General features: G+C 37.3%; 2 protein-coding genes and 1 long non-coding RNA gene across 3 annotated transcripts; 2 read left to right on the forward strand and 1 right to left on the reverse strand.

Annotated features, from left to right (window-relative positions):
• Window positions 1-14,140: 14,140 nt before the first annotated feature.
• LOC121983051 (non-specific lipid-transfer protein 1-like) lies at window positions 14,141-14,830 on the forward strand. Its single transcript, XM_042536039.1, has 2 exons — window positions 14,141-14,544; window positions 14,628-14,830. The coding sequence occupies exons 1-2, from the start codon at window positions 14,198-14,200 to the stop codon at window positions 14,635-14,637; spliced, it is 357 nt and encodes a 118-aa protein (XP_042391973.1). The 5' UTR covers window positions 14,141-14,197; the 3' UTR covers window positions 14,638-14,830.
• A 12,177-nt stretch (window positions 14,831-27,007) lies between these two features.
• LOC121981183 lies at window positions 27,008-28,728 on the forward strand. Its single transcript, XR_006111749.1, has 4 exons — window positions 27,008-27,306; window positions 27,391-27,511; window positions 27,574-27,658; window positions 28,669-28,728. It is a non-coding gene; the product is annotated as an uncharacterized LOC121981183 (long non-coding RNA).
• Window positions 28,729-32,932: 4,204 nt separating this feature from the next.
• On the reverse strand, window positions 32,933-33,604 carry LOC121979828. Its single transcript, XM_042531819.1, has 2 exons — window positions 33,481-33,604; window positions 32,933-33,255 (listed from the first exon to the last, which is right to left on the reverse strand). Exons 1-2 carry the CDS (start codon window positions 33,602-33,604, stop codon window positions 32,933-32,935), a joined length of 447 nt encoding a protein of 148 aa, XP_042387753.1.
• Between the last annotated feature and the right edge of the window lie 38,485 nt (window positions 33,605-72,089).

Genomic DNA, 72,089 nt, shown 5'->3' on the forward strand with positions numbered 1-72,089 from the left:
CCTGCAACTTAAATCAACGCTAACAGTCGGATCCCGATCGATTGGATTGCTCCCAATAGATTGGGGAGACTTTGAATCGATCAGTCGATCGATCCAGAGCGCCTCTATGCTCTGCAGGAAAAGCCTAGATCGATCGGCTGATCGATCCAGCCTTTATCGCGTAAAAACGCGCCACCCCAATCGATCACCTGATCGATCGGGGTCTCTGGATCGATCCACTGATCAATCCAGAGGCGTTCTGTGCGCTCTGCGACTTGCCCACTCGAGGCTTGTCGCGGGGACCTTCCCAATCGATCAGCCGATCGATTGGGCATCAGTCAATCGATCGGCTGATCGATCCAGACATTGGTTTTTGCCCAAAACCAAGTCCCAAACCCCTCAAACCAACATCCGGTCAACCTTGACCTGTTGGTACATCATACCTAGCATCTGGTCACACTTGACCTGTTAGGACTCCCTCACCAAGTGTCCGGTCAATCCCTTTGACCCACTTGGACTTTTCCTCATCATACCAAGTATCCGGTCACTCCCTTGACCTACTTGGATTTTTCCTCATCATACCAAGTATCCGGTCACTCCCTTGACCTACTTGGATTTTTCTCCTCGTGCCAAGTATCCGGTCAATCCCTTGACCTACTTGGACTTTCACCAGATGTCTGGTCAACCTTGACCCATCTGGATTTTCCCCGTGCCTGGCTTCACTCACCAGGACTTCTCATCTGCCTGGCTTCACTCACCAGGACTTCCAACTGCCTAGCTTCACTCAATAGGCCTTTCACCTGGCTTCACTCACCAGGATTTTCTCACTGCCTAGTTTCACTCACTAGGACTTCCACCTGGCTTCACTCACCAGGATTTTCCTACTGTCTAGCTTCACTCACTAGGACTTTCACCTGGCTTCACTCACCAGGATTTTCTCTCTGCCTAACTTCACTCACTAGGTCTTTTCAGTCAAGTATCCGGTCAACCTTGACCTACTTGACTCTCCATCACAATCTCCACACATGAACAATTGCACCTGCAATCTCCATGTGTTGTCTACTTGTATTGGCAAACATTGAAACCATGACCAAGACTCAAGCTTGGTCAACCAGGTCAACCTTGACCTTAGGGATATTGGTCCAACAGTAAGTGAGGTAAGTCACTAGAGGAGAGTGATCTAGTAATGACAAATCCCGCACTGGTCCAATTTAGGTCAATTTTGGAAGCCTAAACTGAGACCATGACTAGATCCTAGTCTTGGGAAGATAGGATATAATTTATAACGCTATTTTATTATGCTAACTCTATTTTATAGGGTATATTTTATTTTGTAAATTAACTCTTTTTTATAGGATTAAATACAAAAATATCCTCGGATGAACGGTGTCTAAGATGCCTCAAAGGTATGCAGAAGAGCCTAGGATCAGTGCTTGGAGGTCCCCTCATGGAAATAAAATTGGCGGATAAGACTTCATGGCGCAAAGGTGCCCTGGAGGTGTTGGAGGCACCTCGGAGACGCATTGGAGGTGCCTCAGAGTGCTTGGAGGCACCCTCACATAGATAGAAGTCGAATGTATTGGAGGTTATCGAGTTCAATTTCCATAAGATCAATTTTAAGGTTGGAGGAGCCTCCGTGGAGGTTGGAGTGCCCTCAACAACCTATAAATGCCCTGTTCGACCAGCAGAATCAATTCAACTGATCCTCTAGCTTTAAAGATTCTTCTGCTGCTCTGACCACATACGGTCTGCTGTGCTACTCCGCTGTGACATTAGACTACTACCAGCAAACTAACATTAATACATGAGCTCGATCAAGTTAACGTCTTCTAGGTGTTGGTAACTAATATTTTATTGTGCATTTTCTTTATAAACTTTCAAAAGAAAAGTGTAGGGCTGCTACACTTTTCTTATTCCTTGCACTCGATTCTCTTTTCCGACGGTTCCGAAAAAAGTTTTTATGATTGCCCATCAATACGATATGAGGGATCATGGGTCTTGGAGTAGCAGCCAATGAAGGCTCCAAACCAAATAACTACTTGTGGTCGCTAGTGTTTTTGTTTCCTATTTTATTTTTAATTCCGTTATGTACTCGATTTGAAAACTGAAAAAGATACTTTTTTAAAAATCATGTGATTCACTCCCGCCTACTTCTCACATGCAATGATCCTACATATACATCAACCATACATATATTCTCCCAATACCTCACAACTGCACAATGTACACTCTCACTTACAGGGCATGCACTCTCACTCCTCAGTATCTCAATATATGCACTCTCAAGGTATGTGTCCAGAGATGCGCCAACCAATCTGGCGAGATGCTCCACAAAAATTGCTCCATCTAATACAACCCTCCTCTCCATATGTCAATACATACATCCACTACAACCTCCAATATCAATGTCTTGGTAAATGTGTCCTCAACTATTGATGTGGTTTGTATGTATCAGAAGTATCTAAGTGTACATGTATATGAAGAAGAGGTAATCTCACTAGCCATATCATAGTCCACCTCCTCAGTCCATGTAGAGTCCCGTGTCACTTACGCCTCTATCTCAACTACTAAGCAAGGAATGTTTTTTTTTTATCGAGGGCATTTACTTGAGATTGAGGAGGTGCTAGTTTAGGGTTGTATTCCTAGTTCTATACAATCTGTAAAAGAAAAATGTATGTCCGACAGACCTCTATATAATGTACCAAAATGCCTAATATGGACTCTACTACTACAACCTAAGTCAACTACTCAGTTTATCCAAATGATCCATCCGATTAGGTGTCCAAACCCTAGTAGATCATTGAGACACTACAAACCAGGCATAGTAGATCACTAAGATACTATAAAACTCTATACAAATGTAGGATGCAAGCTCCCAAAATTGTCAATGGGTCTGCCGGGGCCTAACTATATGCATGCTCTCCATGAACTCAAAAATGCATGCTCTCTAAAAATATATACTCCACACCCTTACTCGTGGTACTATCAAAATGCATGTCTTCACAGTCCTAATTAACCTATATGTGTATCAAAATGCATGTATAGTTATAGAGCACGCTCTAAAAAAAATAATGATATCATCCCTGCCTTAGTACCTGATCCGAGTATACGTTAAGCGTCCTGTAGATATGGACTTGTACTTTCTTGAAGATCAACTCCGCATCAAATTCCATCCCTTCAAACATGTTGTGATTCCTTGCCCTCCAAATGTGGTATTATAATATTGATATGGCAAGATGTCGTTCCCTAGTCAAGATGGACACCCCTCGATACTAAAGTCTGAACACCCGTAGCAACATCGGTATCCCATCTCTGGTCACATCCATAACCAAGCTCTAATCACATCAATAGCCAAGCTCTGATCCTCCCCCATAGCCAAGCCATGATCCTCCCCCACAACTAGCTTATAGGACTACATCTAAAGAATACATGCTTTAGTGTCTCCTCTTCCTATTGGTAGAAGATGCATCATCTATCCTCTATGTACTCTTTCCTAGCTCGTACAGGGAGTCTCCTTTGTGCTAATAGACAAAGAGTGAAGGCATGTCTCTGCTGAAGATATTTTTGCCACACTATCTTTACCCATGGCTTCCTGGGCTTAGCATCTCTGAAATGATCATATGCCCTTTGAACACCTCCCTTTCTCTAACTAAACCATGCTTCTAGGGTTTGCCTTGTCCTCTCTGGGCTACTTGTGGTTGCTAAGATACTATCTCTAATGTACAACACCTTCTTAATGAGTAGGGAGTCCGTATGACTGACTTGGTACTCCCATATCCCCACGTGTTGTAAATATGTGTGATGTGCACATCATATCCATAAAGTATTTTGCTTGTCCTATATACACCATAGCACCTTAGCCAATAAGGCAAAGTTCCATTCTTTCAAGTTCCTCAAGCTAAAACCACATTCTTTCTTGGACTTGCATAACTCTGACCATGCTATTGAGGGGTTTTTGGTTGTCCACATAAAGAATTTGTAGTTACTATATATGTAGTCTATAACTCCACACGGAGTGGACCATTAATTGATCTTTCTAGTGAGTGAGTCCATTAATGTCTTATAGTCTAAGATCTTCAATTTCTAAGAAGATATGGGGATCCCAGGTATCTCAAAGGCATATCACCTACTTAAAACCCCGTGATGATAAGAAGCCGCTCTCGAGTAAGGGTATCTATCCTTGCCATATAAATGTTGGACTTTACTAGGTTAGCTGTGAGCCCAACCATTTGAGCAAACTGTGATAGACAATCCACCAGTGGGTGACTAAAGTCACATCTTCACTTGACAAGAGTAGAAAGTTATCTACATATACCAAATGTGTTATTCTCGGATGCTTGCATTTGGGATGGAAATGAAAGTCTGATCTCAGTCTGTCCATTGCTCTGAGGGTACACCACGAAAGTGAAGGCTTGGGTTATGCCAAAGCCTCGACATCATTCCTAGATCTTGCATTCTTGGAATCGTCTTCCATTGTCTGAGACCAACTTATGCAAGATTCTGAATCAGCATAAGATATTTTTCCATAAGAACTGTATAACAACTCCCTCTGGAATCCTAATCAGGTCTTCTACCTCCACCCATTTAGAGAAGTAATCTACTGTTATGAGTAGAAATCGCCTTTGACCTGGGGCCATTGGGAACGACCCCACAATGTCCATGCCCCATTGATCGAAGGGACAAGACACTACCGAGGTCTTCAAAATCTTGGTCGGCTAATGGGACAGGTTCTGATGCTTCTGACAAGAAAGACAAGTAGCCACCAGCTACTGGGCATCCCTCTGTAAGGTGGGCCAAAAATACCCGGTCAACTTTGCGAGCTAGCATCCTTCCTCCCACATGATTACCGCAACATCCCTGGTGAATCTCCTGTAGGGTATACTCCACCTCGTCTGGGCCCAAACATTTGAGTAATGGTCGAGAGAATCCTCGCTTGTACAATTGCCCCCGATCAGTGTATAAGCATGAGCTCTCTTTCTAATCGATCTTGCTGATTCAGCATCAACTGGTAAGATACCTTACTGAAGATAAAGGTTCATTGGGGCTCTCCAGTCGATATGTTCTTTCAAGTTGTTCCGCAAGTCAATCTGAGTTATCAGGAAACTCTCGCTATTAACTTATCCAAGACCCAATTGGTCAAAGAGCTGGCCATCTTAGCTAATTCATTTGCTCTCTGATTGTCTGCCCTGAGTATTTTGATTACCGCAACCTCCTTAAAGCCTTCTTTCATTTTGTCATATGCTTCTCTGTAAAGTTGTAACTTTTCATTATTGACTTCAAAGTTACCGACCACTTGCTGAGCCACTAGTTAAGAATCTGAGTAGATGATTACCCGCGTGGCTCCTACGTGTCGAGATGCATGTAGTCCAGCCAAGAGCGCCTCATATTTTGCCTCATTGTTGGTAGCTCTGAAATTTAACCTAACAGCTAGTTGCATGATATCCTCTTGAAGGCATATAAGAAGTATCCCCACTCCATTTCCTTGTTGAGTGGGCGACCCATCTACGTATATCTTCTATGTCTCCTCAGAATCATGTTGATGGATCTCCATCAGAAAGTCGGTCAGGGCTTGTACTTTGATCACTACTCGAGGCTGGTACTGTGTATTGTACTCTCCCAGCTCAGTTGCCCATTTGATGAGATGACCAACTATCTCCATGTTGGTAAGGGCTTTCCTCATGGTACTATTTTTTAGTACAGTAATTAGATGTACTAGAAAATATGATCTTAGGTGGCGAGTTATGAAGACCAATCCGTAAATTAATTTTTCGATGGTCGTTATTGAGACTCGACCCCTTTTAATAGATAACTAAAGAAATACACTGGTCGTTGTATATCGTACTGCTCTTTCATCAGAACTGCCCCCACGACCTCAGGGGTAGCTGACAAATACACCCAGAGTGACTCCCCAGCAATAGGTTTAAATAATGAAGGCAGGGTCTCCAGGTGCTACTTCAGTTCCTCAAAAGCTTTGCTGCATTATTCGTCCCACTAAAACTTGGTGGCTCTTTGGAGCACTTTAAAGAAGGGGAGCGCTCGATCTGCAGATTGGGATATAAGCCTGGAGAGCGTCGTGATTCTGCCCACTAGCTTCTGGGCTTCCTTTAGATTCCGAGGTGCTTGCATGTCTCAAAGCGCTTGAACCTTCTCTGGACTGGCTTCGATCCCCCGCTCGATAACGAGGTATCCTAGGAATTTCCCCCCTCGAACTCTAAATAGGCACTTCAGTGGATTTAGCTTTAGCTCATACTGTCGTGGTCTCCTCCACATCAAAAATAAGGTTTGTTGACACAATAGACTTGATGAGGATGTCATCCACGTAGACCTCCATGTTCTGCCCTATTTTTCTCGAAATATTTTGTCCATCATCCTTTGGTAGGTAGCTCCTGCATTTTGTAACCCAAAAGACATAACTGTATAATAGAAAGTACCGTCTACCATGATGAAGCTAACTTTCTTCTGGTCTTCCCGGGTGAGAGGAATCTGGTGATATCCTTGGTAAGCATCGAGTATATAGATCCTTTCACAGCCCAAGGTTTAGTCCACCATCTAATCGATCCTCGGTAATAGATAGCAATCTTTAAGGTTGGCCTGGTTAAGGTCTCGAAAGTCGATGCATCCCCTCCACTTATTATTGGACTTGGACACTAGGACCACGTTAGAGAGCCAGGGTAGGAGTTGTACCTCTGTAACGAGTCCTGCTTTCAAGAGCGGATCACCCCGCATGTATCTCTAAGCGACGTGAGACTTCCGGGCTCTGGTGGAGTCTCTATCAATGAGTCATCTGGAGATCATGCCAATCTCCTAGATGATGATATTTCTCCTATTCTCTTCCTCAGGGGATTCCATTGGCTCCTTACCCCAGCCTACCGGCTGAGTTCCCTAACCTCTGCTATCGGGCAGGGATTTACTTGATTGTCTTCTGGTAGTAGGCGGGTTGGCCAACAACTTTTGAAGCTTGGGCGCTATCTTAGGCGGAGGCAGACCCAGTTCGGCTGCCCGTCGAGAATCTTAGGTGAACTGGACGTAATCTCTTGTGTAATGGGTGTGAGACTTATGGTAGGTACAATAATGGGGGCCCCACTGACCGGGTCTAGGGGCTTGGACAACTTCGACTCGTTGCACCACCCTGGATTCCTAACCGGGCGGAAATCCTAGTCAGGCATCCTTGGAGCAGGGAAAGGCTTAAGCGGGAGGTTGGGGCGGCCTTCTTTCCGACTTGTTGGCAGGAGCAGGCACTTTGTCTGCTTTCCTCCGGGCTACTTGAACTTCCTTTACATTAATATAGCTTGCTGCTTTCCCAAGCATCTCATCAAAATTCTTCACAAGCTCTCGAATGAGGGCTCAAAAGAACTCCCCTTCCACCAGACCATGGGAGAAGGCACTTATCAAGATCTTTGAGGTAGTGGACGGGACGTATTGAGCTACCTAGTTGAAGAGTTTTATATAGGCCCTCAGGGGCTCTACAGGCCCCTGCTTGAGGGCGAATAGGCAATGGTTAATCTTTTGATATTTCCTGCTACCGGTATAATGAGACAGGTAAGTGTTCTTGAAATCTTGAAAGTAGGTGATGGATCCAAAGGCAATCCATCGAACCACTTTTGTGCCGAGCTAGACAGAGTGTTTAAAAACACCCGACACTTGACGACATCGCTATACTAGTGCAACATCGTAGCGTTCCAAAATTTGTGAAGGTGATCTTCTAGATCCTTGCTACCGTCATACTCTCCGATGGCTAGGGCGTATACCCCTTCAGCAGTTTCTCCTCGAGCACCCTGAAAGAGAAGGACACTTGCAATTCCTCGGGCAACTCCTTCGGCTCCTCCCTGACGACTATGGACTTCCCCTTCTTCAAATCTCTGGGTGGAGAACTTTCGGTCGTGGAGGCCTGGTGCTGCTTATTCTTGTTGTAATAATCTAGTAGGGATCCCGATAGAAAGCTCGGGGGAAATCCTCGGGTTGTTTCCTCTTAGACCCCCTGTCTGAAGAGTGTGTCTAGTCCTTTGAAATTACAGGCATCCTATGTGGTTGTGTAGTGATGGTGTGCTTTTTGGAAGCCGCTCGCCTCTTGGCTTCCTTGAACAGTTTGTACTCTCCAGCTATCATGGTGACATTGATCTTACTAGTATCCTCCATTGTCACATTCTAGAACATGTGAAGGAGATTCCCACAGATAGCGTCAAATTGTTCTTGTCCAGAATCTGAGTCAAACGGAGATCGGAGGAGATGGCGTTGGTGTTGACGGAGAGGCGACTTCGACGCACCCTATGTACGCACTTCCCAAAAGCTAACCCCCACATGGAACTCCAAGGTCTATAGTATGAGGACTGGTGGTACTTGAACTCTGCATACACTCAAACAAGCACCTGGAGCGTTACAGATCAGAAACCAGGGAAAAAGTCTCCGGTGCAGGCCCTCCGACGCTGAAGTCAGGTCCTTTTTCTATAGAAGAATAGTGTACGATTGAAAAAGAATTGTTGAAGATGAGTGCGTATGTGTGTACCTGACCGAGGAAGAGGACCTCCCTTTTTATATGACGCTTCATACTTCAAAGTCTGCCTGTTGTCAGAGAATATTTGGTGTCAAGATCTGTCAGGTGAAAGAGGATGTACGGTGACCTCTTATTGGTGGAAAGAATGTTCCATTTGTAGGTAATAGTAGACCACTGAAATATTCCCTAACGTATGACAGTTATTCTCTGACAGAAGGGTACGTTTCCCTGACATTGTTGTCACTTAGCACTTTCTGTCTCACCCGGGTTCAGCTACAGATAGCTCAAGATGACTGCTCGGATGTACCACCAGGCTCGAGCCTTGATGAGGAGGATGAGTTGTGGCGAACCGATCGGGTTTTATATGAGACTGTGGCGAGAGACCCATCTTTCACTCCTTGATCGCTGAAGAGCTAGCCGAGAGTTGTCTTAGTAAAAGTACCAGAGCCATCTACACAACCCGAGTTGGGGAAGTCCGATCAATCGGGGGCAGGTCAAGAACTAGTCCAAGCTTCATCTTATGTCTCAAATTTGGGGACCTGTCCTGACTGTGACCAACCAAGAATTATACAACTGATAATGTGAGGCGGTTTAACTCCCTCCTTCTCTTGACGTCTCCTTGATTATTGACCTCTTGACCTTATCGAACCCCTCATTTACACACCGTATCAGTATGAATATTTGATTCTCCAATGTGTATGATGATGTGGATGAAAGCTAAATACCTGATAGGTATGAAGTTAGGTATGGGGATATATTTAATAAATTTATGGGGATGGGTACAAAGGATATGAAATCTAATTCAAATCCTATCCATTGTCATCCCTACTCTCATCATTCCACCTCTATCGTATCTAGGACTAGATTGGCTCACATATCCTCCCATTCGGGGGATTGTTCAGTATCTGATTTATTCCCTCTCAATGAGGTAGAACAATTATGGGAGGGTTGTCAAGGTAACAAATCTTCCCTTTTTACAACACAAGGACTAGATTGGTTCACTAGTCAAGGTCATTGTAGTATAGTCGTTTGTATTTTCGCTTATTTTCATGGATTAACACAATTAGGTGGCGTTTGGTTTATGAGTTTGGGAATGAAGGAATAGATTCATTCCCAAATCTTGTATTTGGTTGATGAGAATGGAATCAAGATTTTGGAATGAAATCCAAAAACTTGGGTATGGATGAAATCCACCCCCTCCTTTGGGTTTTGATGGAATAGAAATATGAATTAAGTTTTAGACAAAAATACCCTTAGTATATTTGTTCAATTTTTTTTAATTTCACACTTTCTCTCCTTATTATCTCTTATCATATTTTCTCTCTCCTTATTTTATCATCACACTTTCTCTCTCAACATACTTTCTCTTTCCTCATTCTCTCTCATCACACATTCTCTATCATTTTTCTCTATATTCTCTCCCATCATATACTCTCTCTCCTCATTTTCTCTCTCTTCATTCTCTTCCATCACACTTTCTCTCCCATTACACACTTTCTCCTTATTTTTTCATCATACTTTCTCTCTCATCGTACTTTCTCTCTCCTCAATCTCTTTTAGCATACTCTCTCTCCCTCATTTTCTCTCATCATACTTTCTCTCTCTTCATTCTCTCTCATCACACACTCTCTCTTTATTTTCTTTAATCATACTTTCTCTCTCAGCACACTTTCTCTCTCATCATACTTTCTCTCTCCCTAGTCTCTCATTTTCTCTCATCATATTTTCTCTCTCTTCATTTTTTCCAATCACTCTGTCTCTTTCAACTCACTTTCTCTCTCCTCACTTTTCATTTTGCTCTCATAATACTTTCTCTCTTTTCATTTTTTCCATCACGCTTTCTCTTTCAGCATACTTTCTCTTTCCTCAGTCTCTTATTTTCTCTTATCACACTCTCTTCATTTTTTCCCATCACGCTTTTTCTTTCAACCCACTTTCTCTCTCATCATACTTTCTCTCTTCTCACTCTTTCATTTTTTCTCATAATATTTTTTCTCTCTTCATTTTTTTCCCATCACTCTTTCTCTCTCAGCACACTTTCTCTCTCATCATACTTTTTCTCTTCTCAATCTCTCCTATCATGCACTCTTTCCTCATTTTCTCTCATCATACTTTCTCTCTCATCATATGTTTCTCTCACATTCAACTTTCTCTCCCATCTAATTTTTTCTCTTATTTTCCTGTAAGAGTAAAAAAGAAAATTTAGGTTCATTCCGATTGAAAATATTTTACTAATCAAACATCATTTTTAAGAATGATACTCAAGCTCATACCCATTTCCATTCCATAATACTATGATACTCATTCTCATTCCGATTCCTTGGAGAGAACCAAACGCCTCCTTAGTATTTACATATGTTGTTATAATAGATCATGGGATCGATTTCCAACATGTACGAAATGTATCGCGAGTCACCTGACCCTATATATAGGGTTAATGTGCTAAGTAAAATTTCCTCATAATTTATCTCACTTTCAAATCATGTAGAGTAGTCCTGGAGAGCCCAAGTGAGGGTTATTACTCCATTACTCGTTCAGTAGATATGGAGTGTTGTAGTTGTAGTCTATATTTAAATCCGTCCCTAGCTATAATTGTATAGTAATTATTTAAATAGTTGTTATAATTATTTTTAATTGATTTTGATAAATTTTAAGGGATCAAATTAATATAAAAATATTTCAACATAAAATTTTTATATATATTAATTTTGATTAAAATAAATAAATTAATTTTTACGTTTTAATAACTAAAATAATATCGATATAAACAAAATTAATATAAAATATTTGATAATGTTTTAAAAATATTTTTAATATAAAATTATTCATTCGACGATACATTGAGGATAATTTTACATGCAGTCTCTATTGGTAAATAAATCTTTGCACGTAGTCTCCATCTATGAAAATTAGGGGTGTAATCGAGTCGAGCCGAGCCGAACTCTTGAATGTTTGAGTTTGGCTCGTTTATAATCGAGCCGAGCTCGAGCTTTATTTAACGAATATATTCATGGCTCACGAGCTTATTCGAGCTTTTATCGAACCTAAACGAGCTTAATAAATATAAATTATAAATTTAAATATTCATTAAAAATTAAATTATATATTTTTAAAAAATTATAATATTCTTATTAAAATTTATAATTTTATTCTAATAAATAAATTTAATATATTTGTCTATGTTTTTCATAAGTAGAGTGTAAAATATATAAATTCAATATCAAAACTATTATTTTTTTATTTAAAAGTTGATTTATGAACTTAACGAACATATTCGCGAGCTAACGAGCCAAATATTGTGAAGCTTGAGCTTGGTTTGTTTATCTTAACGAGCCTCATTAAACGAGCTCAAACGAGCTTTTATCGAATCGAACTTCGAATAACTCACGAGCAGCTTGGCTCATTTACATCCCTAATGAAAATCTTTATTTTCACTTCCCAGTCAAACATATTTACCTAATTGTCCATGATATTTTTAGGTACAAAAAATTTAAAAATCAGTATAAATCCTCTTAAATTGAGTATAATAACTTAGAATTTAATATATTTTCTATCAAATTGAGTACAATTTTTTTTCACCTCAAAATATACTCGATTTTAGTTTAATGTGCTGAATTTAATAAGAATTATACTCATTTTTAGACTATTTGTACTGAAAAATATGAGGGTTAATTTTGATAAAAAATATACTCGATCCTAATATAGAGTGCTGAATTCTAGTGTAAAGTGTTGAATTTAACAGGAATTATACTTGTTTAGACTTTTTATACTTAAAAAATAAGAGGAACAATTTTAATAGAAAATATATTCGATTTTAATATAAAGTGTTAACTTTAAGAAAAATTATACTCGTGTTTGGACCTTTTGTATTCAATTTTAGATTTTTTATATCTAAAAATTTGAGGAGTAATTTAGATAATAATATTTATATGAGATAGTTGAAATAAGTAATATTTTACATGCAGGGAATGTAATCAAAATTTTTTAGACATTAAAATTATATGTAAAATTAATATTATGATTGAGAATTTTCTCCTAATTTACCGATTCATTGAATATGAAACGTTTTTTTTTTTCAGCATAAGTAAGCAGTAGAACTAGAATAGCTTGAAGCCTTGAAGTTAAAATCCAATAAATGTAATAATAAATTGCATCGTTGCAGAGGTTCACGTATCTGGTCTGACACGTTGCATCATGGGTTCATATATCAGGTCTGACACACTCAGTGCCCTTCTCTCAAGTCTCATCGCCATTAATTTTACACTTTAATATATAATCCATCACACAATCCAAATATCGCCACGACATCTAACGCCATGCATCAATGCAGTAGATATTTTTCTTTGCTTTTTATTTATTTGAATAAAAAATAAAAGAACACCGTTTTATTTTTATTATCATAGGAAAAAAAATATTTCATATCGTGAGTATAGACATTTTTTGCCCTTTTAATTGTACCCAAATCACTGTTTTGTCGGCAGGGGTTAGATTTCCCTTGAAATCACGCATTAACTCTCTACAAATATTTTTAAAAAACTCAGAATTTAACAGTTCTATTAATATTAAAACATTATATATATATATATACACACACATATAATTATGTTCATCAATCCGCACGTCTCGATTAATTCGATAATTTTTAATTGTTTTTTATTCATTAATTAAGTAAATTAAATTTTATTTTTAGATTTTATGATTAAATTATAGTATTCAAATTAAATTATAATATTCAAGTTAAAATATATATATAACTCAAAAAAATAACGAGATATATATTTAAGATGATTAACAGTATTTTTTATTTTTTTAAATTTTTTTATTTAAGAATTAAGTTAATTAAATTTTATTTTTAAAATTTAGGAGTTGAATTATAATGTTTAAGATAAAAAAAAATTTAAATTATAAAATTTTAAATATTAACAAAGTATAAGTATATGTATTTAGAATTTAGGTGCTAAAGAAATATTGATTAAAAAAAATCAAGACACTTGGAATAATTTTAGCCGCTCAAGCATGGATCGTTTCATAATGAACGGTTCATAGGGTAATATACCTTATTGACACAGCCCTGCGGATTTCGTCTACGATAATAATCAAGGTATTTAGATTGAATCTAGATGCCTCGATTACTCCAGAAGACTTTTTTTCGTGATTAAATTAATTAGATGTTACATTTAATATTTAGAAATTGAGTTATAATATTTAAGATAATAAAAATTAAAATTAAAAAAATATGTATTTATAGTACCTAAATAGGTGCCTAGTATTTTATTTTATTTTATTTTTTTAATTTTGTGGTTAAGTAAATTAAATTTTTATCTTGAGAATTTAAAAGTTAAGTTATAACCGGGGCACTGCAAAATACTCCTGAGCATCCGGATACAGAGTACGTAAGAATATATATGGAAAAGAATCACATCACCAATTGGATGAACCGTAAGCGTCTAACACGTGGAGTAATAACATAAATCAGAGCCATTAATGCAACTGATTTCCTCCGATTTTTCCATTCTAAAATAATATATTATTATTATTATTATTATTATTATTAATTATTGACGATTCACGTCGACCTCAACGACCACCTACTCCTTCTTTAATGCAATTAAACCACTCAACCTCATTTTATCACTATAAAACCCCCCCTCGCCTTCCTCCCTTTCCATCCACATCACCATTCTTCTCCTCTCGTTCATTGCTCACTTAGTCGCTTGCATTCCGGCAATGGCTCGCTTTGGTGCAGTTGTGGCGGCGCTCGTGGTGGCGGCTGCAGTCTTCGCGGCGTCGCAGGCCGACGCCGCGGTCACCTGCAGCCAGGTGGCATCCAACCTGCGTTCCTGCATTCCCTACGTTACCGGGCGGGTCGCGGAATTGCCCTCTGCCTGCTGCGACGGGGTCAGGACCCTCAACAGCGCTGCCAGGAGCACCGCCGACCGGCGTGCCACCTGCAACTGCATCCGGTCGCAGGCGAGCGGCATCAACGGCATCCAGACCGGCCGCCTCTCTGGCATCCCCAGCAGCTGCGGCGTCCAGGTCCCGTACCCCATCAGCGCCTCCACCGACTGCTCCAGGTTAGTCGATCGAGTCGAGTCGTGTTAACCAAACTATGTAAGAAGTAGTGCAACGTGACATGTTCATGAATTTGGTCTTGCAGGGTGACTTAGCTTAATGGAACGGATCCAGACTCAGCCTTTAGCTCGTTGAATGAGATACTAGTTGACTTATAGTCTAATGTATTGAATAAAGATGGGAGGTTGTATGAGACCCACACGGGCTCAACCCATCGTAACTGTAGTTTCAGTGCTGAGACTGGTTATGTTCTATCGTTCTATCTTTAATTATGGTCGTTTCTTATTATTGTTATTGTTGTTTTCATTCCGATATTCATTTTTTAAAAAAAAAAAAAAACTAAAAAACAAAAGGTCATGACCGCGTGCAAAAGCTCTTGACCGTACAACAGAATCGAACCGGGTTCAATTTGAAGAATGAACAGCTGAGATTAAATCAGTTCAGATTTTGATTAGAACAATCGAAATAATGAAAATGGATGTTTGAACTAATCATAATGTTCTGATCATGATGATTAGAACAACTGGATAAGAAGAATATAAAATAAAATAATTTTGTAAAATTAAGATTTGATCATTTTTTTTAAATATATAAAAATGAAGCTTAAATTTTTGCTAACACTAAATCAATATCTCCAATACATTTTTCCTTGTGATGAGATTTAGTCAAAATTATTAGTTATTGACGAATGGTAACTTAGTACCTTTTATTTTAAATAAAATTAAAAAAATTAATGAGCGAAAAAAATACTCAAAGATCAAATCTTCACTAATCTTAAATTAAATTGAATAAAAAATATTTTGATATAATAATATTTTATGTATATAAATTTTAATTAAAATAAAATAATTAATTTTTAACAATGGAATCAGAGGTATTTTAATATACAATATTTATAAAAAGAGCACTCATTCAACATTTGTTAAATATGAAATGCCTTTTCATATTTTGTCCATTTTAAATTGCACGGAGCAAACATTAGTTAAATTCAAATCCAATAAATATATAACGACAATGTCTCGGAGGGAGTACATGGAATTTTAGAATGCCCAAAGACACATTTAGATTACATTTTTGCAAAAAGTTGTATCTCATTCTTTTTATTATTTTATTTTTAACTCTCTTGTCTTTGCTCTTAAATTAAATTAAATTTTAATATATAATTTTTTTTAAAAAATTTAAATAAAAAATTTAATAAATTATTAAAGGTTAATAAAAAAATAAACAAATTAAAAATATTTTTTTAATATCTAATTATAAAAGAATAAAAATAAAATTTATAACTATAGTTGATTTTGTTAATAAAAAATCACTTTAATACTTATGTTTAAAAACCAATCCCATGACTTAAATTATTAACATTATTGTGGTACTTATTTTTAAACACCAACATTATTGTGTTGTTGTGTTTAAAAACAAGTATCACAACTTAAACATAAAACTGTTGTGGTGTTGATTTTTTTTAAAACAACTAGTGATCCTGCGACGCGTGTGTAATATAATAAATCGCATTGACCTTTTATAATAAAATTATAGTTATTAGGGTAAACTAATTGACTTTTGAAAATTTGAATTATTTGAGTTTTTAAAAATTTGAATTGTTTGTATTTTCAAATGTCACCCTTACGATTTTCCTATGAAAAAAAATAATTTAATTTAATATTATACTTATCTTAGTAAAAAAAATTAAGAAAAATATATTTTTTAACCTTGTTAGCTTAAAATATTTATAGAAGCTTCTTTGATTATAGTGTTATCAATTCTAAGATGTGGGACTAAAGAGAACTATATTTTTTATATAAAACAATCAGAGAAAATTAATGATGAGAAAAATTCATAATAATATGCCGCAATTGAGTCTCGAACTCTAAATCACTGATTGTTTCGCTTATGGAATTACTAATAAACCTTGGAATTATTTTTAGTGTGAATAGAAAAAAGGATATTAACGTAAATTCATTTTAGGCTTTACCAAAGTTAGTTAATAAAGGGGGGAGATTTTTAATAAAATAGTAAGATAAAAATGACATTTGAAATCAAGAGCGTTGTAGAAATTTATAGGAGTTAGAATAGGTCAAATTAAAGCTATTTAGATCCATCAATAGATTTTAATCAAAATTTATTAATGAACCTATATAGTGGATTTGGATTTTTAAAAAGTTGACATGTAATTGAAGATGATAGTTCAGTGAAAGTATTTATGGTGTTCATGCCTAGTTCTTACAATATTACGATACGTTATATGTAAGTGACAATTGTCATAATATCATAAACTTTGAAAACCCTTTAATCATTGTTGTTAATAACTTCAAGCTAAGATCTCTAAGCACATATTGACTCTGGGATACTTCAAAAACATATAACAATTTGAATATGTACGATTAGAACTCTCTAGTAGAATTAATATATTTTGATCGAAATCTATTGATCGACCTAGAAAATTTATATTTTTAAAAAGTTGACATGTAATAAAAAAAGGATAGTACAGTTAAGGTATTTATGATATTTATGTCTGTTTTTGACATATCTACACTAAATTATGTATGCATTAAATGTCTGCTTCTGATGGTCATAACTTTTAACTCGAATATCAGAACGGGACATTCTACGTCCAAAATCAAAACTCGTTTAAAGATCTATATTCGTTATAGGGTGAACCCCAATTTTGAGTAAAAAATATCGTTTAAAGCCTTTTCAAACTCTTCAAACAATTTTGTTAATGTTTTGGCAATTGACATATATACATAACTTATCATACAGATATCAAAACCAAACATGGATATTATAAATACTGTGATACAATGCATAAAGGTGGGGCCCGATAAGGTGTTACGATTCCACAAGTGCATGGATTCGTCGTCAGTAATAAAGATTATCGATCTCACGAGGACTGGTTATAAGCATTAGCAATGGTTCACTTAGGATTAGCTAAACTACCGATGGTTGTAAGTTATCTAAAGAAAAGAGATTGGGAAGCGGAAACGAGAACTAGTGAAGAGAGAGTAATTAACTTGGTTTATGAAGAGTTCTAGAAGTTCGGTTTCATTGTGGTGGTATTGATGTATCGCGTTCTATCCTTTACTCATTGTCCATCAACAAGCATTCGCAAGAAACTAAAGCAATGTTGACTCTCCGCAAGTATACGAAAATGTCGTAAGTAATAATAAAAGATATCGTATCCACAGGGACTGGAATAACCACTAAAGATGTTTCAATGCGAGTTAGCTAAACAACTAATCAATTGATTCACACAAGCAAAGTGTAACTATGAAAAGTAAAACATAGAAATAAAATAATAAGAAACAAGAATAAGGGCAATGATAAGGGATGTTCTAGGAGTTTTGGTTTCTTTGTAAGGTTATCAAATGTAAATGATCTACCAAATCTTATTCCTCAATTATCTATTATTTGTAGAAGGTTGTTGGTTCTCTCTTGCAATAAATAATCGGCCTAGGACTAAAATCTATACCTAAATGTAATCAATTAGGTATGAATCTATGTTGTCCTTACATGAGCTTGTTCCTATCACGAACGTCCCTCAGATAATCAATATAGGAATTCATAATTCATCAACCGCATAAAGATACAAAGATTAATGCATACTATCTATCCTACCCCCTTGAATAACCTTATTTCACCTTCGAGATCATCCCTCAAACGTCCTTACATGGGCATGTCTATCACGTATGCCCCTCGAAAAATCGAATGAGGAATTACCTTTACAATATCTATAAGATATCCAAACATTCAATCAAGCATGATAATTAAGCCCTAATCACAACAATCCACACAAGAAAGAATGGATACAAATAGGGCAAAATCATAGAAATAGGAAATTGTCATATCTACAAGAGTTTTACATCAAATCATCCTTACAATTACTCCCTCCATCCTAGAACAAAGAAATCTACTCCATAAAATGGGGAAAGAAATCCAAAGAGAGGAAGATTACAAGCATTCTTGATCCTAAATCCAAGAAGAGGAAGAAAGAAAGCTTATCTATGATGAAGAACCGTCTCCGGATCCGATCCACAATCTTGGAGTCAAAGCGTTGAAGATCTGCCCTTGAATCGTCGGAAAATCCCTCCAAGATGGTGGAGGAACGCCCAAATATTGATTCCCCCCAAAAAGGGAGAAGATCCCCTTTCAATTCATGAAAGAGACCTTATATAGAGGGGAGTTTGGGCGCCACACGGCCCCGAGGCACGGCCGTGTGAGATTCACATGGCAAAGGCCACTCCCTTCTCTGCCTACCTTACACGGCCGTGTGTGATACACGGTCGTGACATGCTTCTTCCACAACTCCCTTTGCATGGCTGTGTAGATCTACACAGCCTGCACCGCCTCTGCCTCTGGAAACCTTGCACGGACGTGTGGTGCACACGGCTAGGGCCTTCTTGGTTTCTGGAAACCTTGCATGGTCGTGTGGTGTACACGACCGAGGCTTCTTTTGGATTCAAACCTTGGCACGACGGTGCGAGGTTCATACGGCCGAAGCCACTTCCTTTTCTGCTACAACCACACGGCCAAGGATCTCCACATGACCTGGGCAACCCCTCATGGCAGGGTCTTGTGAGGTTCAGGTACAACGCCTTCCTCTCTAGATTCACTTACAGATTTGGCCTCGAACATGAATCCTTCACCAAATTCGACCCCTGTATACAAAAAATGCACAAAAGAAGATCTCTGAACAAAAAGAGTAAATATGCTGAAAGGAAAGCTGGAAGTATGAAAATGCATAGAAAAAGCATGCTCAAAGTATGTGAATGTGCGTCAAACATGCTATACAAGAGTATATAATCTACGCACATCACACCCCCAGACTTAAACCTTTGCTTGTCCACAAGCAAAATGCTATAATCTAAATTCATATGTTTTACAATGCTCTCATATCCCTAATACATTTTCCTAACTTGATCAAAAAGTTTCATTAACAAGCATGATCATGGAAACAAGTTAAGTATGACTCAAGTATAAGTTTTTTGTACACAGTGCAAGGTAACTCAAAACTCTTCAAGTTTCAATCTATGTCCTAGTTAAGTCGTCATCAAATTTGAATTCCTAATATTTTCAGTGATAGACAAGTAACCAGTGATAGACACTTACTTGCCACACACTTGGTTCATATTTCTCAATCAACCCAAGGTCTCAAAGGCGTGCTCAATCTCAAGAGAAGCTAAGCAGTCATTTCCCCAGTAACCTAACTCGGTCTCAAAGGGGTGACTTGCTAGATTCCACTCACGACAACTATTTTTTATATCCCTTATTCAACTTTTTTTTTCTACTTTTTTTCACTTTTTTTTTCATAAGTATTTGCATTGTGCAAAACTTATTTACAAATGTACTTTTAGCACAAATGTTGGGATATTTTGATTTTTCCAAATGAGCTTACATGACTTGAGCCTCAATCAGTAACCAAAATGAAGTTTGAGAAATCACCATGGAGACCAAGTACTAAACAAACAAGATGAATTATGACTATTTCAATGATATCAATCATTCAAGCATCAAGTAGAAGTGAAGTGAAGATAAGATTCTTAAGGTCAAGCCAAAACTAAAATCTATCTCCATATGATACTTAGCTTATTTCATGCTACTCAAGATAGAGAAAAGAGGTACATTAAACATACTACTAGCATCACTTGAAACATCATGAATCTAGATAATGAATGTGCTAACATTTAATCTTGAAGACAAGAAAACATATAAGTGAAGTTTTGATGATCTTAAGATGTATGTCACAAAGTTTTCAAAAGATAGTCAAGTGACTAGCAAAAATCAAGCAATCAAAGCAAGAACAAATGCAAAACAAAAACTAAACATGCAGAAAACAAGCAAAAGCTAAGAACTAATGCATAAAGAAAAAGAAATACGAAGAAAATTTGAAAAATTCAGGTCAGGTTATTAACCCCCCCCCCCCCCCCCGACTTAAACGTTTCATCGTCCCAATGAAATCAAAATGGTGGAAAGGGTGATAATTCAGGAAATTCAGGAAGGGGAAATGGAAAAACATTAATAAACCATTTCACTTCATTTCTATAAAAACTCATGATATTCAAACAATTTATTAACATCATCTTGGAACAATCTCATATAGCCTCACTACAACAAAAACTGCAAACGACAACACCCCTACGACAACAGTTTTAAGAGAAAGCATTGTGTATTTGCTCAAAGACAACGGTTTTTGCCAAAATCGTTGTCTTTGAACTCCCCATTAAATATAAAAGACAATGGTTTTGGCAAAACTGTTGTCATTGAGCAATATTTTTTTTAAACGACAACACTTTTTACAACGGTTTTATAAACCGTTGTCTTTATTCGCGTTTTTAGTGTCTACGACAACAGTTTTGAAAAAACCGTTGTAATTGAATTTGGTCATTTTCCCCCCTCGCTGTTTTCCTTTCCCTCGCTGTTTTCATTTCGGCGCCGTGCTTTTCTTTTACGCTCCCGAACCTAGGGAAATTTTCTTTCCCTCTCCTCATACAATCTCTTCACGCCATCCCGTCGACCACTGGATCTTCCTCCACAACGGTGTGCTCTCCTCTCTCTCTCATTCTCACCCTCACTCTTGATTTGTCTACCTTTGCCTCCTAAAGGTTCGAGATGAGCCATGTCCTTGGTGCGCTCCTTGCATCTTCCCCTCTTCTGGCACAAGCCTAGACCCGCTGCCTGCGTGCCAATGCAGGTAGCGCCAACTTCGTCATTGACAGGAGCGACGATGCGGTCTTCATCACCTTCTCCGGGACGCAAGCCGTCGCTTCATCGTCTGGCCTTGGCAGAGGGTTCTTCGAACCTGTTTCCCTATATAGCGACACACACGACATCTTCGCACCGCTGGGAAGAGGCGAGGAGGATGACGGCGGGAAGCCGCAGCCCATGCTCCTCCAGGCCAGTGCCCTCCGCTTGTTTATGAGCTTGTACCACACCTCCGAGTTCCAGGTCTGCGCTCGATCTTTTTTTCCTTCGATTAGGGTTTCCTCTGCTTCAGATTCAATCGAATTAGGGTCATTTTTTTAAAAAAATAATTCACCAAATCGTCTTAATCGTATCATTAATTGAATATGGCGATCATTTTCCACGAGATTTGTTCCTCTAGTTTTTCTTAATGACTTCTTAGATCAGAGAAGAACATGAAAACATACGTCTGTTTCGCATGTAAGCAAGCTTCTTCTGTAGGGTTTATAGCAGACTGCAAAGGCATCAAGATTTTAGCCATGGCATCCTTGTTTATTGTTGTTTCTGTTCATGTCTATAGAACTACAGCAGAGTCGGAGATGCATATTTCTACATTATATGCTCCAAGAAGACTGCCCATTTTCTAACAAAGAGGGACAACAAGTTTTAGTCAAAATAGGCTAATTTTTCCATGCCTGGAGAAGGCAGCAGAATCTTTGATGTCCAAGTAAGTTTGATCTGCTTTCCATCATAAAATTAGCATGTGACCTCTTCTATACTCCTTTTGTTGTTTAGTCAGTATTAAGATAAGAAGTTCTGATTTTAAATCATTAATTAGTATTAGGATGGCACCGAAGCCGCTGGACTACAAGTTGCTGAATGAGAATGTGAAGAAAGTTGCATATGCTGTTAAAGGGGAGCTTTACCTGCGAGCTTCGGAGTTGTAGAAGGAGGGGAAGAAGGTTATGATGCTTTCTCATACACAATTTTCGTTGATTGTGCCACAACATGATTTGAGTTAAATAGAATAAATTTTATTGAAAGAGACTCTTATTTCGATTCTTGAAAGATCTGACTTTGATTGTTTTTTTCCATTCTTGTTATCTGGTTGAAGATATCTTCCTGGGTTATTTAGCACTGTATATGTTTGCTTTATTGCTTGTATCAAGATATGAAGTGCACATATGCCTTTGATTCTTTTTATTGTTAGCTTGTTGGGATGCCACTTGTGAGATTAAAATTTGAGGTTATAATACTGCACTCCCCTTGCAATTTATTCTTAAGAAACAAGATACAAGTTGGACTTACTTTCCATGAGATTGGTTTTTTTTGTTGTTTGCAGATTATTTTCACAATTGTCGGGAACCCTCATGCTCTCGGATAGAAGCCATTAACATTTCCCCGTCAGGTTTCCATTTTCTCTTTATTCTTTCTTAAAAACTACTTGTATCAAAGTGTTGATCATTCTTCTCTATTGCTTGACTTAAGGAATGCAGTGAGAAAAAAATCATCTTCACAAGTCAAAAATTCCTTGTACATGGAGCAATTTCTCCTTCTCTGTGCTCCCTAAGATAAAGAGACATTTTCCATTAGATTTCTCTTTTTAATGGTGTAATTTTTTACCTATTCTATTCTCCAGGTGGTAACATTATGCTAAGCTCCATTTCTATTGGATGACCCTAATGTCGGGCTTTTATTCCCAGCAGATGTCATTGCAAGAGCTAAACATTATCTTTCATTGAATTCGGGTGGTTTAGGTATTCACATATTCCTACAATTTTGAACTCGCAGTCTGCTTAAACCTTTTCCTTTTTGATGCAGTCTGTTTCTCAAGCTAAACTGCTTTGTAACTTGTTTCCTCTTGTTAACGGTGATCTCGAAAAGAAATGTATTCTGTACTTGTTTGTGCATTTGTAACCCAAGCAATTTTTATGTTGGCCTTTTCATAACATTTGTGTCATATTCCAGTTTTTAGTTGTATCTTTATATGTAACAAACCCAAAACATCATCTGCAGGCCTTGTTATTTTTTTTCATGTTGATGAGTAAATATTGTTTTAGTCATTCTGATAAGAATCTCAATTTTCTTTCGAGCAATCAGGTGCATATAGTGATTCTCGAGGACTTCCTGGAATTAGGAAAGAATTTGCAGAGTTCATTGAAAAATCTATGCATGAGTTGGACTTTTTTATTTCTTCTTCTAACTCTTGACATTTTGTATGGCCGATAAGTCATTTGCAAGGGATGTTCAATCGAACTATTAGATTATTAGAAGCAGGTATCGAGCCAGTGTAAGTCCATTTGCATGTCTAAATATCATTTTGTTTATCATTCAGCCACCATATTTTATTATCATCTTTTTTATGCCAGATATGTATTTGGCGGTCAACCTCCAGAGCTGAAGAAACAAGAACTTGCCAAAAGGCTAGTCTTTACAGTTTTGTCATTGTCCCCCTCTTTTTTTTTTTTTTGCAAGATAATGATAATCTTTATGCTTATTTTATTCTTTAGATATTTAAAGAGGAAAGATGCAACTAACGATCTGAACACAACAATTGAGGTCATTGCTTGTGCATAACAAGTACCTTTATTAGGACTCTTTAGTGTGCTAGAATTTCTTTTGCTGTCTTGGTTACATTTGTTGTTTGCAGACTGGTGATTTGGAGGGAATTGAAAAGTACAACAAAAGGACTGTCAAGGTAATCTTTGATATTGCTATTTTATTGGAAATTACCATGAGGATCTTATTGATTATGATGCAATCAACATTAAGTTAGCATGCTGATTATCTGTTTTCTTCATATGTAACATAGAGTTTCTTTAAATATATTTGGAACTTTCAAATTACTTTCTTGAAGAATTTGATTCTAGTAGATGACTGTAGAGTTTTTCCAAAGGTAACCAAGCAACATAATAAAGATTGTAGACGTCTCTTAAGACTAATGGGTGTGCCTACTATTGAGGTAAACTAGTCTACTTTCACTTATTGAATTCTTTATACTTGCTACAAGAATTTGAACTAACAATGTAATGACCCAATTTTCCCTATTTCAAGTTCTAAAAGTCCATAAAAATATTTGGAAATACTTTTAAAATATTCTAGAGATTTTTAGAAATTTTTAGAGTATTTTTACGTAATTTTTGGAGGTCGTTTAGTAGGGTTACAAAAAGAAAGAAGTTTTAAAAAAAAATGTTGAAGGTGAGATTCGAAACCACGATCTCGGGTCAGACTGACCCAAGTAAAACCGGCCCAACCAGCTGAGTTACACGGTTTTTGTTAATCATATATGGAGCGATATATATTTAACTAGTAGTTAGGAACAGTAAAATAAATTGGAAATAAAAGGGCGCGGCTGAGAATCGAAGCCCAGACCTGTGGCTTCGAGCAAAACTAACAGACCAACTGCGCCAGCGGTCTTTGCTGATCAGATATGCAGCGACAAGTATATAAGGTAAAGTTAGAAATGAAAATAACCTAAGGTATAAGATTAAAATCTTATTTCGAAAACCTAAAATTTTCTCTCAAAAATCCCCTTCTCTTCTCACGCGGTGACGCCGTTCTTCTCTCGGGCGGAAACAAGAAGAAGCTAGGGTTTCGTCTCGGTGGCCGATCAAGGGTTTGATCCAAGAGGTTCTTCCCGTCTTCACGAACCCTCGTCGAAGGGAGCACGGAGGATGCAAGGAGCCGCTGGAATTTGAGTTACCCGAACCCTAGATCCCTCCTTCTCCGATTGTAAGTCCAAGAACAGCGATGTGAGTTGCTTCTCACCTGCAGTAGGAGTAGTTCCGCGATTTTGTCTTCTTCATTTCCTTGCCGAGCATGAACAATCCTCCTTGTGGCATTGGTTTAGAGTTTTCTCTTGTTGTTTTTGGGTTCTGCCGTGAGGTTAAAAAGGGTTGTGTAGATCTGGTAGTTAGAAGCATACATGCCTATGCTTCCAGAGGATATGTTCTGGTATTTTTGTTCTATAACGAGAAGCACTGTACTTCACATTCTTTATTGTTCTAGAGTATTAGTTCTTGGGTATTTTAGTTCTTCGCTGTAGCATATTTGATTAACATGTGTTTTAGTTTCATTAAGGAAATTTTGTTTGCCTTCTTGTTGATCAGTTGATAGCAATTCATCCTATTAACAGTACGTTGGTATCCCTTTGGTATCTGCAGCAGGCATGAACAGTCATTTGGGGCTGAGAATGATTCCTTTTGAAGCTTACTGTTAAGTTCTGTTGTGCATATTCATGGGCAAGAACAACCACCAATTCATAGCAGTTTAGATCCTTTTTGTGTTTAGTTAGTAAGCATGATATTCTGTTAATTCCATGCAGCGATGATTCCTTTATTTTCTAGATTCCTTTGTTATTAGAATAACATGAGCAAATTTTCAGTTTAACTAGCATTTTAGTTAGATGTTCCTTTGTAATTAACTAGCACGAACAGCAATATTGTACATTACAAGTTTGATTTTCTTGCTAGTTTACTAATCATGAACTAGACAACTTGTATGAAAGTAAGCAGTTTAGGCTTCTTTAAGTTCCAGCAAGTTAAATCTTTTGTTATCATGCTAGTATTCAGTTTTAAGATCTTATTTTTGGCCATTTAATGTTAAGCAGGCAGAATTAGATTTTTCTTGCTACTACACAAGCATGTTAAACTTTTCTAGAAGATTATGAGAAGTAATAAGTAAGAAAAGACCAAGGTCTTAAACTTGATCCTAAATTTCAGCATTTGAGGATTAGCAGCACGCAAGGTGCTTGAAGAAATGCCAAGGCATTTTATTATAAGAAGTATTTAAAGATAAAAAGTATTTTACTTTTAAAGGGCATGTACCGGACACAAGGTCCAAGGGATGGGCTCCAAGATGCCCCTAGGCACAAGGCCTAGAAGTTCCTTAGTAGTTTCGGGATTAGCTACCTCGACTCTTATTAAGGATGCGCGCAAAAAGTTGGTACAATGCCGGGCCCAAAAGAAGTTTATTATTATTATTTTGAAGTATTAAAGTATAAGTTTTGAAACAAATGAAACAAGCTTCAGATATGTTTAGAATTAGAAAGTTTAGTTTCTTGTTGTTTGAAGCATTCAGTAGTAGTTTTATTTGTTTCTTGCTATTAGTTTATTCAGCATGTTTAGTTTTATTTGCTTTCAGCATGCTGTTATAGTTTTATTCTTATGAGCATGTTTAGCTTTACATGTTTAGTAGCTTTACATGTTTAGTAGTTTTACATGTTTAGTAGTTTTACATGTTTAGTATGCTTCTCTTATTGGTTTATGAGCATATTTAGCTATACAATGATTAGCATTTCAGTTAGCATGATTTCCTTTGCTATATATGAGCATGAGTAGTTTTATATGTTAGCATTCAGATTTAGCATGTTTTTATTTATATACATGCATATCGAGTTTTTGTGAGTAGATAGCGCTCACTAAGCTTTATGCTTATAGACTGCATTTCCTCCTACTGCAGATAAAGGGAAAGAAAAGATACAGTGAAGGAAGGCGACAAGGAGATGCAAGAGGAGTGTGTGATGTGTGGACTATGGAGGTCCTTGGGACTTAGCTAAAGAACTCATTTAGTTTAAGAATTTGTTTAGTTTAATTTCTTATTAAGTTGATAAGAAAATTATGTAGTAAGAAGTATGTTTTCGGTTTTTCATTATCTGCATGATTTGAATTATTAAACTGCGTGGTTGTGGTTAGTTTTCATTTCTTATTAAACTGCGTGGTTGATTGAGATATATTTCCAGCCGCCTGTGGCTGAGTATATTATGCTTGTATTATGGAAAATGGTCACCGGTACAGGGGAGACTTTGTCAAAATTTTTCGGTAGGGTTTTCCTAGAGATTTTTAATAAACCGGTTAAGTAGAGTTAGTAGATAAGTAACGGTCACCCTTAGGGAGTAGTAAGAAGGGTGATCGTTTCAAACAATGACACAATTTTACTTTCTCTTGCAAACATTTCCTAAAGCTGCATGCAATTGCTTAATATACAAGTATTGTATCTCTAGTTTTAGAAGCTAAACTCATCTTTCTGATCTAAAGGCACCCTGTGAAGCAGAAGCTCAATGCACAGCTCTTTTCAAAAGTGACAAGGTAAAATGATGCAATGTAACACATTCTATTTTATTTTTTTTAACTTTAATATCCTAAACGTATTTGTTTGTTATCAATCTCTAGGCGTTTGCGGTTGCCTCAGAAAACATGGATACTTTAACTTTTGGGGTACCAAGGTTTCTCCATCATTTAATGGATCCTAGTTCCAAAAAAAATCTCTGTGATGAAATTTGACGTTTCAAAGGTATATTTATTCTGCTTATTGCTAATTGAATTACTGTATTTATTCTCATCCTTATTTTTCAGGTTCTTGAAGAGCTAAGACTCACTATGGATCAGTTCATTGATTTGTGTATTCTCTCTGGATGTGATTATTGTGATAACATTAAAGGTAAACTTTCTTATGAGATATTGTACATTCAACAAGTTTAACATACAAGGCTAGTACTCTACTGCTCACTGTTTACGAAATTTGATAACTAATGTTCATTCAAATCTCTAGTATGATAATACTTGTGTGGTTGAATATGATGTCAGTGCTACAACTGTTCCATGTCTATGTTACTTGGACTTGATATAGTTCAACATGAGTATGATCGCAATCTCTGACATGACTATTTTTACAAATTGTACATGTGTTCAATAGGATTAGTGATTGTTCACTCTTAGTGTCACTATTTGAGTGTCATTATCCAAGTATCTATATCCAACGCAGATTCCATGAAATAAATTATACACATACCTTTGCCCAATACCTCATTCTAACATTTGATGTTACATGACGCTTATTTAGTTGTTTCTGCATTATGCAAGGACTGACGGTTAAATTATATTTTGTGAATACCAGAGTTCTTTTCCTTTCAGACACAGCCTTGATATTCCTCTTCCAATGTGTTACTCATGAATGCAGCTGATTGAGAGAGGATTTATTATTATTATTATTAGAACCATATTTCGATAAGGCTCCTTGAGTCACATGGAGTACATTAGTTGGAAGAGTTTTTCCATTTCTTCTAGCAGTGGCTAACAGTTCTGCAACATGTACAAATAGATACTCAAAGATTATGTTCAAGGGTAGTCATAAGTTTGAGTCAATGTAAAACTTGATGAAGTTGCAAAAAATCCTCTTTAAACCAGTCATTAGTTGAAAACGTAAGAGGAGGAAAATTTGTAATTATCTATTTTTTTCCCTAACTGGATAAAAGTAGTTTTTTAGTTGCTCTTATTCTTTGGTAGTCATATTTATTGTAATTTTGACTATAACCACCTCAAACATGCAACTTCGAGTATAAAATGGCTTGTTTCCTTGTATTGCTTATTTTCCAAGAATTCATGTTGTCATGTAGACTATAATCTGGAATTATGGAATTTTATAAGTTTTGTTGAATTTTTCTTTTGCAGGTCGGGCAATTCGTGAGGCTTGAGTTTTTTTGATGCAAGAAGTGAGTTTTGTTAGGATGTAGCTTGCCTTACTAATTTGTAAATTAAAAGCGCGCCATATGGAGAACAACAAATGGAAAACATGTGATTTAATGTATATGGAGAACAGTAATGGAAAACATGTGTATTTTGATGAGTAATAACTCATTTTGTATATTTTTGTATATGTGTGGCTACAAGATGAATTATATAATGGATGTTTATTTTGGATTTAATGTAGTAAATATTTAGTTTTGTATTGGTGGTTTGCTTATAGTAAAATAAGATTAGTTGTTTGGTATTAATGAACATTAAAGACAACAGTTAAAAATGTTGTAAAAACTATGTAAACCACAACGATTTTTTTTTGAAAAAAGTGATAAAAGACAACGGTTTTATCCGTTGTAAAATATATTAAAACTGTTGTAAAAAAAAGTAAAACGAGTAAATATTATCTACCACAACAGTTTATATCTATTGTAAAAAGAGTCTACTACAACGGTTTATTTCTGTTGTTGAAATTAGCTACCACAACGGTTTTAAACCGTTGTCGTATCCTTCGTAACTAAATTTTGAGCATATATACAACAACGGATAAAAACCGTTGTCAAATGTCTACAAAGACAACAGATTCAAAACCGTTGTCGTAGGGCAATACATTCTACAACACCCTCAGTTACAACGATTTTTTGACCCTACGACAACGGATAATATTCGTTGTCGTTTGCAGTTTTTGTTGTAGTGGCCTCTAAAATCTTCATTAAATTCCATATGAGCTCTATAAGAATTCATAAAGCGAGAAATCTTTTCACACAATTCTCTCTCACTTTTGAAACATTATATTCTTGCAGTTTTTTAAATTGTTCCTCTTCCATGTGTTCATTACTTGTGAGAAAATTTTTAGTCAAATCTAAATCATTATGAACATTGTCTAGAACAGAATGAAGTTCTTGGAAATTAAAACTATGAACATTACGATTAACCAAAGGAACTCTTTTTGAAGCTCAAGTTGACAATGTTTTAGAACATTGACTTGCTAATTTCAAACGCCAATTTTCCTTAACATGAATGGTAGTGAGATCATGATTTGGTAGTCTTATAAGGAAATTATCCTTAATAAGAAGACTATATCCATGTTATTCATGCCTTATCATCTTTATTTCTAAACATTAATTCAAGTCTAATCTATAAGAATTATCAATCATTTTCAATTCACTTAAATCACATCCTAGCACCAAAGCTACTTGAGTTAACAATCCTCCTAAAACAATATGTGTGATAGAGTCAGATTTTCCAAGTTTTACTAAATGTTTGAGGAAGAAATAACCAGAATTAATTGTAATATTCTCAACCATTGCCCATAAACAATACAAGTCCACAAGTCTTACTAACCCCTCTTTATCTTCTCTCCCAAATATAGTATTTTTCATGACTAAATAAGCATATCTAAAAATGGGGTTAATGATGTGAAGAGCTCTAGAATTGTGAGGGTTAAAATGTGATTGTTCAGAAATGTGTTGCCAAAAACATGAATTTCCGAACTAAGGTAAAATTATACACACATCATTCTTTGGCAACTCATAACAAGTACTGTTAAAATCGCTTAACGTCCATTCATAATCTTCATTAAGTAATCGAAATTTTAGTTTACCCCCACCTTGAACATTATCAACTATTATAGAACTTAAAAATTCAAAGACAATTCTAGGGTATGTAGGATATTTCATATTCATTAAACCACTCCAACCTATTCTTTCAAATAACTAATTTAAATCATCCTTAAACCCTAATGTTTCCAAAGTTGTATCATCCATAAATTTGGTACTCACAAGGGGACGTTTACATAAGGAAGAATACCTAAGTTATTGTTCCTTGCTAGAGAAAATAATACCAAAGTCATTAGAAATACCTTTGAAACAAGAATTTCATTCTTTTGTTGCAACTATCTTCTCCTTCCCTTTTCTTGTAGAAGAAGTCCCCCTTATCATATTTTCCATGGTAGAAAAGATTTGAGCCTTTAAAATAAAAATGAGAGGAATAAATTAGAAGTGGTAGTTTGAAACCCTAGAGATAAGGAAATGAGAGAGGAAGAGGAAGAAGAAAGGGGTGTGCGGCTGTGTGTCGCCCACACCCCGTGCCCTAACCCCTTTTAAGGGTATGGACTGGGTCGTGTATAGGAGACACGACCTGAACAGTTTTCTCCACATGGGCCGTGTAGATCTACACGTCCCCTCCCTTCTCCCTCTCGGGTTGACTCACACGGCCGTGCCAATTGGCACAGCCGTAACCTTCTTCTCTTCGACTATCCTTGCACGGCTGTGTCTGGGACACGACTTCACCCATTTCTTCCTATGGAATTAGCACACGGCCATGTCAGATGACACGACCAATGCATGCTTCTGTACTGGTTTCTTCACACGGTCGTGTGTGAGACACGGCCAAGAAGCTTTCCTCCTCTGGAGTCTTCACACGACCGTGTTTGGGACACGACCATGCACCTTTTCTTCTCTGGGGACTCTACATGGCCGTGTCATGTAGACACGGCCAGAGCATCTCCCTTCTCTACAGCATATGCCTGGTCGTGTACAGCACACGGCCATGCTCTGTTTTGCTCCACTTGATGATATTTCTCCTTTCTTGCTTCTCCAATACTTCCATGCCTATGAAGCAATCATAGCTAGCTCATGGAAGCGAAATTTTGACCTGAAAACAAAAGCAAAAACGAAGTAAAAAGCACTACTAATGAAAAATAAAAAAAATATGAAATGCATTTGACTAAAAGAACACTTGGGTTGCCTCCCAAGAAGCGCTTGTTTAAGGTCTTTAGCTCGACCAATCTAATCATTCTTCTCTTTTCCTTGCCCTGGGAGGGCAGACATATTTTTCATTTTTGTTGGGAGGCCTTCTCCCAACATCTTCCACCACATTATTCTCTTCATTTGGTGGCCTCCCATGAGGATGGAAGTTCCATTCCTTAAGTTTGTAAATGTTTGCCCTGCTACAAGCATTCAAAAGAGAAGAAACATGGTTAGAGGCATTAAATAAATCATATTTCAATCGTTCCTTACCAATTACCAAAGAAAGTTTATGATTTTTAACATCTATTATAGCTCCCGCTATAACAAGGAATGGTCTTCCCAATATGATAGGGATTTTTAGATCCTCCTCAATGTCTAGCACAACAAAGTCGGTGGGAATTATACTCCCACCTACTTCTACTAGCACATCTTCTACGATACTCATAGGGTACCTGCAGGAATGATCAGCAAGTTGTAGTGTCATAGTAGTAAGTTTGAAGTTTTTGAGACCTATTTTGTTACAAATAGAATAAGGAATGAGGCTAACACTTGCCCCCAAATCACAAAAAGCTTTCTTGATAAATTTAGTTCCTATATTGCAAGGAATATAGAAGCTCCCTGGATCCTTCAGCTTTGGGGAAGTATTCTTCTAAAAAAGAGCACTGCATTCCTCTGTAAGTGCTATGGTCTCTATATCTCCTCTCCTTCTTTTGTTCGACATGATGCCCTTCAAGAATTTGGCAAACTTGGGCATTTGTAGAATTGCATCAATAAGTGGTACTTCAACACATATTTCCTTAACTTTCTCCAAGAATTTGCCAAACTCTTCATCCTTCTTGAGCATTACAAGTCTTTGAGGAAAAGGGACAACTCTACTTTGTTGGTTAAGTGGAAGAGTCTCTTCAACCTTAGTGGTACTCTTCTCATTATCTTGAATCTGATTTGGCGTTGGAGGAGAGAACTCTTCTTCAGTTTGCATCTCTTTTGGAGCAGTCACTTGGGGATCTCCCAAGGTCCGTCCGCTCCTAAGTTCAATTCTATTACAATGCTCCATAGGATTAACATTAGGTTTACCAGGTAGTTGCCCTGGTGCTCTAGAAGATGAGGAAGCTAATTGGGCAATCTAAATATCCTGAATCTTTTGATGTCTTTCAGAATTATCCATTCTCTGAGTAAGCTTCAATATATCCTACTTCATTTCATTCTGATTAGAGATAATTTCGTCAAACATCTTTTCGATTTTAGACATAGGAAAGCCTTGAGAAGATTGTTGTTGAAAATTCTACTGCCCAGACTAAAAATTAGGTCTTGCCCCCATAAATGGTCCTTGATCTTGATTATTCCTATAGGAAAAATTAGGATGACTTTTCCACCCAGGGTTGTATGTATTTGAGTATGGGTTGTTTCTACCTTTGATTAAGACCCATGATGGCGTCACATTGCTCTAATTAATTGATTTGTGCAGTGATAGCCCCCAATGGACATGAGTCATTAGAATGTTCAAAACTTCCACATACTTCACAAGAAGAAACAATGGCATTAACCGTACTTGGAATAGCTCCCATGTTTTTAAATCTCTTTGTAAGAGCATCCAGTTTTGCAGCTAATAAAGTAACTGCATCAACATCAAATTTCCTTGATGCTTTTGTTGTTGGGTTCCCACAAGAATAACCACTTCTTTCATTAACCCATTGATGGTGATTTTGTGCTACACTTTCAATTATTTCTTCGGTTTCATCCAAACTCTTGTTCATAAGTGCCCCTCCAGCAGCTGAATCAAGGGACACTTTAGTGTGATAATTGATATCATTATAAAATGTGTGTGACACAAGTCATTTCTCCAAACCATGGTGTGGGCATTGTCTGAGCATACTGTTATATCTATCCCAAGCTTCAAATAGAGATTCTGAGTCAGCTTGTTTGAAGCTTGTAATGAGATTCCTCATATGAGCTGTTTTACTAGGAGGATAGAATTTATCAAGAAATTACTGCTCACATTGTTCCCATGCGATGATGTTATTTGGAGCTAAAGAATTCAACCATTGCTTAGCTCTATCTCTTAAAGAAAGCCCAAACAATAGTAAGCGCACTGCTTCAGAAGGAACACCATTCATCTTCATTGTACCGCATATCTCATAGAAGACCTCCAAGTGTTGATTCGGGTCTTCATGTGGTCCTCCACCAAACTGATTTTGTTGCACCATAGAAATAATTGTAGGTTTGATCTCAAAATTATTTGCTTCCACTGAAGGTCTTGAAATGCTGGATCTAAACCCTCTAGCGTAAGATGCTGCATAATCCTTTAGTGGTCTATTAGCCATGATAGAATGTTCTTGTTCTTCTAAATGTCTTACAGAATTTTTCTTCTATAAAATGTTCTGTCTATCTCAGGGTCTAGAGGAAGAAGTTCTCCTGCAAAGTTAGATCTTTGCATACACAAGAACAAGATTGCAAAATGATAGTTGTTCAAAAGAAAAAGAAAGAAAAATGAAACTGAATCATAGATAAGAAAAACAGAGAAAAATTAGATTAGAATGTTAGAAAATTAAAAGTACAGAATTAGAATTGCAACAAGCAAGAAGTAGAAAAGAATACAAGAAAAAGTTATGAAAACAGAATTCTAAAAATTAGATTCAACTATGCAAATGAAAAGAAAAGAAAAGTTATGTTTATTCTAACTCAATTGATAATCCCTAATGTTATAGCGCAGTCCCCGGCAACGACGCCAAAAACTTGTTGACTCTCCGCAAGTGTATGGAAATGTCGTAAGTAATAATAAAAGATATCACATCCACAGGGACTGGAAAAACCACTAAAGATGTTTCAATGTGAGTTAGCTAAACAACTAATCAATTGATTCACAAAAGCAAAGTGTAACTATGAAAAGTAAAACATAGAAACAAAAGAATAAGAAATAAGAATAAGGGCAATGATAAGGGATGTTCTAGGAGTTTTGGTTTCTTTGTAAGGTTATCAAATGTAAATGATCTACCAAATCTTATTCCTCAATTGCCCATTATTTGTAGAAGGTTGTCGATTCTCTCTTGCAATAAATAACCGGCCTAGGACTAAAATCTATACCTAAATGTGATCAATTAGGTATGAATCTATGTTGTCCTTACACGGACTTGTTCTTGTCACGAACGTCCCTCAGATAATCAATATACGAATTCACAATTCATCAACCGCATAAAGATACAAAGATTAATGCATACTATCTATCCTACCCCTTTGAATAACCCTATTTCACCTTCGAGATCATCCCTCAAACGTCCTTACACGGGCATGTCTATCACGTACGTCCCTCAAAAAATTGAATGAGGAATTACCTCTACAAGATCCATAAGATATCCAAACATTCAATCAAGCATGATAATTAAGCCCTAATCACAACAATCCACACAAGAAAGAATGGATACAAACATGACAAAATCATATAAATAGGAAATTGGCATATCTGCAAGAGTTTTACATCAAATCATCCTTACAATTACTCCCTCCATCCTAGTGTTGGAGTGTATACTGAAAGCCTAAGCTTTTGTAAACATTTATTTTGAATAAAGAATCACATTTGGTCAAATTATCTACATTTAGTTGTAGTTATTCAATTAATTTATATTGTAGATAACATAGTATGTGGTGCTACATACAAAAGATGATGTTATCAGTACCTTATAAATTATAAACAGTAGCTCACGACCAAAATGGAAAGGAACAAACCATTGGAAGGTCGTAGTGTAATTAGGAATTAGTTTATCTTGACTATACAATTACACTAGTACACTTAGAGTGTATTGAGTAGGACCATTTGAGGTTGTTTCTTTTATACTGACTTTATAAAGGAACAAATACCTCAGTTATTATGGAAGTGTGTGCTCTTAATCCTAATATAATAACAAGCACATATATTTGATATTTATTTCTATAATTTATCAATGGGTGAGATTTAGTTCGATAAATCAATAAGCTCGATAAGTTGGGAAATGATATTACTTATAGTGTGTGTTGTTGATTATAGAAGGAAATTGTGTCCTAGTAATCTAGGTTGATAATGTCCCCAAGATGAGCTCATAAAGATTGTCATGTTAAACCCTGCAGGTGGACTTAGTCTGACATGACGATGAGGTTGAGTGGTACTATTCTTGGATAAAGATATTAATTAAATGAGTTGTCAGTAACTCACTTAATTAGTGGACATTTGACATCTTAAACACAGGGAGACTAACATACTCATAATAAGAAGGAGCCCAAAAATGTAATTTGGGATTGGTGCGGTAGTTCAATAATAGTTCTCTAGTGGAATGAATTATTATTGATAAAGTTAAGTTGTGTGTTCGGGGCGAACATGGGATGCTTAATTTTATCGGAAGACCAAAACCAATTCCTCCTCTCGGTCCCTATCGTAGCCTCTTATTTATAGAGTACTATACCCACCTATACCCATCTTCATACCCATGATAAGGGGGCCGGCCAAGCTAGCTTGTGGTTCAAGCTAGGGCCGGCCAAGCCTTGGTTTCGGCCCTAGCTTGAACCCAAGCTTAGGTGGCCGGCCCCCATTAAATTAAAAGGAGTTTTAATTTTAATTTTTATTATGTGGAAGATATAATTTATGAAAGAGAATTAAAATTAAAATATCTCTTTTAAAAGGATCTACAAAAGATTAAAGAAAGAGATTAGATCTCTTTCCTTATTTGTAGATTGGAAAGATATTTTATTTTTTCTCTTTGAAAATTATTCACATGATAAAAAATTAAAATTATAGAAATTTATTTTATCAACCATGAAGGGATTTTAAAGGGAAATATTATTTTTTAAAAATTTCCAAAGATAAATAAGGAAGTTTTAATTGTTGATTAAAAATTATCTTATTTGCTCTCCATGAGGTGGCCGGCCAAGATTAATTGATTAAGAAATTTTATTTAATTTTTTTTAATTAATTGTTGTCAAGGAAAGTTAAGGAAATTTTATTATAAATAAATTTCCTTATTTTCCAAAGCCAAGGAATATAAAAGAAGGGGTGGGGGTGCCTTCATAGGTTACAACCTCTATTATTCTCTCCCTCTTTTCCTTGGTGTTGTGGCCGGCCAACCTCTCTCCCTCTCTTCCTCTTTGTGGTGGCCGAATCCTTCCTCTTGCTTGGAGCTCTTGTGGTGGCCGGATACTACTTGGAGAAGAAGAAGAAGAAGGAGAGAAAACTTGCATCCCTAGGAGCTTGGTTGGTGGTTTTTTTTCATCCTTGGTGAAGCTCTTTTGTTTGGCCGAACCTAGCTAGGAGGAGAAGAAGGTGCATTGGTGGTTTCTCATCTCGGTAGATCGTTTCCCACACAACGTCCGAGGTTAGAAGAGGAATACGGTAGAAGATCAAGAGGTCTTTCTAGAAGGTATAACTAGTAATTTTTCCTTTCCGCATCATACTAGTTATTTTTGGAAATAATACCAAATACAAGAGGCTTACGATTCTAGTATTTTGAATTTATTTTTGATGTAGTGTTCTTATGTTTATTTCTTTTCCTTGTGATTTGATTGTTCCTTTCGGTTAACCTAAAGTTATTTTAGGAAATTAAATATTAGCTTTCCATAAAAGGTTTTGTCTAGTCGGTGGTGGTTGCTCCCATATCCAAGAAGGCCATGTGCCTCGCCACGTCAGTACTGGGAACCAATTATGGAAATTAATATTTAATGGAATTAATAACTTAAGGTGATTTGGGTCGAACGTGTTAAGTTTCGCAGGAGATCCAAGTCAAAACCAAAAGGAACAAATAAATTAAACTATGGATCAAACGTGTTAAGTTCCGCAGGCGATCCAGGTTTAATTTAAAAGAACACATGGTAGCTAGGAAAAGGTTCAGACCTTTGTACAAAATTTTTGTACAGTGGAACCTCTAAGTTTCCCGAGTAGCAACCAACAATTGGTATCAGAGCTAGGGTTTTGCCTCTGTGTATTTGGTATTCATTTAATCATGCACATGTCATACATAATTTAGGCAGGATAATAGTAGGATGTGCTAACTTTGTGGATGCAGGATCCAACTATTATGGCTTATAGTTTTATGTGTGTGATTGGACCCTTGGACATGTCAAGGGCATTTATATGTGTGTGCATGATTGTATTATAAAATACAGCAGGAGCTGTATTTAGTTTTATTAGGATTTTATTTTTGATCTAGATACATCTACATTCCTTTTATGAAATATAGGATCAAAATTGTAAAATTCTATTTATGTTGCGGATCGAATCTTGCAAAGCGTGGAACCTTCTGAGGACCAGAGGCGCAGCGGAACAAAGAGCAAGATGGATGCGACAGCTAGACCCGGTGGCTGTGGCCAAATATGGCAGCAGCTTGGGATGACAACACACGGAGGACAACCATAGATAAAAGCCATAATAGTTGAAAATTAGATTTTCTATTTATTGCTTTTATATTGTGCTGTGTGTGTATGTTAGTATACATGTTTAGTAGGCTAGCATAGTTAAAATTCCTCATTTATAAATAACTAAGTGGGAGTGAGATTTTTAATTAAAACCCATGGTCTCCATTACTGGTTTGTAAGTGATGCAAACAAGCTTGCGCGTTGGCTCTGAGTGCCTTCCTCCATATCGGATGAGCTTGTTTGTGGATCACTAGAACAAACTTCCATTTTAGATGACTATAGGAAGTTAATTAATAGCGTGTGATCTTCCCCATCGGAAGGGGCACAATCTTATTAATGGACTTAGTTTCAAGTAATGGTATACACTTAGGCACAACTAATAGTATCCTCCCCATTGGAGTCACTGCTATTATTTGTGTGACCAAAGGATACCAACTATTAATTTTATTTGTCAAAAAGTTAGGTTGACAAGATAATAAAATTAATGGGTTAAAACCCTCCTTTTACAAATGTTGAATTTGTATACGTCCACACTATCGTGGCATACAAAATTCACGGTGGTTTGAGGTGTTGGTTAATTTAAAATAGTATTGTTTGAGAAATCAATATTATTCTAAATTTAGAGTTCTGACCAAAAGTTATTTGTGATTCTTAGGATGACTTTCAACCCACTGTCCATCATACTACAACAGAATAGACTTACTGGTCCTAACTACATAGATTGGAAAAGGAACCTGGACATTGTTCTTACTGCTGAAAGCTATAAATTTGTACTGACTGAGCCTTGCCCTGAAGCACCCACTGGTGAATCTACCCAAGAGGAGATTGAATATCATAGGAAATGGGTAAAAGCAGATGAGATGGCGCGGTGTTACATTTTGGCTTCTATGTCAAATGTATTACAACATCAACATCAAGATTTACCAACAGCTTATGATATTATCAACAATCTCAAGGAACTCTTTGGTCATCAAGATAGGGCTTCTAGGCAAGAAGCCATGAGAAAAATAATGACAGCCACCATGCAAGAGGGTACTCCTGTGAGGGATCATATCCTAAAGATGATGGCTTATCTGAACGAAATATAGATCCTTGGAGGAGAAATTGATGGGGAAACCCAGATCGATATGATCCTCCAAACACTACCTAGAAATTTTGAGCAATTCCGCCTGAATTACAATATGAACAAAAGGGTATATTCATTGGCGGAACTACTGACAGAACTTCAGGCAGCAGAAGGATTGTTTCGTCACAACTCTCATATTCACTATGTTGAAAATGGTTCTACTTCTAAGCCGAAAGGAAAGAAGAAGAAGAAACAAGTTGGTTCAGCAAAAAAAGTGAATAAATCTCAGAGTACTGGACCTAAAGCTGGAATGAAGAAGCCGAAGGGCAAGTGCTTCATCTGCAAGTAGTCAGGGCATTGGAAGGCGGATTGTCCTCGTAGGAGTCAGAACAACAAAGGTATATCTCATGCTCTAGTTGTTGAAACATGTTTAGCGGTGTTACCTACCAGCACCTGGTGTGTAGATACGGGAGCCACTGATGATGTCTGCAATTCCTTGCAGGGGTTCCAGGAAACCCGACGACTATCTGAAGGAGAGATTACCGTCTACATGAGAAATGCTACTAAGGTGGCAGCTATTGCAGTGGGAGACGTCTACTTATCTTTTAGTAGAAATAAAAATTTGATTTTAAGAAATTATCTTTATGTACCCAGTTTTAGAAAGAATTTAATTTCAGTTTCTAAACTGTTTTTAGATGGATATTCAGTTTCCTTTACTAACGATGTAGTTATTAAGAGAAATAAAGTGATTATCTGTTTTGGTGCATTAGTTGGCAATTTGTATACTTTAATTCCAATTTCTCCCACAAAGCAAAACATGGAAATTTATAACTCATCTTCTAACTCAAATAAGAGAAAAGAACCTTCAGAAATGAACCAAGCATATCTTTGGCATCTAAGGCTTGGTCATATTAACTTAAGTAGGATTCAGAGGCTTATAGCCGATGGATTTTTGGGTTCATTAGAGTTGGAAAATTTTCCAACTTGTGAATCTTGCTTGGAAGGTAAAATGACTAAAAGGCCTTTCAAGGCCAAGGGGTATAGAGCCAAAGAAGTGTTAGAATTGGTTCACTCTGATTTGTGTGGTCCTAAGTCTATCCAGGAAAGAGGAGGTTTTGAATATTTTGTCTCTTTCATAGACGATTATTCAAGATATGGATACATTTACCTAATGCGCCGTAAGTCCGAGTGCTTTGATAAGTTCAAAGAGTACAAGGCTGATGTGGAGAAACGACTAGGTAAAAGTATCAAGACACTACGGTCTGATCGTGGTGGCGAATACCTCTTAGGAGAGTTTAGGAATTACTTATCAGAGGCCGGAATTCAATCCCAACTGTCCGCACCTGGTACACCCCAACAGAATGGTGTGGCAGAACGAAGGAATAGGACTCTTATGGAGATGGTTAGATCGATGATGAGTTATTCGGAAATACCAAATTCATTTTGGGGATACGCTCTGGAACCGTTGTCTTTTTTAGAAAAAAAATAAAAAAAATTAATACACAATTTTCCAATATTATAAATCATTCAAAATACTAAATTTCAAAATAAAATTTAATATACAATTTTCTAACATTCAAAAATAATATTTATAACATTCTGAAGAAATTTCATAAGCAACCAACAAAATTTCATAAGCAACCAACAAAATGATAACACTATTAAAACAAAGGTAGAACAATATAACACAAGATTTTCTACTTAGATGTCGGTGAAGAGGAGGGATTGCAGCTCCTAGTGCTCCTTAATTTGTTAAAGTCTCTTCATTTTTTTAGCTTGTCGGCATTCTTCCCAATACTCTTGAGGACACCTAAAAAGAGCAGAATGAAATTATACAATCCTGTGCACAAGAACTATGTAATTCTAAGTGGTGGATCATGTCTGTCACAAGTTCGCCACTAATTTTTTTGACCATTATGCATAGATTGTAGACAAGCATGAAATAAACAGAACCATAAATATAAGCGAATAAAGGATACCTTTCAATCTTCGAAATCTTCTTTTCTAGTTGGCCCATCTCCTTTTCCTCTCTTCTTTTGTTAACTCTGCCTCTTCTTTGATGTTTCCTTTTCCATGAAAAATCTCCTTAGGGGCAAGCATAGCCGCATCTGAGACGGCCAATGGAGCAACCTGCAAAACCATTGTATTTCAGTGACTCGAAACTGTTTTGACCATAAACTAAAAGACAACTCCAAAAGATATTTTTACCTCTTCCATTGCTAGAGCAGGTACATTGACTTGTATAGACATATCCTCAATAACCTACATCATAACTTATGGTCAATCAAGAAATAAATACTAAAAGAATTAAACACTTGATAAGCTTTATTGCTAACCGGCTTTGTAAACGAAAGTCCAAGAATAAAAGGTTGTAAAGATAATTACTTAACACTTCTGTTAGATAAAAAAATAGAAATTAATTCCATAAGTTTGCCTAAACATAATGCTAGAGCACCGAGAAATGCACTTCCTAAATGTTGTTAAATTGTAAAATGAGTGATTTTAGCAAATAAACCTACTCCTGACAAACTATATGTATTATCACACATTTTCAGTAAAAATCTTACAACAACTAGCACATTTAATTGCTCAGCTTGCACTATTGTACAGTCACAAAGAATATTTTTCATCAAGCTGAAATCTAACTTTAGAATATCTTAATCATTTTAGTAAGGACTGAAGAGTGAAGAGCATTAGTTGATCATTAGTTGTTTTTGTTGTGTCCAAAAACAATTGGACCAATCACACTGCAAAAATTGTTGTAGAATTTAATATTCATTGGCGTGCTTAGCCATTCAAGGACTTTAATGTTCCATGTTCATACAATAAAAACTTCTGGCATGATGAAATCAAATGTAAAGCAACAATATCTTTATGCCCTTCACAAGCCTAAAGCAACAAACAAGCAAACATATCATCCTTTGGCGCATACTCCATCTTACATTTTATAAGTATAAAGTTGGCAAATTAAGATATGACATACTCCTTTAAGCTCTACTGATCTGACTAATCATGTCCACTTTATCAGCATCTCTACATGATGATGCATTTAATTAAATTCCAGATTCCACCCTAGTTCAGTAAATATTCTGAAACTTCCTACGTCCACATTATAAATTTTTCTTTCAACATTATAAGAACACTTTATAAATCTGACAACAGATACTTGGAGTAACTTGCACCAAAATACCACTGATTTTGATCAACAAGAATTCTGACAATAGCAGAAGCTTCAACAAATAAATGTTTATATGAGTTAGAAAATACTAGCGCCCTGCTGGATAAAAGTTTCAACAAGGAAAAGAGACGTGGAAACACTAGACAGTGGATGCTATTATAAACACAATGTTCCAGATTGGGCCAATAGAAATTATATTAAGAAGATGGCAGTAACTTACATAATGTCTGTCTTCTGAATGTTGAGAATTCAGAGGTTCACAAAACTAGTAATCGTATTAGATAGCTCTCCTTGACATGGCAATGAAATAAGGAAACATTGGTGTATCAATTTACAAGGGAATATTAATGAAGATAATCTAAAATTTCCTTCATTCACATCTAAAACTAGTCTGCTATTGTTATGAATTCAAATAGCATTAAATGTCATCACTCTGAGAGAAATAGCATAACATATCAAACCACGCAAAATTCCTTCTGTCAAACAACCAAACAATATTAAGATGCAATATTAAATGAACCAGGTTTGTACCAAATTCTAACTCAATGTATGAAATTGAACTCACAGTAACTTGCAGCGCACGACTTACCTTCATTTAATACCTGAGCTTGATAATAAATAGATTAATAGCATTCAGCTGAATACGTTGCAACATATCAAGTTTCTTTCGTGGAAAATGTTAAGGATGGAATATGTTGAACTGATGCCAATTTACGAGTTATGTCCTTTTTATAAAATTAAAAAAAAATGGAAAATATTCAACTGAACCTCATTGAGTTATGTCCTTTCATGAAAACATTAATTATCCACCCAAATCAAGATAAAAATCCTGTAGAAACAAGTGCAAAAATGCGAAAAGTTCAAACCTTTTTGCAAATCCACGATCTGCAACATTGCGATTACAAAGTGGGCAAGTGATGCTTGATTTAAACCAGTGGCTTCCACCAGTAGTCTATGAATTCCTAACACAGAAGAAGTCAAAGAGGGATAGTAGTTCAACTTCAAAGTAAAATGTGTAGAATTCTTCTACCAATTTAATAGAGCTAGCCATAACCAAAGACTTCGTTGCCATTGTAAATAGTCTCCGACACTGTGAAATGTATTATGTTGATTTAAATGACACCGACTGCTTGCTCCCCGTCATTCCCCGCTGTTGGAGCGACGACTTCAGCGTAGTCTAGGAAGTCCGAAGTGAATCTGAAAAGATGACTTCTTTTAACAACGCTAGAATCATCAATAAGAAACAACTTAAACAAATAATCAAACTCCAGATGGTTCGGAGATGCCAATTCCATCGTAGTGAATGATTCCAAAAACCCTAACAAACGAGATTACAACCCCAAAAACAAAGACATTAGAGAATAGGGAGAAATCAGGATCAAATGAGACATCAATCCACTGCAAGAAAAGCTTCATCCAAACCTTAAAAGTACATAATCGGGAGGAGGAACTTGATATCTCGGGCTTCCCTCTTCCTTGCTTGCTGTAGAGAGAGAAGAAACCTTACTGGTATAGAGAGGAAAGAAAGAAGGTGGTGCTGTGGACAGGGAAGAACCCTTGCTGCCGTGGATAGGAAAGAAAGAAGGCGGCGTTATAGAGAGGGAAGATGACTGAAAGTAGAGGCCGCGAGGAGGAGGTGGCGAGGCCGAAAGTTGAGGCGACGAAGAGGGCGGCGAGAAAGGAGGCAGCGAAGAGGGTGGTGAGGAGGGAGGAGGCGAAGAGGGCGGTGAGGAGGGAGGCGGCGAAGAAGGCGATGAAGAGGGTGGTGAGGAGGGAGGCGACGAAGAGGGCAGTGAGGAGGAGTCGGCGAAGAGTAGGGTTTTAGGAAAGAGACAGAAAAAAACAAGGCGTAAAACAGACAAATGACGAAGGAGAAAAAGTGGTGAAAGAAAAAACAATTGCATTTAACAACACTTAATAGACAACGGTTTTTAAAAACCGTTGTCGTAATCCCAAAAAAGCGCACATAGACAACAGTTTTAAAAAACTGTTGTCGTACCCTTTAAAAACCGTTGTTGTATCCCCAAAAAAACATAAATAGACAACAGTTTTTAAAAACCGTTGTCATAGGCCAAAAAAATTACTAAAAGACAACAGTTTTTGTTAAAACCGTTGTTAAAAGGTAAAAAGACAACGGTTTGGTATAAAACCGTTGTCGTTTGAGTGTTGTTGAATGACATTTTTCTTGTAGTGTTTAGTAACGATGTAGTTATTAAGAGAAATAAAGTGATTATCTGTTTTGGTGCATTAGTTGGCAATTTGTATACTTTAAATCCAATTTCTCCCACAAAGCAAAACATGGAAATTTATAACTCATCTTCTAACTCAAATAAGAGAAAAGAACCTTCAGAAATGAACCAAGCATATCTTTGGCATCTAAGGCTTGGTCATATTAACTTAAGTAGGATTCAGAGGCTTATAGCCGATGGATTTTTGGGTTCATTAGAGTTGGAAAATTTTTCAACTTGTGAATCTTGCTTGGAAGGTAAAATGACCAAAAGGCCTTTCAAGGCCAAGGGGTATAGAGCCAAAGAAATGTTAGAATTGGTTCACTCTGATTTGTGTGGTCCTATATCTGTCCTGGAAAGAGGAGGTTTTGAATATTTTGTCTCTTTCATAGACGATTATTCAAGATATGGATACATTTACCTAATGCGCCGTAAGTCTGAGTGCTTTGATAAGTTCAAAGAGTACAAGGCTGATGTGGAGAAACGACTAGGTAAAAGTATCAAGACACTACGGTCTGATCGTGGTGGCGAATACCTCTTAGGGGAGTTTAGGAATTACTTATCAGAGGCCGGAATTCAATCCCAGCTGTCCGCACCTGGTACACCCCAACAGAATGGTGTGGCAGAACGAAGGAATAGGACTCTTATGGAGATGGTTAGATCGATGATGAGTTATTCGGAATTACCAAATTCATTTTGGGGATACGCTCTGGAAACGGCAGTGTACATTCTGAACTTAGTACCTTCTAAATCAGTTTCTTCTACTCCCACAGAATTGTGGAATGGGCGAAAGCCCAGTCTAAGACATATTCAGATTTGGGATAGTCCAGCACATGAGCTGAAACCAGATGCTGATAAGTTAGAATCTCGTACAGAAGTTCGCGTGTTTGTGGGGTATCCCAGAGGAACGAAAGGTGGTTTATTTTATAGTCCTAAAGATCAGAAGGTCATTGTTAGCACCAATGCCCAGTTTTTAGAAGAAGACTATATAATGGATCACAAGCCCAGTAGCAAAGTTGTTTTAGAAGAACTTAGAGAGGACACGTCTACCTTAGTACCAACAATACAAGATGAAGTACCACAAGAGACTGCAACACGTGTCACAAATGATGCACAACCACAGACAGTGCCTCGTCGTAGTGGGAGGGTTGTTAAGCGACTGATAGATTCATGTTTTTGGGAGAGTCTTCGGACTTGATCCCGGGTAAACATGAACCTGATCCCCGGACATATGACGAAGCACTCCAAGATATAGATGCAGCATCTTGGCAAAAGGCGATGAATTCTGAAATAGAGTCTATGTACTCTAATAAGGTCTGGGAGCTTATAGAACCACCTGATGGTGTAAAAGCCGTTGGATGCAAGTGGATCTACAAAAGGAAAAGAGGGACAGACGGGAAGGTAGAAACCTTCAAAGCTAGGCTTGTTGCGAAAGGGTACACTCAGAAAGAGGGAATCGATTATGAGGAAACTTTTTCACCGGTAGCCATGCTTAAGTCTATCCGGATACTCTTATCCATTGCTACTCATATGGATTATGAGATTTGGCAAATGAATGTCAAGACAGCTTTCCTTAATAGAAGTCTTGAAGAGAACATCCATATGAAGCAACCAGAAGGGTTCATTGAAAAAGGCAAAGAGCATCTAGTGTGCAAGCTCAATCGGTCCATTTATGGACTGAAGCAAGCTTCAAGATCTTGGAACATCCGGTTTAATGAAGTAATCCAGTCATATGGATTTATTCAGAGTCCGGATGAGTCTTGTGTATACAAGAAGTGTAACGGAAACGTGGTGATATTTCTTGAACTATATGTAGATGATATTTTGTTAATTGGCAACAATGTCAAGGTATTATCAGACGTAAGGGTATGGTTGTCCAAACAATTTGATATGAAGGACTTAGGAGATTGTGCACACATTCTTGGGATCAAAGTTATAAGGGATCGTAAGAAAAGAATGTTGTGTCTCTCCCAAGCTTCATATATAGATACAGTTCTTGCTCGTTTTAGCATGCAGGATTCCAAGAAAGGTTTCTTATGTTTTAGGCATGGAATAGCTCTATCTAAAGAGATGTCTCCAAAGACATCAAAGGAGATAGAAGACATGAAAGCAGTTCCTTATGCTTCGGCTGTAGGAAGCCTTATGTATGCAATGCTATGTACGAGACCTGATATTTGTTTTACCGTGGGCATGGTCAGCAGATATCAGAGTAACCCTGGACAAGGACATTGGACTGCGGTAAAGCATATATTAAAGTACCTGAGAAGGACTAGAGATTATATGCTAGTTTACCAAGCAGATGATTTGCTCCATGTGGGTTACACGGATTCAGATTTCCAATCAGATAGGGACAATAGTAAGTCTACATCAGGCTATGTGTTTACTTTAGGAGGTGGAGCCATTTCATGGAGGAGTGTTAAGCAGAAATGCGTTTCGGACTCAACCATGGAAGCTGAGTATGTAGCAGCCTCTGAGGCAGCTAAAGAAGCAGTATGGCTCAGGAACTTTCTAATGGACTTAGATGTGATTCCTGGTTTGCCCAAAATCATCACAATTTATTGTGATAATAGCGGTGCAGTTACAAACTCGAAGGAACCACGAGCTCATAAGCCAAGTAAACATATAGAGCGCAAGTACCACCGGATACGAGATATCGTGAAGCGAGGAGAAGTTGTCATCGCCAAGATTGCATCAGCAGATAACCTGGCAGATCCTTTCACTAAGGCCCTTCCGGCGAAATCTTTCAATCGACATGTGGAGGGAATGAGAATCAGATGTGTGGTAGAAGATATGGCAGCTTAGTCATTAGTATAAGTGGGAGATTGTTGGAGTGTATACTGAAAGCCTAAGCTTTTGTAAACATTTATTTTGAATAAAGAATCACATTTGGTCAAATTGTCTACATTTAGTTGTAGTTGTTCAATTAATTTATAATGTAGATAACATAGTATGTGGTGCTACATACAGAAGATGATGTTATCAGTACCTTATAAATTATAAACAGTAGCTCACGACCAAAATGAAAAGTAATAAATCATTGGAAGGTCGTAGTGTAATTAGGAATTAGTTTATCTTGACTATATAATTACACTAGTACACTTAGAGTGTATTGAGTAGGGTCATTTGAGGTTGTATCTTTTATACTGACTTTATAAAGGAACAAATACCTCAGTTATTATGGAAGTGTGTGCTCTTAATCCTAATATAATAACAAGCACATATATTTGATATTTATTTCTTTAATTTATCAATGGGTGAGATTTAGTTCGATAAATCAATAAGCTCGATAAGTTGGGAAATGATATTACTTATAGTGTGTGTTGTTGATTATAAAAGGAAACTGTGTCCTAATAATCTAGGTTGATAATGTCCCCAAGATGAGTTCATAAAGATTGTCATGTTAAACCCTGCAGGTGGACTTAGTCCGACATGACGATGAGGTTGAGTGGTACTATTCTTGGATAAAGATATTAATTAAATTAGTTGTCAGTAACTCACTTAATTAGTGGACATTTGACATCTTAAACACAGGGAGACTAACATACTCATAATAAGAAGGAGCCCAAAAATGTAATTTGGGATTGGTGCGGTAGTTCAATAATAGTTCTCTAGTGGAATGAATTATTATTGATAAAGTTAAGTTGTTTGTTCGGGGCGAACATGGGATGCTTAATTTTATCGGAAGACCAAAACCAATTCCTCCTCTCGGTCCCTATCGTAGCCTCTTATTTATAGAGTACTATACCACCTATACCCACCTTCATACCCATGATAAGGGGGCCGGCCAAGCTAGCTTGTGGTTCAAGCTAGGGCCGGCCAAGCCTTGGCTAGCTTGAACCCAAGCTTAGGTGGCCGGCCCCCATTAAATTAAAAGGAGTTTTAATTTTAATTTTTATTATGTGTAAGATATAATTTATTAAAGAGAATTAAAATTAAAATATCTCTTTTAAAAGGATCTACAAAAGATTAAAGAAAGAGATTAGATCTCTTTCCTTATTTGTAGATTGGAAAGATATTTTATTTTTTCTCTTTGAAAATTATTCACATGATAAAAAATTAAAATTATAGAATTTCTTTTATCAACCACGAAGGGATTTTAAAGGGAAATTTTATTTTTTAAAAATTTCCAAAGACAAATAAGGAAGTTTTAATTGTTGATTAAAAATTGTCTTATTTGCTCTCCATGAGGTGGCCGGCCATGATTAATTGATTAAGAAATTTTATTTAATTTTTCTTAATTAATTGTTGTCAAGGAAAGTTAAGGAAATTTTATTATAAATAAATTTCCTTATTTGCCAAAGCCAAGGAATATAAAAGAAGGGGTGGGGGTGCCTTCATAGGTTACAACCTCTATTATTCTCTCCCTCTTTTCCTTGGTGTTGTGGCCGGCCAACCTCTCTCCCTCTCTTCCTCTTTGTGGTGGCCGAATCCTTCCTCTTGCTTGGAGCTCTTGTGGTGGCCGGATACTACTTGGAGAAGAAGAAGAAGAAGGAGAGAAAGCTTGCATCCCTAGGAGCTTGGTTGGTGGTTTTTTTTTCATCCTTGGTGAAGCTCTTTTGTTTTGGCCGAACCTAGCTAGGAGGAGAAGAAGGTGCATTGGTGGTTTCTCATCTCGGTAGATCGTTGCCCACACAACGTCTGAGGTTAGAAGAGGAATACGGTAGAAGATCAAGAGGTCTTTCTAGAAGGTATAACTAGTAATTTTTCCTTTCCACATCATACTAGTTATTTTTGGAAATAATACCAAATACAAGAGGCTTACGATTCTAGTATTTTGAATTTATTTTCGATGTAGTGTTCTTATGTTTATTTCTTTTCCTTGTGATTTGATTGTTTTTTCGGTTAACTTAAAGTTATTTTAGGAAATTAAATATTAGCTTTCCATAAAAGGTTTTGTCTAGTCGGTGGTGGTTGCTCCCATATCCAAGATGGTCATGTGCCTCGCCACGTCAGTATTGGGAACCAATTATGAAAATTAATATTTAATGGAATTAATAACTTAAGGTGATTTGGGTCGAACGTGTTAAGTTCCGCAGGAGATCCAAGTCAAAACCAAAAGGAACAAATAAGTTAAACTATGGATCAAACGTGTTAAGTTCCGCAGGCGATCCAGGTTTAATTTAAAAGAACACATGGTAGCTAGGAAAAGGTTCAGACCTTTATATAAAATTTTTGTACAGTGGAACCTCTAAGTTTCCCGAGTAGCAACCAACACCTAGAACAAAGAAATTTACTCCATAAAATGGGGAAAGAAATCCGAAGAGAGGAAGATTACAAACATTCTTGATCCTAAATCCAAGAAGAGGAAGAAAGAAAGCTTATCTATGATGAAGAACCGTCTCCGAATCCGATCCACAATCTTGGAGTCGAAGCGTTGAAGATCCGCCCTTGAATCGTCGAAAAATCCCTCCAAGATGGTGGAGGAACGCTCAAATATTGATTTCCCCCAAAATGGGAGATGATCCCCTTTCAATTCATGAAGGAGGCCTTATATAGAGGGTAGGTTTGGGCGCCACACGGCCCCGAGGCACGACCGTGTGAGGTTCACACGGCCAAGGTCATTCCCTTCTCTGCCTACCTTACACGGTCGTGTGTGATACACGACCGTTACATGCTTCTTCCACAACTCCCTTTGCATGGCCGTGTAGATCTACACGGTCTGCACTGCCTCAGCCTCTAGAAACCTTGCACGACCGTGTGGTGTACACAGCCAGGGTCTTTTTGGTCTCTGGAAACCTTGCACGACCGTGTGGTGTACACGACCGAGGCTTCTTTTGGCTTCAAATCTTGGCATGGTCGTGCGAGTTTCACACGCCCGAAGTCACTGATTGACTTGTATCTGATTGACTATATGTTATGGGAGATTGTTAATAAAAATAGGGAACAAAGTCGCTCCAGTCCGACTGATTATCAGGTCGACTGAGTTATATGTTGAGAGTTGTATTGTAATAGTGAGAAATGAGCTACCCGCTAAGTTCGAACGACACAAAGTCCAACCGATTGTATACTGAGAGTGCTTTTGCTGTGACTCCTTCCAAAAATCAATTTCCAAGGAACTCATGCCATCTGAAAAAATACTCTTTCCAACCCTAATAACTTCCCATAGCCTAAGGGACAGAGTGAGACATGTAGAACAAGCATAATCACCTTCGATGCAATTAAACCACTCTACTTCATTTTATCACTATAAAAGAACCCCTCGCCCTCCTCGCTTTCCATCCGCATTCCCATTCTTCTGGGCGCTCGGAGCGGTCAGGGAGCTCGGACCAGATAAGGTTAATCCATTACGAGCAATTGAGAATCGTTGCAACGTGGATAAATTTTTATTCATGCCTAGGCGCTCGGAGCCCATCCAGTCGCCCGGAGTTGTCACGTCACCAAACGGTCAAATCTGATGAGAAAGTTATAAATAGAGTCCTGGTCTCAATAGTAGAGAACAACACTTGTACTCGAATTGTTTTTTTGTTCTACTACTTTGATTGTGAGTTGTTAACATTGTAAGAGGCTATTCCGTCTGAAAGAGAATTCTAGTGAGCTTTTCATAGTTTTGGATTAACAATCTTCTGATTACAAAATAAGTAAATTCCGTGCCTCTTTCTTTCATTAATTAATTTATTTTAATTAATTCTTTTACAAGCAAGTGTTTCTCTAATTTAGTTTAAAAAGGACGAGAAAGATTTGATTTTATTTTCAAGGTAATTTATCCCCTCTTATTAGCCGCACTAAAAGGGACCAATAAGTGATATTAGAACCAGGAAAAATATCTTAATTTTTAAAATAAATTTTAATTTAACCCCAAAAGAACCCACTAAACCCTAAATTTGGGTCAACCTGGGGGATCTAAAAATATTTTACCCCAAAACCCTCTAAACTGAACCTGACTTGAACTTGAAAATACCCAATCTGAACCTAATATTTTTTGGGATCAACTTAGGTTGGGTCATTAGGTCGGGTTCATTTTTGACACCCTTAGAGGGGTGAGGAGTTGAGTCTCGATGAGAGCAACCTAACCATCGGCTTATACTCTAACTCCGATTGCCACCTCACCTTGACTTTGATTGCTACCCCACCTTGACCTTGACTTTCACCTCACTACCGGGTCCTCTCACAACATACCATAACAAGCATAATTAATTAAACCAATCTCCATGGGGTGCACATTTGGTTAGAAGGCGATAAATTTATTACAGTAGGACATAAATCAATTTCTAAGGAACTCATACCATATGAAAAAATACTCCTTCCAACCCTAATAACTTCCCATAGCCTAAGGGACAGAGTGAGACACATAGAATAAGCATAATCACCTTCAATGCAATTAAACCACTCTACTTCATTTTATCACTATAAAAGAACCCCTCGCCCTCCTCGCTTTCCATCCACATTCCCATTCTTTTGGGCGCCCGGAGCAGTCCTGACACCCGGAGCAGTCCGAGCGCCTGGAGCAGTCCGAGCGCCCGGAGCAGTCCGAGCGCCTGGAGCAGTCTAGGCGAACGAACCCCCTCGGGCAGCCCAGGGCTACCTCCCTTGACGAGGATTCGAATGGGTCGCGTCAGCACGGTCCAGGCATCCAGAGCGATCAGGGCACCCCGACCAGATAAGGTTGATCCATTGCAAGCAGTTAAGAACCGTTGTGACGTGGATAAAGTTTTATTCACACCTAGGTGCTCGAAGCTCATCCAGGCGCTCGGAGTTGCCACGTTAGCAAACGATTAGATCTGATGAGCAAGCTATAAATAGAGCCCTGGTCTCAGTAGTTGAGAAGAACACTTGTACTCGAATTGCTTTTCTGTTCTACTACTTTGATTGTGAGTTGTCAACATAGTAAGAAGCTACTCCGCCCGAAGGAGAATTCTAGTGAGTTTTTCATAGTCTTAAATTAACAATCTTTTGATTGTAAACTAAGTACATTCTATGCCTCTTGCTTTTATTAATTAGTTTATTTTAGTTAATTTTTTACATGCAAGTGTTTCTCTAATTTAGTTTGAAAAGGACGAGAAAGTTTTGATTTTATTTTCAGGGCAATTCAGCCTCTCTTACCAGCTGCACTAAAAGAGTCCAATAAGTGGTATTAGAACTAAGCTCGTTTTAGAAGGACTAATCGTCATTCGAAGCAAAATAAATGGCCAGATCCAGCATCTAGCGGTCGAAATTTAAGGGAGACTTTGCAACATGAAAAAAGTGCATAGAGATATTCTTCAAGACCAATTTTAAAATCCTGCTAATTATAAAATATAATTTTGTAGCTTCTAAGGATCAATAAGGAGTCTACAAAGAAGAGCACATGTGGACGAAGAAGGAATTGTTGGTGCAGGAAGCATCCGACTATCAAACCTTAGTTTTGATAATGATAAAAGAGATTCAAAGTTAAGGTTAATTGTTATCTAACGAGCTTAAATAAGTTTGTAGGAAAGTCCTAACTACGGTTAGGCAGGAGAAAAACCCAAGGGGGTGGTAACCCTAGGTGGAGGAGAAATCCTAGGGGGGTAACCTTAGGTCTTAGGGGGAGGTAACCCTAGGTGGAGAAAAACCCTAGGGGGTGGTAACCCTATGTCCTAGGGGGTGGTAACCCTAGGTGAAAAGTCCAGTTGGTCCGGAGGACCGAACTGACATCAGGTATGCTCTCCTGAGTGGAGTAGGTGATGACGCGTTCCCCAGGAGAGGGAACAGTAGGCGTCGGTTCGACCTAGGGTTTCTGGTCGGAAATCCGAAGTCAGAACCGGGCAGTCTGGAGACTGTCAAACACTTCATGTATTTATATGTGCTAACTTTGTTTTACAAGATATGTTTGTGTTTTGGGACTAACATGTCTTGCAGGTACAAAAGAACAAGGCTTTCCCTTGGATGAATAGTATCCGAGGCGCCTCCATGGAGCTTGGAGGCGCTTCGGGTGCAAGGGGTAAGCTGGCTGCAAAGTGGAGCTGGAGGTGCCTTGAGGGAACCTGAGGCGCCTTGGATCGCTGATTAGAGGCGCCTTAGACTGGCATGGAGGCGCCTTCAAGAGGATCAACGACGACGATTTCAGCTCTCATCCATGCTACTGACTCAGCAACATTGAGGCGCCTTGGAAGAGTTTTGAGGCGCCTCCAATGACCTTTATAAGGGATCTCGAACATCATGTTCAACACATCAATTCACAAGTGATCTAACCATTGTTTGTTGCCCAAGAGACGCCTAGAAGTGCTGTTACAAGTCCCCGACGACCCGGAGCTTCAGAATCTACTATTCTTGTTGTCGATATAGTTTTTAATTACTATTAAGTTGTAATATTTGTGTAAACTTTTGTACGATATAGTTGTTGCTCAAAGTAAACACTCAAAGAGCATGGGCCTTGGAGTAGGAGTCGCCCTAGGCTCTAAACCAAGTAAATACCTTGGTCTTCTGTGTGTGGTTGTTTATTTATTTCTGCTGTGCTTAATTCTCGATCGTTTTACGAATCTGAAACGTGTGAAAGCCACGAGCGTTATTCACCCCCCCCTAGCGCGGTCTCGATCCAACAATTGGTATCAGAGTGGGGTAGCTTCGATTTGGTGCAACCACTAATCAAGCATTCTTTTCGTGGTGATTTCAGTTTTTCGGAGTCGATCAGAATCGATATTCTTGCCGTCTTCTGATCTTATTTTTTTGTAATCGTACTCTTTTTTCAAAGTTGGTGCAACATCACTCAAGAACGTAATTTACTCTTATTTTTATACCGCACTGCTAATCCAGGATCGAGTCCTGGGACATTCTTTTCGTTCGTTTTCCTTGTTCTAGATCTAAAATGGCTTTCCAAGAAGGGTTCAACACTGCTCACCCACCACTCTTCTCTGGAGATGATTTCGGGTACTGGAAGGGCAGGATGAAGGCGTATCTCCAGACTCACTTTGAAGTCTGGGTGATCGTCAAAATCGGGCTGGAAATACCAACTGACGGCGTCGGCAAGCCACTACCGTACGAAAACTGGGATGCAACCCTTATCAAAAAGGTAGAAGCCAACGCTAAAGCGACCTGCACCCTCCAATGCGAACTGAAGAAGGAGGAGCTGAACCACATTGACCCATTCACAAGCGCCAAAGAACTTTGGGAGCAGCTGATCGAGCTTCATGAAGGAACGTCCAACACCAAGGTAAGTGAGAGGGATTTATTATTTAATAAATTGTATAATATTAAAATGCAGGAAGGTGAGACGGCTAGCCAGCTTCACGCCCGGATACAAGATCTACTCAACGGTCTACATGCAATCGGACAAAAAATAGAGAACCGGGACATCTTGAGGTATGCCTTAAACGTTTTTCCAAGGAATGCCTTGTGGGCATCCATGGTAGACGCTTACAAGGTTTCCAAGGATCTCTCTTCCATTAAGTTAGATGAATTACTCGCAAAGTTTGAATTACATGAATAGGTAAACTCACGTCCGGCCGAGAAAGGTGTTGCTTTGGTTATAGGTACAAATAGAACCAGGGAAGCAAAAACAAAGTGCAAAACGAAGCCAATAACGAAGAAAACTCTGAAGGCAACCTGGGACAAGTCATCCTCAGAAGAGTCCGACGATGAAGAACTCGAACAGACGAGTTTTCTCGCGATGACGGCCCGGGACTACGTCAACGAATCCGGAAGCAGAGTCCGAGAGAAGCCACGGATCCGCATCCATTTCTAAAGGGTCAAACCCCTCTGTAAGTACAAATCGTCTATATAATTTAATTAATTATTTAATGCATAAGTTAGCAAAATCTAATGTTCGGATCAAGTCGCTTCTAAAGGAGGTAACATCCCTTAAAGAAGTGACTAATTCTGAATCCTTGCCTAACCCTGTTCAGACCGGAACCTCAACTCAAGTCCAAAAACTTGAGGAAGAGAATTCCAGCCTGAAAAGTCAAGTCAAGGATTTGAAGGTTTCATTGGAACAGTTTACACTTGGTTCCAAGAATCTTGACTTGATTCTTGGAAAACAGAAGGTCGTATACAATCGATCCGGACTAAGATATAAGACTAAAAAGAAATATCGATCTTATTTATCGCTTATTAACAGACCGAATAGTAAGATAGTCCAAGTATGGGTACCTAAGTCCAACTTGGTCAATCAAGTTCGACTTGGTCAATATTGGGTCCCTAAGGATCAAGTTCATTACCTTGATAGACCATATCGAGGCTATGATTTAGGGGAGCCAATAGAAAAACTATCTTAATAAATAAATAGAATTGTTTGATGATTGTTTATTTACTTTCTTGTTAATATGCATGTTTAGATTAGGATAATAGGATAGATTAAGGACCTAGCCATAATTTACACTTGTTCAGTTAAACCTAGGGATTTCAAAAAGAAAATTAAATATGTCATTTCTTTGAGCGGTTCTGTTTAGGAAGTGGTGGATGATCTCATACCCAAGAAGGCCTAGTACCTCGTCACAACCTGAGAACCAATCTTTGAAATACATATTTGATTGACTAATTGGAAAACCTAAGTTTAACTCAAATGTAAATTAATCCTTAGAAATAACCTAAATTAAAAATAACCATCTCATGAAATTACTTAAGATTACCTGATTGGTAACTTAGAATCGGGTAAGATGGATCTAGGTTGAACTTAATCTAATAAATAACTTCAATTTAATCAAATTCAATTTAATCAAAATAAATTCAATTTAATCAAATTTAATTTAATCAAAATAAATACAATTTAATTTAATAAAATTCAGTTTAATCAAAATAAATTTAATTTAATCAAAATAAATACAATTTAATTTAATGAAATTCAGTTTAATCAAAAAAAAATTCAATTTAATCAAAATAAATTTAATTTAATTCAATAAATTCAAAATTTAATCAAATTCAATTTAATCAAAATAAATCCAATTTAATTCAATCAAACTCAAACAAATGCAATTTAATTAAGTTAACCTTAACTAATTTAATATACCATCTCACAATCACCCATAGGGATACCATGTTTTGAATCATTTAGATTGAGTGAGATGAAAAATTAAATTGATTTCAGTTAAACTACCTTCTAAAATCCAGTAAATTGACCCAAATCAAATACTTTATGTAGGATCATAAAAATTTGGATCAATGGATGCTAGATAGTGGATGCTCCAGACACATGACTGGAGACATACTGAAATTCACTAAGTTGAAACTCAAGAACCTAGAGTCTGTCGCGTTCGGCAACGACGAAACCCTTAAGGTAATCGAAATAGGTAATATCCAATTAAATTTTGATTTTTATATTTGAAAAGTGTTATTAGTTGAAAATTTTAGCTTCAATTTACTTAGTATTAGCCAGTTATGTGACTCAGGATATTTAGTCACATTTTCAAAAATTGGATGTAGAATTAAGAATATCAACAATCCTGAAATCACACTTAAGGGTTTTAGGAAAAAGAATATTTATACGATAGACCTACCAACTTCCTCACTAGAGTGTTTATTAACACAACAAGAGGAAACTGAGTTGTGGTATAGGAGACTGGGTCACACTCATACTATACTCATTTCAAAAATGAGTCAAAATGGTCTAGTTAGAGGTCTGCCCAAATTAAAATTTATTGAACATTTAACTTGTGATGCTTGTCAACAAGGTAAACAAACCAAGTCAAACCACAAATTAACCAACCTAAACAGAACAACTTCTTTCCTTGAGCTTCTTCATCTAGACTTGTTTGATTCACATGGAGCCAAGTCACTAAGCAAAAATCAATATTGCTTAGTAATAATTGATGACTACTCAAGATTTACTTAGGTAAAATTTTTAAAAACCAAAGATGAAACCTTTGAAGTTAAATTTTTTTACAAATTAATTGAAAATGAAAAAGATACTCAGATAAAAAGAATTAGAAGTGACCATGGGGGAGAATTTGAAAATTATAACTTTATTGAATTTTGTGAAATGAATGGATATAAGCATGAATATTCTTCCCCTAGGACCCCCCCAACAAAATGGTCTAGTAGAATGTAAAAATAGAACCCTATAAGAAGTCGTTAGGACCATGTTAAACGAATACAAATTATCTAATCAATTCTGGGCTGAAGCAATTAACACAGCATGTTATATACAAAATAGGATTTTAATTAACAAATTTCAAAATAAAACATCCTATGAAATATACTATAATAAAATTCCTAACTTAAACTATTTAAAAGTATTTGGGTGTAAAGTATTTATCTTAAACACTAAAGACTACTTAGGAAAATTTTCGTCAAAAATAACCCCAGGAACATTTTTAGGGTACTCAAGAACCAGTAGGGCATATAGAGTTTACAACAAAAATACCCTAAAAGTTGAAGAAACAACAAATGTAATATTTGATGAAGAAAATAAATCACCCAATATAATAAATGAAAATAATAATATAGAAAATGTTAACTCAAGAAATACAGAAGATGATGACGAAATTCAACCTGAACTTAATGAATCTGAAGAACCAATTACTAACCCAAGTATAAGACCAACAAGAACAAGCATCAATCACCCATCTGACCAAATTTTGGGTGACCCAACTCAAGGAGTCAGAACTAGGTCATCTTATAGGAATCTAAGCCAAATAGCCCTTATTTCTAAAATTGACCCCAAAACTATAGATGAAGCCCTACCAGACCCAGACTGGACCTTAGCAATGCAAGAAGAGTTGACCCAATTTGAAAGAAATCAGGTATGGGAATTAGTGCCTAAACCCATTAACAAGACCATAATTGATACTAAATGTGTTTTTAGAAACAAATTAAATGATCAAGGTGAAATAGTTAGAAACAAAGCTAGGTTAGTAGCTATAGGGTTCAATCAAGTAGAAGGGCTAGACTATGATGAGACCTATGCCCCTGTAGCCAGACTTGAATCTATTAGGATGCTGCTGGCCTATGCAGCACACAAGCGATTCAAGCTATATCAAATGGATGTAAAATCCATATTTTTAAACGGCTTTATTAAAGAAGAGGTATATGTAGGTCAACCCTCAGGATTTGAGGACTTAGAACAGCCAAATCATGTCTTTAGACTAAAAAAGGCCACATATGGACTAAAACAAGCACCTAAAGCTTGGTATGAACGCATGTCCAATTATCTAATATCAAAAGGGTCAATCAAGGTCAAATAGATCCAACCCTTTTTGTAAAAACCTTAGAAAAAGATATTTTTATAGCCCAAATTTATGTAGAAGATATAATTTTGGATCAACCAACTCCAAATTTTTAAAAGAATTCACCAAACTAATGGAAAATGAATTTGAAATGAGTCTGGTAGGTGAACTTAACTTCTTTTTAGGTTTACAAATTAAACAAACCAAAGATGGAATTTATATTTATCAAACTAAATATGCTAAGGAATTAATTAGAAAATTTAGAATGGAAGACTCAAAAAATATTAATACACCAATGACTACTAATATTAAAATTGACTCAGACATAGAAGGTAAACTAGTAGACTTGAAATACTATCGAAGTGTGATAAGGAGTCTACTGTACCTAACTGCAAGCTGACCAGACATTCTGTTCGCAGTAGGTATGTGTGCAAGATACCAATCTTGTGCAAAAGAGTCTCACTTAACATTTGTCAAAAGAATCCTTAGGTATATTAAGGGAACACTAAATGTAGGACTATGGTACCCTAGGTCTTGCACTCTTGACCTAATCGGCTATTCTGACTCAGACTATGCCGGGTGTAAACTAGATAGAAAAAGTACAAGTGGTAATTGTCAATTTCTAGGTCAGTGCCTAGTAAGTTAGTCAAGCAGAAAGCAACACTGTGTTGCATTATCTACCATTGAAGCTGAGTACATAGCCCTAGGAGAATGTACATCTCAATTATTATGGATGATGCATACCCTAAAAGACTATCAATTAGAATATCAGAATACTAAAATTTCAATTGATAACATAAGTTCAATCAATTTAACCAAAACCCCAATTCACCACTCTAGGACCAAACATATTGAAGTAAAACACCATTTTGTAAGGGATCACGTAGCCAAGGGTGATATTGTACTTAAATATGTTGAGTCCAAATCAAACCTGGCTGATATATTCACAAAGCCCTTACATGAACTTGAGTTCAGTGCACTTAGAAGACAAATAGGGATGTGTTTAGTAGAATAGGACTTATCTTCACTTAAAATTTTTTTTTGTCTTTAAATCAGTTTGATGTTAAATTTGTTTTGAAAACTCTAGGAAAAATAATATTTTCAAAATCCTAATTTCTTAGATTTTCAAATTTTAGACTTAGCCTAGGCATTAACCCTAGAAATCATGTTCCCCTAGGTTTCAGCCAGAGCATCTCACAAGCACACTAGGCATAACTTGTTTATATTTGAAACACTTAGAATGGGGTGAGATGCATAGGGTACAGTCTAGACTTCAGAATGCTTATTTCTGTGCATCGCAGTAAGTCTGGACAATAAATACTAAAATAACAGTAATCAAGTTAAGTTATCCAGACTTAGTCAAATATAACTGGATCACTAACTTAACTTGACTAGTCAAGTGAAAGATGTTGCCCTCTAGGTAATCAGCTAGTAACTAATGGTTAGACATGTGTCCAAGAAATTTCAATTACTCATGCTTGGACTTTAGGAATATTTTTCTAGAGTAAAAATGACCTTGGTTAAAATGTTACAAGCTTTTTCAAGTTAACCATTTTTCAAGTATTATTTTCTATTTTTTTTTCAAACTTGACTAAGTTTCTATGTTTCAAACTTAGCGTTTAAAGCGATTTCTAAAATTTTATGCTAAGTGTCATTCAAAAGCTTGTTAAATTTGGCAAAGTACTTCTAAAATTAGATAAGTTATTTTTTAAAGTCAAAATAATTCACTTAGCTAAAAAGTTTTACAAGAAAATTAAGTGTTTTCCAAAGTATGTTTAATCCTCTACTTAAAAGCTGTTATGTTTCTTAAATTTTTCATTCTCTCTTTAAAAGCTAAGTGTTTATTTAACACCCTATTTTTGAAAAATATGTAACGACCACCCTTCTTACTACTACTACTACTCTCTAAGAGTGACCGTTACTTATCTACTACTCTACTTAACCGGTTTATTAAAAATCTCTAGGAAAACCCTACCGAAAAATTTCGGCAGAATCTCCCCTGTACCGGTGACCCCAAACTGGGATACAAACACTATATACACAGCCACAGGCGGCTGGAACATATTTTTCACAACCACGCAGAAATAATAACACGACACTAAAAAGAAACTATTCTAGCAATAGAAAACTATATAGCTCCAACAATAGGAAATAACTCAACTAACAATGCGGAATAGACTCAATTAATCAACATAGACAAAGGAAACAACTAATACAATCTCTATCAACTTAATAACTGAAAGAAAACTCAAAGGAGTCTTGACAGTTTCCTTAGCAAACTCATGATCTCTCCATAGTCCTGGCATCACACACCTTCATCACCACCACCTTGTCGCCTTCCTTGCTAAATCTTTTCCTTTCCTTTATCTGCAGTAGGAGGAAGTGCAGTCTATAAGCATAAAGCTTAGTGAGCGCTATCTACTCACAAAAACTCGATATGCACGTATATAAATAAAAACATGCTAAAACTGAATGCTAACATGTAAAGCTACTCATGCTCATAAATAGCAAAGGAATCAAACTAACTGAAATACTAATCATGTATAGCTAATCATGCTCATAATCCAATAAAGGAATCATACTAACTGAAATACTAAACATGTATAGCTAATCATTCTCATAATCCAATAAAGGAAGCATACTAACTGAAATACTAAACATGTAAAGCTACTAAACTTGTAAAGCTACTCATGCTCACAAGAATAATATACTAACTGCATGCTGAAAGCAAATAAAGCTAAACATGCTGAATAATCTAGTAGCAAGGAAACAATTGAAACTACTACTGCATGCTTACTAAGAACAGCAAGTAAGTATAACTAACTGAAATACTAACATGTGAAGCTAGTCATGCTCATAAATAGCAGTAGAAAGTCTCAATGGCATGCTAATATAAAAGAACTAACTTGCTGAATTTTTAGAGATAGAAGTGACTATCTTGCTGAAATAAAACTAAGACAGTTAACTTGCTGAAATTGAAACAAAAGAACTATCTTGCTGATTTCTGAACTTAAATTAAGTTTATTTCTTTTGTTCCAAAAGCTTATATATATATGTATATATATATACTTCAAAATAGATAATAAACTTCTTTTGGGCCCGGCATTGTACCACTTAGCGCGCATTCTTAATAAGAATCGAGGTAGCTAATCCCGAAACTACTAAGATACTTCTAGGCCTTGTGCCTAGGGGCAACTTGGAGCCCATCCCTAGGCCATGTGTCCGGAACATGCCCTTTGGATCTTGTGTCCGGTACATGCCATTTAAAAGTAAAATACTTTTTATCTTTAAATACTTCTTATAATAAAATGCCTTGGCATTTAATAAGCACCTTGTGTGCCAAAATCTCTAAAGTCTTGAATTCAGGATTTTACTTAAGGCCTTAGCCTTTTCCCTTTCTTTTCTTTATCTTCCTTTTACTTGTTAATACTTCTAAAAGTATTTAATAGGATTCTTATTTTTCCATTAGAATAAATGGCTGTTCATGCTTGTTAAAATAGCAAATGGAAATAACTTTGAGCTTACTAATCATGCTATAAAATAGGACAAAGAAAGCAACTTTAAGCTTACTAATCATGCTATAAAATAGAGCAGAAGAAAGTAACTCTAAGCTTTCTAAACATGCTGTAAAATAGGGCAAAGAAAGTAACTTTAAGCTTACTAATCATGCTATAAAATAGAGCAGAAGAAAGTAACTCTAAGCTTTCTAAACATGCTGTAAAATTTAAACAAACTATCTTATGTTCATTGCTTATTAAAATAGCAAATGAAACTAAAGATAAATCTACTCAACCAAAACCTGTTCAAAAACCAACAGCAGTAACGTTAGCAAGGAAGAATCAAAATTGGTTTGCTACAAATCCTGATAAATCATGATCAGAATGCACAATGGAATTGAGAGTGCAGTGACCAAGCTAGTATCACATTGAGAAAAGCTATCTACTCCAAGGGAAACATCTAAACCTACCATGACATTATATAGCACGATTATGCTAACTGTACAACAGAAAATTCAAAAAAGAATTCAAAATTAAACCTCTAAATTCCAAAACTGTACATGCTTGTTAAACTACAAGGAAAACAAACTGAAAAGCTCTCTAAAAAGGTTGATCTAATTACAACCGAGACTAGGGTTTTGCAGCCACCTACTCATGGAATTTGCTGTAGCATGAAACAAACCCGAAATCTGTAAGGCAACAAGTTGATCCAATCGATTCTGCCCACTAAGGTAACAACAGTTAATTATCTAAACATGAAATTCAAATCATAAGGCTGAGGAGTCTAATCCACATGCCTAATCCTTCACGTTCTTAATCTGGAATCCCAAACTACCTAGAAGAAGTAGTACAAAACACAAAATTCGTGTAGAAATTTAAATCCTCAAATCACTGCAGAAATCTTCAAAGACAAAACTCTTTCAAAACCAATCGAAGGAAACCACTCCTACTGCAGGTGAGAAGCAACTCACCTTGGATTTCTTGGACTTACAGCCGAGATCGGCTTCTAGGGCTTGCAGAGACTTGAAATTTCTTCGATCTCTTCGTGTCTGCGTGCTCCCCTCGACGAGTCAAGCGCCGGAGACGAAGCCCTAACACGGCTCTGTTTCGCCCGAGCAGAAGAGTCGTGCCGTCGCGTGAGAAGAAGAAAAGGGTTTTCGGCTCGGGAGAAAAGGAATTAGATCCTTTTAAAACTAGGGTTTCGATTATAACTATAGATTATATATATGTCGCTGCATATTTGATTAACACCGACCGCTAGCGCAGCTGGTCAGTTGGGTTTTGCTCGAAGCCACAGGTCTCGGCTTCGAACCCTCAGCCGCGCACTTTTAATTCCAATTTATTTTAAACGTTCCAACTATAGCTTAAATATATTTCGCTACATACCTGGTTAACAAAACCCGCGTAGCTCAGCTGGTTGGGCCGGTTTCTGCTTGGGCCGAGGAGCTGGGTTCGAACCCCTGCTTCTACAAACTTATTTTTCTTCTCTTTTATTTTATTTGTTCCGACTATAGCTTAAATCTATTTCTCCATATAATGTTAATAAAAACCGTAGCTCACCGGTTGGGTCGGTTTTGTTGGGTCATCCGACTGAGGTCGTGGGTTCAATCTCACCTTCAACGTTTTTTTAAACTTCTTTCTTTGTAACCCTACTAAACGACCTCCAAAATTACGTAAAAATACTCTAAAATCCTAAAAATCTCTCGAATATTTTAAAAGTATTTCCAAATATTTTATGGACTTTTAGAACTTGAAATAGGAAAAATTGGTTATAATTCCCCATACTTATAAAAAGTTCGCCTCGAACTTAGAACAATTCTGTCTCATACCGTCCTCACGCTCCCAAGTGATTTCCTCGTTCTCCAGACGACCTTCACTAGTGGCACTTCTTTGCTTCTTATGATTGCCCTGTCCACTATCTGTGTAGGTCTGCGCTCATAACTAAGATCCTCTTGGATCTGCACTGACCGAGGCGAATCACTTGGCTGGGTCGTGAAAACACTTCTTTAGCATGGAGACATGAAATACATCATGTATCACTGACATGTCTTGTGGTAAGTCCACTTGTAAGCTACTTTCCCAATCCTTTCGTGATCGTAAGGTCCTACATAACGAGGACTTAATTTGCCCTTCTTGCCAAATCACATCACTCCCTTCATAGGAGCGACCTTGAGAAAGATCGAATCCCTACTTGAAATTCAAGTGGCTCACGACGTGTGTAAGATAACTCTTCTGTCTACTCTGGGCAGTCTCCGTCTGATCTTCTGGATAGCCCGAGTAGTCTCATCTATCGCCTCAATGCCCGCCCACTTCCATCTCTTCTTTCACCGCTTCTTGCCAAGAAATGGGTGATCTGCACTTCCCGCCATACAATGCCTCATAAGGAGCCATCTTGATGGTTGCACGATAGATGTTGTTGTAGGCAAACTCACCAATGGTAGATGCACCACTTCCTTGAAATCTAGTGCACAAGCTTTGAGCATATCTTCTAGAATCGATTTACTCGCCTCGTCTGTCCATCACCTGGATGGAAAGTCACAACTTGAGTTGGTGTCTAGTGCATTCTCAACACACTCTCAAAAGTGAGAGGTGAAGCGCCCATCTCTATCGGAAACAATAGATTTAGGAACTCCGTGAAGTATGATCACCTCTTTAACATACAAATGTGCCAACTGCTCTATAGAGTGAGACACCCGATGGCTAGAAAATGAGCGACTTGGTCAATCTGTCCACTATCACCCATATCGCATCATATCCATTTGTGGTTCTTGGGAGACCTACTATAAAGTCCATGGATATGTCTTCCCACTTCCACTGGTATCGAAGAGGTCAGAGAACCTCCCTTCGTGTTCCGCTGACCTCCGACGTCGTGTAATCACATATTTAGCTACATCTCTTTTGAGTCCGGACCACCGTAACCTCTGTTTCACGCCTTAGTACATCTTGGTAGAACCGGATGCATGGAATAAGGTGTACTATGAGCTTCTTCTAAAATTTTCTTCTTCGTCATCGGGAACACAAAGGTGGCTCCCGATAAAGAATTCCACCGTTCGATACTCGAAACTCTAAATTTTCTTCTTTCGTATCCTCGCTTGATCTTTGGATATCGTGATCTTCACTTTACTTCTATATATCCTCAGCGTGGTCGACTCTAGAGTCAATGCAGAGTTGCCCATAAATAATTTCCATTCCAAAATCGACAACTCCTTCCGTAGTAGTAGGGCTAATGATGAGAAAGACATCAGAGATGCACCGGATTTTCGCTTAGTGCATCCGCCACTTGTTAGCTTTTCCGGGTGTATCACTTTCTTTCACTTCCAACTGATGATACAGAGCACATGTCTATTTTAGAGAACACTATTACCTTTTAGCTGATCATATAGATCATCTATTCGGAACGAGGGTACTTGTCCCTAATCGCTACTTTGCTAAAATCTATGCACAGTACCATCTTTTTTCTTAACGAACAACTCGGAGTTTCCGGGGTGAATGACTAGGCGGATGAAACCCTTGTCAAGTAACTCGAAATTGTTCTTATAACTCTTTAACTCTACTAGAGAAATTTGCATGTAGCTTTTGAAATCAAGGCCAGAACCAATTCAATTTTAAACTCCGCTTCTCTTGGGAGGTAGTTCTGTAACTCTTCTAGAAATACCTCTAATATTCAGACTACCCGAACGTTTTCCTGCTTGGGTCTTTTTGTTATCTTTATCCTTCCAGTCTGATTACTTGACTTGGGTCTCGCTTCCCCACCGCCTTGTCTTCTATTTCGACCGGCTCAGGTTGCTTTGTTGCCTTATTGTTGTTCGAGATAGTGCTCACTAATGCCTCACGACCACCTCTTCACCAATCTATGGTCGGTGAGTTTCACTACTCACATTAGGTGTTATTTCGGTCTCAATATTAGGAGCATCAGTCCGACTCTTCTTTCACTGCATTTACTAACTCTAGGCAAAGGTGAGCTAGCTCTTAAATCTTTAACCGCTTCTTCTACTAGTAGGTCACTTGGTCTAAATTTTATAAACTGCTCATAATGTTTATTGGTGATCCGTTCATGGAAGAACTCTTAGTAAAACTTTATCTCAAAGTCAACCCTCATCGGTTGATCGCTTTCTTACTCTTAACTCGCTCCCACTACATACAAGCATCTCCAGATAGGCAGAAAGAAGCACACTTAATAGTATCAACCTTCTCGACTTGGTCACCAAGAAGCTCCATTGTGCTCTCAAATGTCTCAACCAAGCCTGGCATCCTGTGGCTCGGTGCCCAGAAGTTTTCGTTTCAAATCACCACCGGACGAGGTACGCTTGTCTTCTAGGTGTTGTGGCGATTTCGTGGCAACCGATGGGACTTCAATCACCACCGGGTCTCCACATTAATGGTTGGGGAAGTGAGGAGTTGGCTGATTGGCCATTAGATTGGCAATCACTTCACGCCGCTACTTGTCTCAAGTTGAGTAACAACTTCAGAGAATAGCCTGTGGTTCGGCTCTTCGCTCTCCGAACTGGTCTTCAAGATAACGGCACGGGATGTCCTCTTCGACATCCAATTATGCAGAGGAAAAGACTAAATAGCTTCTCTAACCCTTCTAATCATACTTATATATGAATATAGAAAAGGGAAACAAACTCTTCTATCTTACTTAAGCACTTAAAACAATTACTTTACTGCAAATAATAATAAGGAAAGCAATAAAGAAAGAATTTAAATACTTTCTTACTTGAAACGGCAAGAATGATGCTGATGTGTGTGATCTGGAGAATGGGAACTGCTTGGAAATGTAACGACCACCCTTCTTACTACTACTACTACTCTCTAAGAGTGACCGTTATTTATCTACTACTCTACTTAACCGGTTTATTAAAAATCTCTAGGAAAACCCTACCGAAAAATTTCGGCAGAGTCTCCCCTGTACCGGTGACCCCAAACTGGGATACAAACACTATATACACAGCCACAGGCGGCTGGAACATATTTTTCACAACCACGCAGAAATAATAACACGACACTAAAAAGAAACTATTCTAGCAATAGAAAACTATATAGCTCCAACAATAGGAAATAACTCAACTAACAATGCGGAATAGACTCAATTAATCAACATAGACAAAGGAAACAACTAATACAATCTCTATCAACTTAATAACTGAAAGAAAACTCAAAGGAGTCTTGACAGTTTCCTTAGCAAACTCATGATCTCTCCATAGTCCTGGCATCACACACCTTCATCACCACCACCTTGTCGCCTTCCTTGCTAAATCTTTTCCTTTCCTTTATCTGCAGTAGGAGGAAGTGCAGTCTATAAGCATAAAGCTTAGTGAGCGCTATCTACTCACAAAAACTCGATATGCATGTATATAAATAAAAACATGCTAAAACTGAATGCTAACATGTAAAGCTACTCATGCTCATAAATAGCAAAGGAATCAAACTAACTGAAATACTAATCATGTATAGCTAATCATGCTCATAATCCAATAAAGGAATCATACTAACTGAAATACTAAACATGTATAGCTAATCATGCTCATAATCCAATAAAGGAAGCATACTAACTGAAATACTAAACATGTAAAGCTACTAAACTTGTAAAGCTACTCATGCTCACAAGAATAATATACTAACTGCATGCTGAAAGCAAATAAAGCTAAACATGCTGAATAATCTAGTAGCAAGGAAACAATTGAAACTACTACTGCATGCTTACTAAGAACAGCAAGTAAGTATAACTAACTGAAATACTAACATGTGAAGCTAGTCATGCTCATAAATAGCAGTAGAAAGTCTCAATGGCATGCTAATATAAAAGAACTAACTTGCTGAATTTTTAGAGATAGAAGTGACTATCTTGCTGAAATAAAACTAAGACAGTTAACTTGCTGAAATTGAAACAAAAGAACTATCTTGCTGATTTCTGAACTTAAATTAAGTTTATTTCTTTTGTTCTAAAAGCTTATATATATATGTATATATATATACTTCAAAATAGATAATAAACTTCTTTTGGGCCCGGCATTGTACCACTTTGCGCGCATTCTTAATAAGAATCGAGGTAGCTAATCCCGAAACTACTAAGATACTTCTAGGCCTTGTGCCTAGGGGCAACTTGGAGCCCATCCCTTCTAGGCCATGTGCCTAGGGGCAACTTGGAGCCCATCCCTTGGATCTTGTGTCCGGTACATGCCATTTAAAAGTAAAATACTTTTTATCTTTAAATACTTCTTATAATAAAATGCCTTGGCATTTAATAAGCACCTTGTGTGCCAAAATCCCTAAAGTCTTGAATTCAGGATTTTACTTAAGGCCTTAGCCTTTTCCCTTTCTTTTCTTTATCTTCCTTTTACTTGTTAATACTTCTAAAAGTATTTAATAGGATTCTTATTTTTCCATTAGAATAAATGGCTGTTCATGCTTGTTAAAATAGCAAATGGAAATAACTTTGAGCTTACTAATCATGCTATAAAATAGGACAAAGAAAGCAACTTTAAGCTTACTAATCATGCTATAAAATAGAGCAGAAGAAAGTAACTCTAAGCTTTCTAAACATGCTGTAAAATAGGGCAAAGAAAGTAACTTTAAGCTTACTAATCATGCTATAAAATAGAGCAGAAGAAAGTAACTCTAAGCTTTCTAAACATGCTGTAAAATTTAAACAAACTATCTTATGTTCATTGCTTATTAAAATAGCAAATGAAACTAAAGATAAATCTACTCAACCAAAACCTGTTCAAAAACCAACAGCAGTAACGTTAGCAAGGAAGAATCAAAATTGGTTTGCTACAAATCCTGATAAATCATGATCAGAATGCACAATGGAATTGAGAGTGCAGTGACCAAGCTAGTATCACATTGAGAAAAGCTATCTACTCCAAGGGAAACATCTAAACCTACCATGACATTATATAGCACGATCATGCTAACTGTACAACAGAAAATTCAACAAAGAATTCAAAATTAAACCTCTAAATTCCAAAACTGTACATGCTTGTTAAACTACAAGGAAAACAAACTGAAAAGCTCTCTAAAAAGGTTGATCTAATTACAACCGAGACTAGGGTTTTGCAGCCACCTACTCATGGAATTTGCTGTAGCATGAAACAAACCCGAAATCTGTAAGGCAACAAGTTGATCCAATCGATTCTGCCCACTAAGGTAACAACAGTTAATTATCTAAACATGAAATTCAAATCATAAGGCTGAGGAGTCTAATCCACATGCCTAATCCTTCACGTTCTTAATCTGGAATCCCAAACTACCTAGAAGAAGTAGTACAAAACACAAAATTCGTGTAGAAATTTAAATCCTCAAATCACTGCAGAAATCTTCAAAGACAAAAACTCTTTCAAAAACCAATCGAAGGAAACCACTCCTACTGCAGGTGAGAAGCAACTCACCTTGGATTTCTTGGACTTACAGCCGAGATCGGCTTCTAGGGCTTGCAGAGACTTGAAATTTCTTCGATCTCTTCGTGTCTGCGTGCTCCCCTCGACGAGCCGGTCACGAATGTGTGAAGAGCTCTCGAAGAAAGGTGCTCGTCGGCCGCCGGATCGAAGCCCTAACGCCGCTGCGTTTTCGCCCGAGCAGAAGAGTCGCGCCGTCGCGTGAGAAGAAGAAAAGGGTTTTCGGCTCGGGAGAAAAGGAATTAGATCCTTTTAAAACTAGGGTTTCGATTATAACTATAGATTATATATATGTCGCTGCATATTTGATTAACACCGACCGCTAGCGCAGCTGGTCAGTTGGGTTTTGCTCGAAGCCACAGGTCTTGGCTTCGAACCCTCAGCCGCGCACTTTTAATTCCAATTTATTTTAAACGTTCCAACTATAGCTTAAATATATTTCGCTACATACCTGGTTAACAAAACCCGCGTAGCTCAGCTGGTTGGGCCGGTTTCTGCTTGGGCCGAGGAGCTGGGTTCGAACCCCTGCTTCTACAAACTTATTTTTCTTCTCTTTTATTTTATTTGTTCCGACTATAGCTTAAATCTATTTCTCTCCATATAATGTTAACAAAAACCGTGTAGCTCAGCTGGTTGTGTCGGTTTTGCTTGGGTCAGTCCGACCCGAGGTCGTGGGTTCGAATCTCACCTTCAACGTTTTTTTTTTTAAACTTCTTTCTTTTTGTAACCCTACTAAACGACCTCCAAAAATTACGTAAAAATACTCTAAAAATTCCTAAAAATCTCTGGAATATTTTAAAAGTATTTCCAAATATTTTTATGGACTTTTAGAACTTGAAATAGGAAAAATTGGGTCGTTACAAAATAAGATAAAAATTACACTCAAACTAACTAAGGCAATTTAGCATTTTTCTTATGCACCCTTAATTGTTTTGATATATGACAAAGGGGGAGAGTATAGAGAAATTCAATTTAAAGAAAATTAAAGAAAGTTTGAAATTTTTAAGATTTAAGGGGAGCTTTTATTAAGAAGGAGCTTTTATTAAGGGGGAGTTTTTGTACGATTCCATTAAGGGGGATCTTTATTTGTGCTTATCAAATTTATGCTTGTGCTTGTGCTTGTGCTAGTAACATCTTTATTATCTTTTTACTTAACTTTGAATTTCAGTTGCCATAATCAAAAAGGGGGAGATTGTTGGTGCGGGAAGCATCCGACGATTAAACCTTAGTTTTGATAATGTCAAAAGGGATTCAAAGTTAAGGTTAATTGTTATCTAACTGTTGGATCGTGAAACGTCGATAGAGGGGGGGTGAATATCGATTCGAAACACCAGCGTTAATAAGAGTTAAGTGCAGCGGAATAATAAAGACTGAGACAAACTGAACACAGTGTTTTTTACTTCGTTCGGAGCCTGTGACGACTCCTACTCGAAGGCCCGTACTTCGTGAGTACTTTTGTTGGGCAATTCACTAGCAATTCGAAATAATGATTACAAAAACAGTACAATGAATGCTAATGAAAATTAAAACAAATACCGACAAGAAAGAAAAGGAAGGAACGTAGTGTCGGAGCTTTGTTAGCGTCGCAGAAGCACAGAGCAGTAGAAGACTTTTCTTTTTCCGTTGTTGTTCTGAAGCTCCCCTCTGACCCTTCTTTTATATGATGCTCGGGGCGCCCTGGATGCCTTCCGGGCGCCCTGGTGAGACGTGGCAAGTCCAACCAGCGAGCTCCAAGTGGCGACGCGCGATCAGGATAATTTTTGCCTCCAGGGCGCCCGGATCCCTTCCGGGCGCCTGGACCTCCGGGCGCCCGGATCCCCTCTGGGCGCCCGGACCACCTTTTTCCAGCGAACAACTTTCCTGCAAAACAAGGTTAGTCCGAGACAAGTAATTCCTGCAAAATAAAGTGTTAGTTCAGTTTTATGAGTTTAGTATAAGAAGTATGACTTAGATTCTATCTTTCCGAGACCGGAATCTAGTCACGATCTCGACTTAGATATCCGAAATGGATCTAAGCCGGATCGACGCCTAATGTTCCCTTCCCGGGAACGCGTCCTCGCAGTCACTCCCCTCCAGTGATTTACCTCACTTACCTGCCAGACGTCCGGTCAGCCCTTCGACCCGTCTGGACTTCTCGCCAGCTATCTAGTCAGCCCGTCGACCTAGCTGGACTTCTCGCCAAGCGTCCGGTAAGCCCGTCGACCCGCTTGGACTTCTCGCCAGCTATCCGGTCTGCCCGTCGACCTAGCTGGGCTTCGTGCCAGACATCCGGTCAGCCCGTCGACCTGTCTGGACTTCTCCTACACACTCGATCAGAGTGTTAGACAACAACAGACTAACTTAACCTGATTTGTCATTCATCAAAACCTGGGTTAAATCGTTAGTGCTAACCGCACTAACAATCTCCCCCTTTTTGATGGAATGACAACCTGGTTAAGTTAGTGAAAACATATGCACGAAAAGACAAGCATTTAAAGGGTTTTTAAGTTAGTTTGTATTTTCAACTCTGGTTTAGCTAACTTAGCCACCTAACCCTCCCCCTTTGGCATTCATCAAAAATAAGCATTGATTAAATAAGCATAGATTTTTTGAAATGTCAAGATAAGCAGATAAAGAGAAATAATGTCAAGATAATCTGGGGGAGTTTAAACTTTTGAAAAACGTGTTTAAAACATTAGCTTTTAGATTTTAGAAAAATAGCTAAGTCTAAATAGACAAAATCTCAAACACAAGTGTATAAGTTCTAAATTTCAAGATCAAATTTTCAAAACTAGTTTCAATTTTGAAATGCTTTTCAAATAAGTTTTTGA

The sequence above is a fragment of the Zingiber officinale genome, chromosome 5A (assembly GCF_018446385.1).
Source record: "Zingiber officinale cultivar Zhangliang chromosome 5A, Zo_v1.1, whole genome shotgun sequence".
In the NCBI taxonomy this organism is placed as follows: domain Eukaryota; kingdom Viridiplantae; phylum Streptophyta; class Magnoliopsida; order Zingiberales; family Zingiberaceae; genus Zingiber; species Zingiber officinale.

Excerpts from the sequence above, each read along its gene's own strand:
- LOC121983051 (XM_042536039.1), top strand. The coding sequence starts at position 14,198 with ATGGCTCGCTTTGGTGCAGTTGTGGCGGCGCTCGTGGTGGCGGCTGCA.
- LOC121979828 (XM_042531819.1), bottom strand. The coding sequence starts at position 33,604 with ATGAAGATGAATGGTGTTCCTTCTGAAGCAGTGCGCTTACTATTGTTT. Across the intron at positions 33,256-33,480 it reads CATCATCGCATGGGAACAAT|CTGCTGGAGGGGCACTTATG; the intron begins GTGAGCAGTAAT and ends CCCTTGATTCAG.